General features: G+C 38.6%; 5 protein-coding genes across 7 annotated transcripts; 3 read left to right on the top strand and 2 right to left on the bottom strand.

Annotated features, from left to right (window-relative positions):
* The first annotated feature begins 15,995 nt into the window (after positions 1 to 15,995).
* LOC116261522 (cytokinin dehydrogenase 3-like) lies at positions 15,996 to 21,366 on the top strand. Its single transcript, XM_031640318.2, has 5 exons — positions 15,996 to 17,343; positions 17,447 to 17,574; positions 17,666 to 17,926; positions 18,942 to 19,210; positions 20,743 to 21,366. Exons 1-5 carry the CDS (start codon positions 16,767 to 16,769, stop codon positions 21,107 to 21,109), a joined length of 1,602 nt encoding a protein of 533 aa, XP_031496178.1. The 5' UTR covers positions 15,996 to 16,766; the 3' UTR covers positions 21,110 to 21,366.
* A 3,046-nt stretch (positions 21,367 to 24,412) lies between these two features.
* LOC116260108 (pentatricopeptide repeat-containing protein At5g66520-like) lies at positions 24,413 to 27,764 on the bottom strand. The gene has a single exon (XM_031638200.2). It carries the CDS (start codon positions 26,148 to 26,150, stop codon positions 24,516 to 24,518), a length of 1,635 nt encoding a protein of 544 aa, XP_031494060.1. The 5' UTR covers positions 26,151 to 27,764; the 3' UTR covers positions 24,413 to 24,515.
* Positions 27,765 to 28,003: 239 nt separating this feature from the next.
* Positions 28,004 to 39,761, bottom strand: LOC116260918 (THO complex subunit 1). Its single transcript, XM_031639454.2, has 21 exons — positions 39,499 to 39,761; positions 37,854 to 37,937; positions 37,404 to 37,478; positions 37,204 to 37,297; positions 36,954 to 37,099; positions 36,776 to 36,847; positions 35,723 to 35,795; positions 35,568 to 35,633; positions 35,430 to 35,476; positions 34,775 to 34,846; positions 34,462 to 34,590; positions 34,296 to 34,361; positions 33,914 to 33,955; positions 33,559 to 33,675; positions 33,362 to 33,444; positions 32,099 to 32,165; positions 30,714 to 30,785; positions 30,490 to 30,540; positions 29,828 to 29,887; positions 29,592 to 29,744; positions 28,004 to 28,587 (listed from the first exon to the last, which is right to left on the bottom strand). Exons 1-21 carry the CDS (start codon positions 39,604 to 39,606, stop codon positions 28,306 to 28,308), a joined length of 1,959 nt encoding a protein of 652 aa, XP_031495314.1. The 5' UTR covers positions 39,607 to 39,761; the 3' UTR covers positions 28,004 to 28,305.
* Positions 39,762 to 41,673: 1,912 nt separating this feature from the next.
* Positions 41,674 to 46,958, top strand: LOC116261256 (photosynthetic NDH subunit of lumenal location 3, chloroplastic-like). Of its 2 annotated transcripts, none has more exons than XM_031639934.2 (3): positions 41,674 to 41,836; positions 44,649 to 44,918; positions 46,497 to 46,958. In XM_031639934.2, the coding sequence occupies exons 2-3, from the start codon at positions 44,679 to 44,681 to the stop codon at positions 46,596 to 46,598; spliced, it is 342 nt and encodes a 113-aa protein (XP_031495794.1). In that variant the 5' UTR covers positions 41,674 to 41,836; positions 44,649 to 44,678; the 3' UTR covers positions 46,599 to 46,958. The 2 variants fall into 2 exon arrangements, with proteins under 2 accessions (XP_031495794.1, XP_031495793.1); XM_031639933.2 differs by having other exon boundaries at positions 41,680 to 41,836; positions 44,638 to 44,918; positions 46,497 to 46,955.
* Positions 46,959 to 59,741: 12,783 nt separating this feature from the next.
* On the top strand, positions 59,742 to 68,367 carry LOC116261139 (uncharacterized). 2 transcript variants are annotated; one of them, XM_031639768.2, is made up of 8 exons: positions 59,742 to 60,623; positions 61,335 to 61,434; positions 62,801 to 62,869; positions 65,703 to 65,820; positions 66,273 to 66,412; positions 66,699 to 66,760; positions 66,863 to 66,959; positions 67,554 to 68,367. In XM_031639768.2, exons 1-8 carry the CDS (start codon positions 60,382 to 60,384, stop codon positions 67,605 to 67,607), a joined length of 882 nt encoding a protein of 293 aa, XP_031495628.1. In that variant the 5' UTR covers positions 59,742 to 60,381; the 3' UTR covers positions 67,608 to 68,367. The 2 variants fall into 2 exon arrangements, with proteins under 2 accessions (XP_031495628.1, XP_031495629.1); XM_031639769.2 differs by having other exon boundaries at positions 66,318 to 66,412.
* Positions 68,368 to 71,028: the final 2,661 nt, after the last annotated feature.

Raw genomic sequence — 71,028 nt, forward strand, 5'->3', positions numbered from 1 at the left:
TAAAAAAAATAAATATTGGTCCGATTTGAAGTACAGGAGGCTTAGTCTGTCCATTCATATCAAGTTCAAAATCCCTTCTTACGTGCTCATACAAGCCATACTAACACCGAAACATCTATTACTGCATGCGTATACTCGATCAAGAGTAGCATTTTCTCATCTACCATGGAATGATACTGTCTTTCGCATTCTTAAAATCTTCAACTCCAAATTGGTGCAGGTGCATCATCTGAAGAGCCAGATGCGAAACTTTTCTCCTCTGTGCATTCAAGTGGGTAATGTAAAGCTCTTCCTTGCTGATGCGGCGGTACACTGAAGTATATCAATTTTTTGCTGTTGATCGTCTCAAATGTGTTGAAAAGAACTTTAGCTATCTCATAAATTCTTCAATTGTTTTTTGCACAATTGGTAAGGTATTAATTATTCACCAAGCTGGTGGATCGGACTCAGACCAAAAATTGGAGCAAAATTTTAGGTGTTCCTTTAATTCTTGCATGGCCTTACTCGTATAAGCTCAGCAAGTGTTTGATGATGTGATATTTGGATTTTAATGGTAAATACATGAACGACATGATGAACAACCTGCAGGAAAATAGAAACAACGCATTCAAACAAAAAAGAAAAGAAGTCTCGAAGTAAATATTGCGGAGAGTTATTCTGTTTCCAAAGTGAAAGTTCTCCTAGAGAAAAAGGTGCATTCGTAAGCCATAAATCGCCAATTTATTCGACTCTTTGAATGTTTCAATCGGCAGAAGTAGTGCCATTGTCATTGTTATTCAACGAATGAATATGATTGTAAAAAACAGGTCACCATACATAATATATTTGAAGTGTTAACTATGATTTAAATTTAACCTTGTAAAACAATTGTGGAGCCGATGGTTATTATACCAGAAACGACCAGAATAGAACGTACACAATGTGTGAAGCTTCACAGTCTGCAAAATTCATCCAAAAACTTCGGTCGTTTCCTTCTGCATTAAGATAAGAAATTAAGTTACTGATTGAGTTCATTTTCTTCTTCTTTTCTATAAAAGTACCGCCTTAAGATAACAAGCAATTTCATTAATTGGGTACATTTAAAATTTCACGAAATTTATCACTGATCCAAGAGTATAAGATGCCTGACTATGTTGGGAGCTCAAACAAGATGTGTTAAGTCATAATCAAGAGCTCTCCTAGTTGGATGTGTATGTCCTTAAATTTGTCTTTTAAGACTGATGAGCTAACTGTCATGTTACTGAATGAAATGATTCTCAACTATATCTTGAGGCGAAACTAAGAGATCTGAGACCAGAACTGAGGCAATCAAAGGCCCCCTCTGCCTTCATTTTGAATTCAGCTATGAGATTTGGATAATTCCTTTTGCTTTGTTGCAGCACTTAACAAGAACTGATTTTCTTCTCTGACATGCGTGGTAGATGGAATCAAACAGATTTACCAAGAAATGGCTGTTCAATCAATCTAGGTGCCGTGGTAGTGAGATTCTGGATCCCAGGACAACTGCTTTAATGCTTATTATGATCTGGCCCTACTTGGGAATGAATGCAATGTCCTGCATCTCAACCTCCCTTCATGTACCCAATCATCAACATAATTTCACCAATTCTTGCTTTTACTTTGGTTGGTTAAAATCTATCAACTTCCGGTATTAGGTTTTGATGTCACCAAGGGTGTTCTCTTTCGCCCGCCTTTCAGTTAATTTAAGGCCATGCTCAATCATGTGAGCACTAATGCGCTGGATCTCATAAGCATGGCCAAAGCCCAAAACTTTGGTTTCCTTTGTCTAGAAATGTAAATATTTAAAGAGCTCATAGCTATTGAACAACCATGTTTGCTATTAAACAATATAGAACAAACCAACATTTTGTTATGAATTTGTTTTTTGAAGAAAAGGAAGATCATTATATGCTGATGCTGTACCCAGTAGCACGAAAGGCGTACGCTCACAATCCTCTCACAAGATCACAAGACCATGAAACCCAGCTTGCAAATCATTAAAAAATAAAAGGATGACTCACCCAAAACCTGAAAAGAATCTTTTCTTTCTTAGTTTACACCATACAAAATTTACTTCTCTAGGAAGGGGCATGAGGATGATCATCCCTAAGAAGCTTTTCTTTCTAGGTTTAGGTCATGCAGAGGCGGTCCTCTTACAAGGGTATAGTACCAAAATATCATAAGATATTAGACCATCAAACCATAACAAATCTTTTCTTTCATGATATAAGACATACAATGTTGGCCCTCTTGTAGGGCACAGGATCTTCAAGATCTAAAGCCAATGTCGGTCACGTTTAGGTGCTTGTTCTTTTCTTGCAAGGAACCAACAACCGCAATCTCCTTCTTTAGATATTTCAAGTAATTGATCATCCTTTTCACCCTTCCTCCTCCTCCTCCCCTTGTTCCCTTTCGTGTGCTTGACTAGTAGCTAGACCAGAAAAGCAACTCTCACTGGGGCTGTCCATCGGGAATCCCCACCCAACTGGGGTCCCATACATAAATGTGTAATCTTAACTAGATTGTGCCCAAACCAACCAGCTTTTTCTTATATAGATACATTGAAATATTGAAAGTCTTCTGTCGTCAAGGTTAAACTCGAACAATCGGTTCTCCCACCTCGAGAAACGACTTCTCATGTTGATAAGGAAAAGGATAAAGAAAAGAAAATCACATCTTTCCTTATATCTATATGTAAGTCCAAAGGAGCTGTGGTTTGAGAAGGAATTCATACATACCAAAACCAACCATACAAAATGATGTCTTTCTACTATTGTGGGAGGAACAAAGGATCAAAATGTTTTCTGGGAGTTTCCTGGAAATGCTGACAGGAAGCCTACAATGTTTGCCCTACTTGATTGTGCTAAACCCTTGGATTCTTTTTGTATAATTTGATACACAGTAGGTATATATTGGCTGCCATTCATATTTGGATTCAATTTTTTGCAACCCTAGTTAAAGCATGTTGATATATCTGGCTGGCTTTGATCTTAACCGGATCCAACTCAGTGACAGCTTTAGTAAAGAATGATTCTCAAAATTTGGATGCCCATATTATGAAGAAAAGAAAAATGTCTAGCCAGAAACTGTGAGAGTACTGAAGTTTTAATGCGATGGCAGCAGTCTGCTGGAGTCTCTCTCTCTCTATCTCTCTCTCTCTCTCTCTCTCCTTTCTAGCACTTTTGGGATCATCGTCAATTTCATTTGGTCAGGTGCCATTAATGAAGAGAGGGGACCAATTCCTTGGTATCAGCTTAAACTCCTCAGCAGGCCAAACTCGCAGCCTCTTAGCTGCTTATATTTGTCTGCCATTTAATCGTCAGATCTGGTTAGGTCACATCACCAAGAGATCCAGCAGAAAGCAAAAAATCTTCGTCTTCATTGCTCAGCAACGTTAATTAATGAGCTTGCACAGTCATGACTTTAGAGATTAAATTATATATGCATATATATATATATATATGAGTATATTTTCACAAACTAACTGTATGGATGTGATCTCCTTATACTCAGGATCAACATGAACGAAGAAGGATATTAAAAGAGAAGCTTCTTTCAATTTCACCTGTGAGTTGTGCGGTTCTGGACCATGTTCATGTGGTGAATATAATTCCTAAGAATTGCATTTTGCAAAGAACCCAGACTTGTATCGTAACCTCTTCATTAGATTATTTGGGTAGTAACGAACGGAGGATGAATATGCTCAAATATATATTGAAAAAAGAAAACGAACTTATTATAAAGTTTGAAAAGGACTCATTTACTGCAGAAGACGAACACATCAATAGCAACTAGACAGATGAACTTATCGATTGCTCGACTCATGAATTCGATCAAATGTAATTCACAAACCAAAGAAAACAATAATCTCTCTCTCTCTCTCTCTCTCTCTCTCACACACACACACACATACACTCCATCTACCCCAACCCCCTCCAACAAAAACACATTGATTATCAAATAGAAGCTAGAACTGACTAAAGCTGGATTCTGTAAAGTTGTCTCTGGAACTCTGAAAATTTGCACATCCAATGCATCAAACATGGAAGATATCAAAGATATATATGTATATATATATATAGCCGCCCCTTTTCCTGTGCCTTGATATTAGATTAGCTTTGATGCGTCCTACAAGACATGCAACAACTAGTTGCACATATCATAAAAGCTGTTTGAGTGCCCACTTGTACAAGTTGGCAAGGATTGGCTTCTAGCTAGTGATGGTAGCAAGTATTGAGCGAACAACGGTTCTCTCTCATTGCTTAATTAAGCTGGTTGGTGGCGTTCAAAACCTTGCAAATGTTTTTCTCATAAAGGTGTGTGCGTGCCCGGTTGTCACCACCAATTCATGTCACTCACCCTTTCCCTTTTGTTCTCTAGCTCAGACAGAAAAACAAACATCTAGAGAGAGAAAGGATGCTGGATATATATATATATATATATGTATATACACACACACACTCTCTCTCTTTAGGATGTATAGGTAGCCTAAGGCAGTGGACATGATATAGATGTGCATTGGGGGAAAGAGCAGGGGATCGAGGCAGTGGATTCTTGGGAGATGGTAGCTGGTGAGAGGATTGAGCTGCCCTAATAATGTTGAGGAGCACCCATTGTGTCCCCTACGTACTCGAACAAATCTACAGCCTCAGATTGTGTTCCAGCAAGTCCAAAATTAAAGTAATGGCCAATTGCCATGCATCATAGAATTTGATTTGCTAGCTTGTCTCCAAAATGCTACCATTTTTTTTTACTTGCGTGCTTTCCAGTTGCTAGCTAGCCTGTCTTGGGGAGACAGACACAGGCACGCCCAATGGCAGAAAAGACAAGAGAGAGAGATGCATGATACACTGCAAATCGATGTTGAATATAAAGATGACGACGATAATAATGCACAAACTTCAATTCTCTGAGGATATATAGTTGGATAATTTCTTAAGCCTGACGTGACAAAGCTTTCAATTATTGAATTAAATACAAGTCTATCTGCTTGCCTGCCAACTAATATGTAATTGTCCCTTCGAGTTTATGAGCTCTTAGATTATGACTTAAACTTCCTTCCCTCTTCTTTTTGTGTGTGTGTGTGTCTCTCTCTCTCTAAAATTACCAAGTGATGGGTATCACAACCGATTGTATTGTCTATCTTAGAAGAGAAGTGCCATTATAGAGACTAAGTAAACCAGTTCGTCCCTCGCTCTTCTCCCTTTCCTCTCTCTCTCTCTCTAAAATTATCCTCCAATCCTTCACATGATGCTGAGAAACTTTTGGTGTTTAATTTAAACAAATGGTCGAGCTTTGGCAAAAGGAAAAGAAAAAAAATCTTATGTCGCCATTAAGAGTTAAATAATATTAAGCCTTTAAACGGAAGCATTAGAAGGTAATCCTAGTTTATTGGAGCTAATACCAACAATCATGTCGATGGCTGAACCTGGTCCATTTCCAAAGGCCAGTATTATTGTCATTGGAGAGTCATTTAGCCGTTGTCATTATTCTCTTAGTGCAAATCTTTTTTCTGATTTTATAAGTCGATCGATAATATCACTAAAGTTTGAGTGACGAGATCGGGTGTTGGCTTAAAGCAAGTGCTTGGAGTTGCTAATAACAGCTGTCTGGTCCCCATAAATAATTGGGGCCTATGCTTAAATGCGTATAATGACATGAAAACAACCTCATTATTCATCTGATACAGCGGGTTAACCAACATCCTTTTTCTTTCTTTTTTTTTTTTTTTTTTTTTTTGACATGCATCTTCACTTGTACTGGACCCCCCAACCAACCAACCCAGATTTGTTAGATCCACCGATAAATATTACTTATAAGGATGGTAATGTGTATATCTATAAAAGGATTCAAATCTATTTATTACCTGATGTTGTCGGATAATTAAAAATGAAAAAAAAAATCTGTCACTAAAAGTACTATAAATCATTCTTAAAACTGTTGTTAAACAATGCTCGTGAAGTGATTGTCTTTTAGCAGCATACTTTTAATTTCCAGTCATCTGGAAATTCCGCACATATGAATATATATATATATATATATATGTGTGTGTGTGTATTACAAGAATTCTGTTGAACCCCCACAGTGGAGAAGTATATCCCCTTATCTCCATCCCCATAACCCTATATTGGGCATCTATGCATCTTAAACTTCAACAGTCAGACTGCTTCAACTTATAGAAAATGGTGTTAAAAATTTTACTAAAATAAAAGAAATCTAGGGGAAAGATGTTATTCAGATTCATAGATCAGCTGATCATCGATTATAGGGATGAAATGAGGGTATCCTTCACTGAGATAGCTGCAAGTCACATTTGAGAACGAACAATATCCCAAAAGCAACCATGTTATAAAACTTGAAAGAAGCATGGCATCAGGCTTATTAGCTAGCTCACTCAAATATTTCACTTTAAGAGTAAATCTGGACCTTTCAAGGGGTCGCTACATGGTCTTTGCCAGCTCGTGGATGGTGATATCGTTCCCTATCACAAATGAGTTGGAAACTGCGAAACTAGCAAGTTATTATTCAAGTGTGAGGAAAAAGAGAGAGAGGGGGGGAGAGAGCCCCTCAAGGGCCATAGTTATATAAATGGTCGTTTCTACACTGTACATCAGTTTGATTCTCATGGACATTATTTCTTCATGCTTTAGTAAAACGTGACATCGGAATGAAGGTGCACTGTCCTTGCACCAAGACTCTAATGCATTTCTGAAACTCCTCATATATATATATATATATATATATATATTAGTTCATTTCATATTTTTTTCATTTATTTAACAAACAAACTTTGAGTATTTGTTACCGCATCCACAATTGATTTTAGCTGAATGATCAATGAATCATAATTGTTAACTGTAGCGTGACATGACTTTACACCAAACATCGACGCAATCCTACGAAACCATGAAAACAAGAACATTGGTGAAAACACAGTTATGCAAGGAGCCCCCATTAATAATTTACTGTATTGTTATTAAAGAGGAAAATGCTGCCGTACCAGACAATAATCTGTACAGCCAACCTCTAGATAATTATGGGCTCTATATGAATAGCAAAAAGTTTTGATCGGACCAAAAAGATACCTGAATATGGCCACGAAGCAAAAAAAGGAAGCGGCAGAGGCAGAGACAGCCAGCAGAACAATTGGCTTTTAGAGAAAAAACCAATTGCGGCACTGGCACTGGCAGCCATGTAATCTCCTTTCTCTGTCATGAAATAACTGTGAAAAGCAAATTCTGATACAAACAATCCTAATAACAGTAAGTATCAGCAATTTACAAAATTAATTAATAAAAAACACTGTAGCTCCCACATTGTTCCAGCTTCCCTAGACAAGGAAGCTGTTTGATTCATGTGCCGTTGTCATGTCCATTGTGAGGTTTAAGAAGTTGAAGGAAATTTTTTATTAAGAAAAAATGCAACTGGGTCTGACCTTTGACGCAGCTGATGGGGCCAACATGGGACTCACGAGAGTTTAGTTTCCCCGCACCAGATGCCTTCATCGATGTACCGATTTGAAGAGAAACGAGCGTAATTGGGCACACAAGTAGACTAAAAAATTGTGGAAGAGACACCGACATCAATTAAAAATTGGCATTTAATTCTTTAATGTATACATATGTTTGAGATCTACAACTGTATATGTACACTGTTGAAGAAAATGATGATGCCGGAATAATATGCAGCAGGAATCTACCAAAGTGATGAAAGCAACTATATATATATATATATATATAGTGGTATTTTCACTTGCAGGCACGTTTTTAATGGTATAATCTCGAGAAAGGTATATATGTGATGACATTCTCAATCAAACAAGGGGTTAAATGTTTTTGCTTGTAAAAAATTATATCTGGACTTCATTATGGCCCAATTCAGCAGGTGGGTCCTACCAATACTCAGTGGAGCCCTGCTGGCATCTATGACCACTGCTTTTAATTAGAGGGAAGATCATACGCGAAAGTAAACTTGTCCTTGAAATGTGGACAAGTTATCCACGACAAACTTTTCTAATCAAACACACCTGCATTTCAATTTTAAAACGGAAAGTACGTATCCTTTTCAATTTTAAAATCCAGAAGGTATTTAACTTCACGTTTTCCAACGCGATAAATTTGGTATGAGGTTTTCATGTCAGCAAAGGTGAGGCCTGATCAAGAAAGCGGTTTCATTCTTGAGAGTAAATGACTGGCTCTTGATGAAATTAAGCTTTAGTTCTTGTTCTTAAAATACTAGGCTACCTAACTCCCCAATGCCGTTTCAATTGTTTTTAAGTGAAACTTCTTGGAGTTGATGCTCTTGCTTTCACAAGAACGGAGACATGATGAGCCCATTGAGCATGGTATAAAGCTTGGTCTACTTATAGGCCTAGGCTTGCATATCTCAGGGCCTATACTTACAAGTACTTTGTATTTATCAGCTACTTTTCAGAACAATGCTATACAATCAAGTCTCTCCATCTTGCATGTGCAACACAATTAGGCAATACGTTACCTTTTTTGACATTAACGTTCCTATGTACTACTGCTAATTGTACATCAACTAAGTGAAGTACAATCTTAATGGTACTACATGTTCATCTGGGTCTCTTATCCATGGCTTGATATATATATATATATAATTCTTTTCAACTCGGTCTGATTAAGAGTGCAAATCGATGGCATCCTTGAATAGAAGCAAACAAAGCTCGTTTATCATAGCACTGTTACTGTATGGGCATCTCTATGTTGATAAGATACCAGCTGATCGATCCGTGCCAGCATGCAAACGAAGAACCAAGTTTTTTGTGGGGCACCATGTTTACATAGTGTCTCCATTTCTTAATATAAGAGAGAGCGCAGTCTTATCTTCTACTTCTCATGCATTTTAAACCGCTTTACCTAATTGGCCAAGTACCACAGTGATTTTCTTTCTTTTTTTTCAAGAATTTCCAGCTCTTGGCAAATGGGATTAATTAAGACAAAGCATGGCATGTGGGCAGCCTACTTTTGCAGATTTTCTCTCTGTTTCTCTCTCTAAAAAAACAAGAACAAATACCCCTAGTGAGTTGTCACTAGATCTTCTGCCTTTAATTAAAGACAAGAGTTGAAGACGAGACCGAGAGACGTAGGCCCCTCCCCACCTTCTGCCTGTTTTCCCATTTTCTCTCAGGCACATCTGTTTATAAATTTATTCATATTTTGACTAGTTTTATTTATTTTAAAACGAATTTAAATGGCAGAGAAAGCCCATTAACCTTTTGTCATCTACATAAGGTACCGCAATCGCTAACTAAGAATATTCGAGTTCATGACACAAATTGGTATCACATTTTCGTTGAAATTACTACTAAAGGACAATGTTAATCAATAAACCTGCAACTTTAAGTAAACGAAAACTAATACCAAAAATGATCAATGCAAAGATGGATCGTAGATGGGATCCAAAACAATAAAATGTAATCAAACTCAAAATCCAAATGAATGAATGTTCTTATAATATGAGTTGGTATGCATCGTATCAGTCCGACAGAAGCACTTATAGAAAAAAAAATTTAAAAAAAATTATTATATATTTTCCACATTTCCAATAAAAATAAAAATTAAATAAGCCTCATCGTGGAATGCACCACATAAGTAACCAAACCGATGCAGCACCTATACCGATATTGTCAACACATGCTATTAAAATTTATTATTTTCATATCAAGGCACCTTTGATTTGGTGAAACATATCCAAAACGATCATCTTTTACGAAGTTTCACTATCAAACATGCTTTTCTGCTCTATTTACGTGGAGTTTTTTGTCACCATATACCGCAACTTTTAACTCTTTATTTTCATCATTCGACCTTGTTTGGCCTATTCCTGCTCCTCAAGAATGCACGCTTTTAAAAAGACAACTACGAGGAAATGCGTCCAGATAAAGTTCTCTCTGACATCTTAACTCTTTGGTAGTTGTCTACATTGGCGCCTTCTGGGTAGTCAAGCTTAGTCAAGGGACAGAAGAAAAAGCTGTGTATGGTGAAAAGTCATGTCCCCTTCTCGGTTTCCATGGCGCTATGTCTTATAACATTAGAACAGGGAGGGTTTTGGCCCTTGATATGGACTTGGCTCTATTTAGGGAACATTCATTCATGTGTCGGTGGCGTAAATGAGCAAGCTTGTAAACGACAAAAAGGAAAAAGTTTTTTTTTTTTTTCTTTTGGTTTAGTTGGAGCTAGGTAAAATCCTAATCGATTGTGGGGGGAAGATCTGTATCTTGGGCTATCCAAATAGTAAAATATTTCTCCTTCAACTTGAGAGTTTCAAATCTGTTTTTTTTTTTGTCAATCTAATTAATGATTTTTAGGATGTGTTTGAGAGTTCCAAAAATGTACTTAGTTCGCCTTGTGGAGCCTATTTCAAATATGTACTGAGAATCCTGAGATGCCCAGCCTCGTTTCTCTCAAAACAAACTAAAATTGGTGCCGCCCCGGAGAGTGGGACAGGAGAGAGGTCTCCGAGGCACCACATCTATATGCCATGACATGTGTAAGATAATTTGTCTCATCACTCTTCCTTGTGAAAATTTGCTGTGAGGGGCCATAATCTGGCAATATGAATGAATCACTTGTTCTTGTTGTATAAATTTGCCGGTGATTCTAGTGTGATTCTAGTGTTTTATGAATCTTTTTCGATTTTTAATAAGATTACTGAAACACTCACAAGGTGTCCTTACAACAACAAAAAAGGAATTATAGTCTCATTTTGAACAAGCGAGACCATAACTTCTCTTCTTTTTTTAGTCTGTATCCTTGTTAGGTGGGGGATGGGAAGTTTTACTTTCAGACGTAAATTTTTTATTTACAAGCTTAAGAATATAGAGGTGTTTAGTTTAGTATCATAAATGTTGAAACTTGGGTAACTTGAGCAAAATCATGATACATATCACCTTCTCAATTAATGTCCGAAGCCATCTTAAAGGATATCAAATCTTAACTCGGACCAGCTGCCATTTATGGGGTTGCACATGAATTGAAGTTTGAACACAACTCAACCTCATATTCACATGTGGAAATGTCAAACAAATTCTCCTTTCATTTTGTGTTTACAAGGTTCTTCATTGTTCCATACATGGGCATTGTTGACATTTCATGTTCCAAACATATACTGTCATAAATTTAATGCAATAAGAGAGAGAGAGAGAGGGAGGGAGCAGTTGCTCATTCTCATCTTTATGTGAGGGAGAGAAGTATTAATGGGTAAGTAAATTAAGTGGGTGATGTTACAGTTAAGGGAGAGCGCTTTTTTTAAGATTTGAACGATTAATTAAGGGTGGGCAATGGGCCGGATGATGAACAGATGCTCATCCTCATCTCTCACTCTCAACTCGTTTTCACTCAATCTACTACGTCCTCAGCCGAATCTCCGTCCCTTGATTGCCTCCCCAGTCTGAACTCAAGTCCCCTCATCCACTAACTTAACCCACCAACTTGCACGTGCTCTCTTATCTGCTTCCTCTTTCGCTTCACACACAAAGAAGGCGACAGCACGCACGCCCACACACACCTTCTCTTTCCAAAGAACTCGAGCCGCCATTGCCAAAGACAAGAAAAGGTAGAAAAATTACCAGAATCGAATAGAAAAACATAAAAAACCATGAGAAAGAAAAATGTCAAACAGACGTTCGGGATCAGAAATGGAAAAGCATTGAGAAATAGAGAGAAGAGTGATTACCATGCACCACCCCAATGTAAACATTTTATGGTGGAATTCAAGATCGATATAACTTGAAAGTTTAGATATACACGCTTACTCTCTAGAATAGTTAGCGTCTTTCAATTCGAAAGTCTCTCCCTGCCAATTGCAGTGTTGCGATAAGGCATGTACAAGGGCTTCTGATTGTCTGCGTAACATCGCCGGCGGGCGATTGTCCAGACCTAGCAGTAAATATTAAACTCCACTCACAAGTTCCAGTCCTGTCAATTATTTTTCTCTTGCATTAAAAACCTACTAACAGAGAAATCCCGGCAGAATTTTCCAACTGCTATGATATCTAAGGCATCATGTGCTCATTGAGATGCCAACGTGATAATTAGAAGATGGTCTTATTTGATACTGCAATAACATCAAGACTTTTAAATTAATTAAGCAAATGGTGACGCTCTCAATAGTTTCATGGGAAGATCTAGGATTTCATTCATTTAATTATTTGCTCTTACACGAGCCCATGCATGAACCTATCAATGTCTAGGGCCACGGTCACTAAGGCATTAGGCATACGGTTAAATTGTTTATATATACATATATATATATATATAGCTACTAGATTCTTCTGTATGAAACTTTGATGGGGATCATTAGACCAACTACTCTAAAGAGATCAGATACTGAAGATTAATAAAGAGACAGAAGATTTTATTTAAGAAAATTCATTTCTCTCTCTCTCTCTCCCCCCTCTATAATATATATATATATGACACATAACGCGAGAATATATATTCAAACTCTTGACTTCATCCAACTTGAAGAAGGTCTTAAAAATTTCAGGTGGAAGAAGGAGGCTCAAGTGGGATAGGGTTGGTACCGATCAGTCAGATCGACGATGATTTTGTTCGTGTATGTAAATGCATGTGGAAGGGTTGCTCGGAGATGCCCGGCTCAAGTGGAAGATCAAGTTGAGGCAAAGGTTGTAGCAGGAATGACGCCAACAACGATGCACCATGGAAGATGATGGAGCGATCTCACTCCATTGGACCACAAATAATGGAGTAATCAACAGACCCACAAAAGGTGTTAGATTTTGTGCTATTATTTTATCGCCATTTGGGCCTCCTAATTTATTGTTCGGCTCCTCGCTAAGTTAAATGGTCCAGGCCTTTGCCACCCTATAACACACAATGGCCCTTGTTTTCCGTGTTTTTGCAAATGGATTCATATCTTTTACGTTATCCGCCTGTGCACCGCTCTTGTTGAATTAACTGCGGTTTACTGCCTTTGTGAGTGGCCGAGAATAAGGAAAAAAAGGTTATTGTAGTTTATTTAGTGATGAAAATTATTTCTATCATACATATCTATCGATCATGATGGATTGGATGACTCTCATGAGTAAGTTATATGACTCTGAATAGTTAAAGTCACCATTCAATTTTTTTATATATACACATGTCTATGTCTTTGCTACTCGAAGTGCAAATCTTACATACACTCTTAGACATTATAAAGTTACTTCATACACTCTTAGACATTATAAAGTTACTTTTCAGATCAGTATGATGTTAACAACCCACCATCCGAAGCCTCCCCTCTCCACCCCACCTCAAGTCCACCTATTTTTCAGGTTATATAAAGCAGAGTCTTCACGTTCTGCCTATGCATGGCATGTTTTGCAGAATAACATTCCTTAACAAGGAAAAAAAAGCCATATATATATATATATATATATATATATTCTTGCTGCATTTAGTTTAGTATGAAATTTATCAGAAGTGGTCTGAAAGATATATCCAGTGCATGAACAAATAAATACCTGAAACAAACAAGAAGTCTCAACCCTGCCATTTTCTGTTAGAACTCCAACTCAAATTAGTGTTCAAGTTTTCCATGGTAGAAGGAAGGGTAGGGGCTAGGAATTTTTTATCGCAAGGGCTGAACTATAATTTCAAAAGTTTAACATGCACTAAAATATAATTTAAATTTTTTTTTATAGGTCAAATTAAAGTTTTTAAAATTTATAAGTAAAAAATTAAACTTTTTAAGGCATACGACGTCGAATGCCATTGCATGCATGAAACATTTCTTTGTGATAAAGTGGAAGGAGAATATTATCCTATTTGTATAGAATAGGAATAAATGTACGTGAATCTATGACACATTTGAAAGAACTCAACGTACGCGAGAAGCGTTCCCAAGATTAATCTATCATTTAAGGCTCTGTAATTGGCGAGTCAGAACATGAGCTGCAATTATCATAGTGGGGATATGTTGAACAGTGAAATGCCAACGTTCCGCATTCTTACATCATATTTTTCATCGTAATAGATAGTTGAGAGAAAAATATGATGAGTATTTTCATCATCTACAATTAATTCACATATTTTTCTCAACTGTCAATCACAATAAATCAACTAGCTATTATGAGTGAGTTGGTGACTCTGGGTAGCAAAGGTCACAATTCTCTCTCTCTCTCTCTCTCTCTCTCTCTCTATATATATATATATATATATATATATATATATATATATATATAGCACACACCTATGCATTTTTAAGTCCTTCCACTTGTAGCATCATTTAAGTATTGACGGGTTAGTAGTTGAATATGATGATCATAGTCTTGTAATTAATTGCTTTCAGGAAAATGCACTTCTAAATGTGAGTTTAAAGTCATTGACATCATAAAATACAAAATATAATTACCAACCATATTTGGTTAATGGCTCAAGTTCAGCCAACTTAACTAATACAAATCAACAATTGAACTCTACCTTTGAGAATATAATATGGCTACAATCTTTTGTTTATCCTAAAGCAATTTGCAATTAATTAAATTAGCATCTATCGGCGATCCCGTTTTTGTGCTGTTTAAAATGAAGAAGACTAGGGAAAGATAGGGAAACTCCCCTCGCCCTCGCTTGGACAGAACCAAATCGAACATTTTTCTTTTTCGTTCTATTCACCAAATTAAATCTTTCTTATGCTTTATGCCTTTTCTTTTTAAGCGATCAATGCGAAAGGGAAAACCCCCGGAATCCATCTTAGCATCAATAACATCAATAAAACTCTCAAGTATGAGTATCCTTTTCAAATTATGGGTTGTTAACATCCTGTTAACTGGAAATATTTTTTTTAATAAGACAAGTTTTTGCTAATTAATTACCCATCTTTCTTGAATGCAAATCACTAGTTAATGTTGTCAGAATCAATTCCAGTCAACCCAAAATTAAGGTTGTGTTTGTTTCACTGCAGATCTAGATCTGTAGTGATTGAGATCTCATGCTCTTAGGTTCATAGACTAAGGTCAGACCTCTCCCTCATCCGACCTTAAATCTATGATTTTTCACATCTAGCATGGATTAAAAAAAAAACCATGCTGCATTGCATTTAAACTGAGGATCTCCCAAAATCTATGCTACTTTATAAACTGAGGATCTCCCAAATATACCGTTTTATGCAGACTCATATCTAAAATCCAAAACTATCAATGAAAACCGAATTCATTCGTGCTCAGATTTGTGAGGGTTTAAAATTGGTTGGTTTTCAGTAGTTTTGGCCGACCAAAGTTGATTTTTTTTCTCATTTTTCGAACGCCAACCTGCTTGGGATGATTGCGCCCAAAGAATTTATTCACAGAAATCGTACCATACAAAAAGAGAATAGCCAAAGGCGCCACAGACAAAGATCGAAACAATCCGCATGGACGGAACTCTCAAGGAGACATGGTCCCGTGGAAGAACAGAGATTATCAAAGCACCACCCTCTTAACCTTTTCTTCAGTCCATCTTCACGCCAATTACTTTTCAAGTTTCGAAAAGTTCATTTCTTAATGGATTCCCAGCCACCATCGATCGACTTTGTTCAATCCCCATTTCTGAATCCAACGAATTGTGATCAGAAACCGATTCTAGCAGCACTGATTCTCAAATCTCAACACAATCTTGTGCTCGAAAACAGATGCTCTCTGTGACCACTAAAGATCATTACAGCACAGAAGAAGGTCATGAAGAAAATGCAGACAGGTCCTCGATTCAAATACCAAGTTAGCAAGAATGGCCTCATATGTTGCAGGAAATGATTTTTTTTCACAAAGAAGAAGTTATAATTGTTTACCATGAATGCCCTTACCGTGCAGTGGGCCGTACCGGGTGAAAACCTGGTGAGGAAAGGGCAAGTGGTCAAAACTGTAAAAAAATCCATGCATGATCTTCTTGTCGGTATGTTTGCTGTTAGGCGAACCCACCACTGTGTTTTTTGATAACATCAGTCCTGTCCTCTATAAATAAGACCCAGTTGGACTTCCCATCGGCTTTTCCTTGTCTCTGTACAAATTCCGTCTCCTCCTCTCTCTCTCTCTCTCTTTCAATTTCTCCCATCTTGAGATCTCTCTTTCTCGGCCTTCCACCTTCGCTTTACCCTGCCTCTCCTCTTCTTATTGTGGCCCCTCCCCTTTATGTCTTCTCTCCCTTGCTCTCTCCAAGCAATCGGGTTCTCTTATTTGCTTCTTCTGTGAGCCTGAACGATGTCAAGAGAACAATTAGCGTAGACTGAAGAGAGATTGGAGGAGCAAAGGATCGTGTGTTGTGTTTTATTCCTTTTTGTATTTCTTAACCAAAAATTTGAAAAGAAAGAAATGGAAGTTTATTTAGAGTCTATATTTCTTTTGGTGATCTACTGAAACGCTCTTTTTCCCATTAGTATATACGGAGAGCGGTCTGTCTGGTGGCGTTTCCTTTAGCGGTTTCACTGTTATAATTACTACTTTGTTATTTTGTACTCTTTCTGAGAAAGTAGACTCGATCTCCTTTGTGTTATTGTAGTTTTTTTGCTGTGAAACCTTTCTTCTCCTATATTTTCTGAAACACGAGCTTGGTTCTGCAATCTGAAGCCTCCATCTAAGGAAAATATTTGGTACCTTGTATAACTCATTGGAAAATTGGTTGTTTTCCTTGTTCCTGTTTCGACCATTTCTTCTTGTTGAAACTCACTGCTGCTCGTATGGGCCTCTTTGTTCCTGAGGTTTCTTTTTCATAAGAAGAAAAAGGTCGCATTAGCCTCTGCAATTCGAGCTCTTTTAGTGGGTAGCCATGGAGCTCGCTTTCCTTTTTAACCATATAAATTTTCTGCTGCTCCTTGCTGTACTCTGTGCTCCATGTAAGTTCATTCAGGGGCCCATGGATTTTGGCTCCTCAAGTTTGCAGCAGGCCACCCCAACTTCCTCTCTTGATTATGGAAGGATCTACTTCAACTCCCCTGCTGCAGTCCTGCGACCAAAATCACCCGAAGCGATCTCCACGCTATTGAAGTTCTTGTATGGATCCTCCTTCAACGACGTGGCTGTGGCTGCTAGAGGGGCAGGCCACTCCATTCATGGTCAGGCTCAAGCCCTCAACGGCATTGTGATTGAGATGGACTCTCTGCCCAGCTCCATTGAGATACGCAGAAGCAATGGAGACGACGGAATCTCCTATGCAGATGTTAGTGGGGGCACCTTATGGATTGATCTCTTGAAGGAGTGCCTCAAGGTGGATCTGGCGCCAAAATCCTGGACTGATTATCTCTACCTCACCATTGGTGGTACCTTGTCAAATGGTGGCATTAGTGGCCAGACCTTCAAAAATGGGCCTCAAGTCATGAATGTTCTTGAGTTGGATGTGGTCACAGGTAAACCATTGATTAGAAGCCAAAGGAAAAGAAACAGAAAAACTATGTCTTCCTTTTACAAAATGGACGGAAGTTTATATATAGTTCCTTTTTCTTTGAACAGGCAAAGGAGAACTCTTAACCTGCTCTACCAGCCAAAACTCAGATCTCTTCTTTTCTGTTTTGGGTGGTCTGGGCCAGTTTGGTATCATCACAAGAGCTAGAATAATGCTGGAAGAGGCTCCTCATAAGGTAAGATGCTCTCTCTCTCTCTCTCTCTCTCTCATGGATGCTTTCTTCTGTTTAGAATGGCGTCGGCAATGGAATTTTTTTGGTGTTTTAGGTGAAATGGGTGAGGGTATTTTATGATGATTTTGAGAAGTTTACTAGAGATCAGGAGCTGTTGGTGACTTCAATGGAAGCTATGGTGGATTACGTAGAAGGCTTCATTGTGTTGAATGATCACTCTCTGTTGAGCTCCTTCGTTTCTTTCCCATCCAATTTGGATTTGCTTCCACACTTCCACGAGGGCAGCTCGGATATCCATTACTGCATTGAGTTTGCTGTTTATTGCCACCAGACGACGGCATCCAATGCTGAGAAGGTACGTCCATCATTCATTTCAAGGTTGTATAAAAATGTCAATGATAAAAGCGAAGGGAGACAGAAACCATTGTATTTTGCAGGACGAACTTTGCTGTCAACAACCTCCTTTTACATCCCTTTGAGAAGTTCTTCTATGGGGTTCGTTGTGTCATTTCGTGAGACCATGTAGAAAGGCTCTGTGGGTCCTCTGCTTATGAAATCCCTTCCCCAACCACAACGTGGAAGAGAAATTAATGAAAGATAATAATTTAAGATGATCACTGTTTTTTTCACCACTTTCATTAGCACAAATACCGAAGACCCTTTGGTGCTCTCTCTCTCTCTCTCTCTCTCTCCAAACAGTTTTTTTTTTTGGCAAGATTGGATTTTTATATTATTGAGATGCAAAATAAGGAAACAGAAACACTGCAGAAAGCTATGGCTGATTGCTTCCCCGAGAGGCCAATGAACAACTGCCATCCGTTCATATGCATAAAATCGATACCATAATGGTCACCCAAGTGAAATTGAAAGATGGTGGTTTTCCTCAGCATGAAGTTGCCTTTCGCCGGGAAAGAGAAATGGCTGCCGGGTTGAGGGAAAGACGACAACCTTCAGACACTTTCTGACATTAAAGACAAAGTTGAACAGACGGCCTGTGGGCCTTTTCCCTTCCTGCCCATGTATCCTGGGGAGCTCTCTTTCATTTTCATCCTTTATTGCCAATTGGGAATTAGCTTACAAACATGGTCAATTGCTTTGCTAACGCTCCTGATAATTCGGTACTACTCACTCGAGCATCTGTCACTAAATGGAGAATCTCAAAGAGGACGCCTTGTTGGTTTTCTTTGGTAGCTAATATCTGTTTTTAGTTTTATTCTCGTTGGTTTTATTCGTAAGAGAGGAGATCTGAAGTAATGAACAACCTCGAAAAGTGGACAATAATAAAGAACCAAAACACCACTTTCATGTTCTTCTCCTCCCGGCCAATCTTTCTTTCTTTATTCTTAGCTATCTCTGTGCGGCTTCTGCAGGCAATAGAAGTAGAAGAAATACTAAGGCGCTTGAGCCACATCCCGTCGCTTGTATACAGTGTGGTGGTCTCCTATTTCGATTTCTTGAACCGTGTGAGGATGGAGGAGGAGAATCTGAGGGGCAGAGGGCTGTGGGACGTCCCACACCCATGGCTCAATATGTTTGTGCCCCCTTCCTCGATCACCCGCTTCAAGGACCTTCTGCTGCAGAGCATTTCTCCCGAGTCGTTTGAAGGTCCTGTGCTCATCTACCCACTCAGGATTGACAAGTAAGAACAGATTCTCCCCTTCTTACTCGGGTATTCTTATCCGCTTCTGCTTATAGTACTTGGTTCCTTTGTAACGGAGAAATTTTTTGGCTTCGTTTGAGGGGAATTTTTGTTTGGCACTCACCGTACTTTAGCCATATCCAGAGAAATGCTCCAAATCTCTGAGTTTTTGACGTGAGCCTTAGATTTACTGACAACTGCTAAATCTTTGTCCCAAAATGAAATCATGTCACGTTTGAGCAGGTAAAAGTTCATGGCTTTCAACATCTTTTTTTAGTTGAAAGTTATTTTTTGTTTCTACTTAAAAGAAAAAAAAACATTATTCTTCTTCCGTTCAACTTGACATTTGTTCTAACTAAAGTTTTATGAGCAGTAGTAAAAGTACGTTTCAAATTTTAACCTCGGGCTTTGAGTATATATTTCCCTTTTTCTTGTAATGCGATCACAAAAGGTGACAGAAAAAAGAGGCTAGGTATGAAAGTTTTCTGCTTCAGCGAAGTGGGTATTACGTTGCCCATTTTTCTTTCCCTTTCGTTTTGAAATTTCAATTGTTTTTACTTTGTCCAACTTTTTTTGCTCCTAGTCGGTGAAACTGCAAATAGATTTCTTTTCTTTAGTGAGGGAATGCCAGAAGTTTTGGTGGGTGGCATGCCTCCAACTGATCCGAATAGTGACACAATCTTTGTTGAACATCAGGCCCCTCGTGGTACCGTGGTCCACTGTTCGGTCCTTTTCAGAATACGCAGCAACTATTTGGACCACACTCTGTTTCTCTCTCTCTCTCTCTTTTATGATCGACCAGAATTTCAGAAGAAAAAAGAAAAAGATGCGGTTGGACCGTAGGTTAGCATTTGAAGTGGATTTTTAAAAGAAAAAGGGGCTGAATTAATTGCTACTAATATATCTCACGTACCCATATGAAACCCAAAATGTTGCATCGCCATTTTTTGTTAGGATAAAAGAAAACAACCCTGCCGGAGGCACAAATCTGCTTCTGTACAAAAACCAATTACCTCAGTAAAAAATGGCAGGAAAAAGAAAAAGAAAACAACCACTTTTTAACCTTTTGGTGTTGATGCTGGAAGCGATGCCATTTCCCAAGCAGAGAGTTACAGGCTCTTAACCTCTGGTCTTCTTAGTATCTTCAACCTCTTTATGAAGATCTGTATTATTTTTTCCACCTGCAAAAGGTGCAGGCGCCTTTGAAAGATCTGAGATTTTCGCCATTCCCTAAATGGATGTCTGTAGCTAACGTTTCAAAGCAATGGTACCATTGCAAAGCTGTCATGAAATCTTTGAACTTCCATCATTGTTTTCGTGAAGAGGAAAGATTTTGGAAAATCTACTGTAAAGTGTCGGAGCTGTACCCTGTACTGTCATAGGGGCACGCAACAAAATCGCTAGAAAATTGTCATCCAATCTTTTTTTTTTCGTTTGTGTATGTGTGTGTTTTCACTTTTGGTAGAAAGGAAAAACAATTAAGGACTAGCATAAAAGTGAAATGCATTTGCTGAGAAGGAGGGACACTGCAGGTGGAATGGAAACATGTCGGTTGTTGTTCCAGAAACGGACAGGAGTGACAACTTGGTGTACATCGTGGGGGTCCTGCGCTCTGCGGCGGCAGATTGTGTCACAGGAACGCCGTGCCTGGGCGGGATAGTGCAGCAGAACCAGAGGGTGGTGGAGGCCGCCACGGCAGAACTCTCAGCCAAGCAGTACCTGCCTTCCTTCTCCAGCGATCGGCAGTGGAGGAACCATTTCGGGGAGGGACGGTGGCAGAGGTTCGCGGCAATGAAGGCCCGCTTCGATCCCCTGCACATGCTGGCCCCTGGCCAGAGGATCTTCGACCGGATACAACAGCCATCGTCGGCTTCTGCTGGAGCCTGTGATGGTAAATGATGACAGCTGCATAGATCAGACTGAAAAGAATATGATGGTGGTGGTAAACACATCTGGGGAGGAGATTTGAGAGGAAATTAGGTAGGGAAGAGGAGAGCTGGGAAATCCTCGTACTTGTTCTTGGAATTTTTTGAGGGGTTTTGGGGCGTCATCTTTTTTTATCTTTATTTTTGTTTATTTTTTTCATTTCTTTTCCTTGTATCGATTGTTGGGTCCAAGGGATCCTGCAGAGAAGCTGTCTTCTTTCCTTTTTTCCCCCTCTTTTTTGCATTTATCCCGAACAGTAACAGCAGAGGGAGAGGACATTTTTGGGCACTATCGTGGTTGTGTGTAGGGTTGTTGGTTGGTCCAGAGCCAGAGGGAGAGCGGTGGAGAAGAGGTGAAGAAATTAATTGTTTCTTCTCTCTCTCTTCTCCCCTTTCTTTGTGTGTCGCTCTTCCTTGTTCTCTAATGGCTTGTGGCTTTTCATCTGAGCGTCATACGGAAGGCCCGTGAGAGATTTTTCATATTTGATTGTGTACAGAAAGTGCGAAATTCGAATCTACCTCTCTCGTGGCTTTGATTAGAAGAAGATTTTATTCTTTTGCTTTTTCTTCCTTTTTTTTCTTTCTTGTAGCCTTCATGACCCCCTCCTTCTCTCTCACTCACATGCACACATTTTGGAGTATTCTTTTTCTCGTCTTCTTCTTTTTTATCTTTTTCTCATCTTGGTCGATGCATTCTCTGCGTTCCCGACGTTGGCTGCCCTTACATGCTTTTGATGGAAAACGACCTCCCCCTAAAGATATGCTGTTGCTTTTCTGCTTTTGTTTCTACTGGTTGAGGAGGCTCAGTGTTTCTTACTGGGGAGATGTCCTCTGCCTGTTGCACGGTCCTTTTTGTGTTTCGGGTCTGGTCTGGCCTTTCTGATTGGACCCTTTTTGCTCCCACAGCTGTTGGTCTTGATGCAGCAGTATTGTGACTTGGAAGTTTTTGAATTCCCGTCACTCTTTCTTCCTTTTCTCACTGATCCAATACTTTTGTATTTCTTCACGGCCTTTGTAAAGAAATAAGCTGGTAAACATCAGTATGCATGTTGCTAGACACTCTTGGCTTGGAGCTTCCATGGGCTAGGTTATCCAGGAGATTCAAGTTTCAGTTTGGACCATGGTTGGCTGACTGCCACCAAGTGAAGTCAAGTAACTTGGTCTACATTGAGAAGGCCAACTGCACTGTTGCACAGGAAAAGCGCCATTTCATTGTTTTACTGAAGATGCAGTTATGGAGTTCAGGTCTGGCCTATTGCCCACACAGTCCAATAAAACATCCATTGTTAAGCTACATATTAGTTTGCCTATTTATACATAAAATGCTCATCAAATATATGGTAAATGGCCCCCAGCCAAATATGTCTGGTTCCGCCACTGAGGGTGGCTAATACAGGCCTATTTGTATAAAGTCGTGTCGTCCTCTGCTTGGTCCTGTCAAAAAATAACGCCGGTTCAGGAAGCAGTTTCTAACTCTGCTTAGCCCTGTTTCCTTTGGCTACTCAACTGAGTTGTAATATAAGGTGGCGGGATATTACTTCTATTTCTTAACCGAAGGATTAATATGGATCTTTGACAGAAATTGGTTTGTGTTCCCTGTTATGGTTGAACATACGAGACTACCCTTCAACGGATTTCCTTGTGCACCTTTAAAAAGTGGTTTGCAATTCTGAAATGACAGCAAGGAATGAAAGCTCTGGTAACTTTGTCATCGTAAATTGACAAGCTCGGATCCAAAAAGTACTCTTATCTGATGCTGAAGGTTGTAGACTTGAGTTAAACACCATACAAAGAACACGCATAGCCTCCCAAAATAACAGAGGATGACAATCTCCATGAATCTCATATTACAGCCGAGCAAGAGAGGGAGATGAACGTGGGGAGAAGGGAAAACTATTGCAGTTCATGGAGAGGACAATCAATTAATTGTCCATCTGATGCACTCTGGCCCCAGTCTATGCTCTTTAATTTAGCAGATGCAGTAGCTGAGATATGTGTAGGCTGGTCTGGGCCACTGGCCCACTGACCACACCATCCCGTGAACTTTTAGTGTGACAAAGCTGAACCTGGTCCAGCCACATGCGGTGCCCACACTATACCTGGGTCAGTGTCCTGCAGGCACCCAACCCACTAAGCCCAGACACAGGGGTCAGTTCTCCTCACCTCAAACTTTCTGGCTCTGCCATTAAACAGACGCTGAAAAATGACATTTTCTGCAGCGACTTTGTGGAGAAGTTTTACCTGTTAGTGTCATCGTTGAGAGTAGTGCGTGTGCAGCAGCCAAGTTACTTCTGTTGAGGAAGAGAAATATGCTTTGCTGAGGGCCAGCACCATAAGGATGAAGCTTGCTTTGATGTGATGAGGTGGAACTTTGCAATTTTTTCAGGAAATCTGAGTGCATGTTAAGGTGAGGAAATCTGAAAGCGCGTAGCGGTGAGAATACTATTGGAGTGTGGAGCCAAATCCGTTGTATGTGTTACATTTTTGTGAATTCAAGTGAAAGGGTTAGTAATATAAAACCTTTGGAAAGGATCTGTAAGGTCCTCTCTGACTGGAAGTCCGTGAGGGACATGCGCAAGTATGTAGTACGAAAGCACTTGTTGAATGGAGTGAAGCAAAAGCAGAACACTACAGTCATGTTCAAGAGTTGGGGTCTTGATTTTTATTTTGTCCAAGATAATGTGGCAGAAAATCATTGTTCATGATGTGCCGGAAAGATTCTTCCAAGTTCTATACTTTTCCTGATGATCAGATTGAAGACCCTTTTCCTTTCGACGGATATCAGATTGAAGACCTTATAAGTCTTCGTCGTCTGTTAGATTTGAGGGACTAAGAGACAAGCCCATTTACCCGCTACTCAGGCCATTGAGCTTGGGATGTACAATCAAGGGATATGAAAAAAGTCATCATACCCAAGTTCAAAAGGAGATGACGATGATAGTCCATGTGCATCCAAGTAAGAATAAAACCAAATGTAAGTTGGTATACAATATATAAGGATATAACTGAAGATTACTCCAAGGTCGGATCTACCAGGATCGTCATCACTCTAATGAAGAATTATCTCCTAGTCATAAGGAAAGAGAACAGCAGCTGTGTATCTGAATCATTAATGGGACACCTTTGAAGTGCTTAATAGCATAAGGGAGTAAAAAGAATTACATTGAGAGCTGTGGACGTAGACTTCACCTCCTGCGAAACCACAGCAGGTACGTTGTACATCGGTACAGATTCAATTTTCTGTAAAAAGATTAAAGGAGGTGAAAAAGGCAACCGGTACAAATGAAACTTGTGAGTTGTGAAATCACAAATTACTAATGAGCACAATGTACACATTTTAAATTAACTATTACAAAATTTTCTCATCTTTATGTCCACGTTTAGTATGTGAAATCCACATCAAGAATAAACTGGCTCTTGTCGACAACATATCCTAGGGACTTCAACTGCTTGTCCATTCCATACAACAGCAATTCTACCTCCTTCATGAACGCGTGGGACTTGTCTCCTGCGACAAACTCAATAACTTCACCATCCACTTCAATTAAACTACATCCTGGAGTCTTTTTTACCTTCTTTTGTTCCATTCCCTTCCTTACTCTAGCCACATCCTCCCATCTTTGGGCAGCAGCATACATGTTAGAAAGAAGGACGTGAACACCACCATGATCGATCCCCAACTCGCCGAGCTTCCTGGCCATCTGTTCTGCTAGCTCAACATCACCATGCATCTTAGCAGCACCAAGCAGTGCTCCCAGCACATAAGCGTCGGGCTTTACTGGCATGGTCTGGACGAGCGCCCTTGCATCTTCTAGCATCCCTGCCCGGCCGTAGAGATTGACCATACATCCATAATGCTCAATTCCAGGAGTAATGTTGAAAACACGAGTCATGTTCTCAAAGCATCGTCTACCATATTCCACCAAACCAACCTGCCCACATGCACTTAAGACACCTATAAAGCTCACCTCGTTTGGTCTCACTCCATTTCTCTGCATCTCAAAAAACAGTTGAATTGCACGCTCGCCATGCCCATGCATTGCACAACCAGAAATCATCGACGTCCATGCACACACATCTTTCTCAGGCATCTGAACAAAGACTTGATGGGCGATGTCTATATATCCACATTTGGCATAAACGTCAATCAAGGCCGTACCAACTGCGCAATCTAACTCCATTCCCTGCCTACCCACGTAACAATGGATCCATTTCCCTTGTTCCAGCGCCCCCACTTGTGCGCAAGCACACAATACACTCAGAATTGCCGCATAGTTCGGCCTCAGCCCAGCGAGCTGCATCTCGCGGAACATCTCTAGTGCTTCGTTTGCTAAACCAAGTTGCGTATAACTAGCGATCATGGCGCTCCATGAAACAGCATTCTTCTCTGGCATTTCATCAAACAAGACTCGCGCGGTTTCAATTCGTCCAGCTTTCGCGTAGCCATTAACAACAGCAGTCCAAGAAACAACATCTTTCTCGGGACTTTCATCAAACACTTGCCTCGCATCGTCCACAAGTCCAAGAACCACGTACGCGTGAATCAAGCCGTTCCGCACGAAATCATAAGATGCCCACCCGAGCTTAACAATCTGACCATGGACGCACCTCCCTTCAACCAAACCGCGAATGCCTCCAACCGATCTAAGGAGGAAAGAGAAAGTGTAGTTGTTGGGGCGATCACCGCCGTCCACCATCTGCTTGTATAGAGACAGCCCCAAGACGGGTCGATCTTTCTCCACGCAGCCTCGCATCATGGTGTTCCACATGAAGATGTTCGGATGATGGATCAGACGGAAGAGGGACAGGGCGTAGGCGAGGTCGCCGTTGGGGGAGATGGCAGAGAAGGCAATGAGCTTGCTGAGAGAAAACTTGTCGGAGGAGCGCCCGCTTGTAATGATGTGGGCATGGATCTGATACACATGGCGCATGGAGAGGAGGCATTCTTCAAGGAGGGAGAGCGTCTTCTTGCTGGCCTTGAGTCTCAGTCTTCCGTTCAGAGCATTGAGGAGCATAGAAGTGTGACGTCCCTCCGAATCGACGGCGCGGACACTCCGCGATTACAAGCCACCAAAACAGTTCGGTCATGGCGGGAGCCATTGCGGATTCAAATCCAAAACAACTTAAATTTACGAAAAACGTAAATTGTGAAACGCGTTCAAGATTTTACCTATATATAAGAAACAATGGTCAGACCATGTCAAACTATCAATTATGAGTTCACTTACGTGAACATCTTGAGAGGCTGTATTCATAAGAAGAACCAATTTACATGATAAAATTTTGATCTGGGATTAAGTCCAGTTTATATATCTAACTAAAACCAAACAAAAAGCATTCACTTTTACCAACTACGTGTTCAATTTTTACCTAAAATGTACCTTAATTATACCTAAAATTAAAAATATATAAAAACATCTTACGTTTTAAAATAAGTCAGAAAACAAGTAAAAGTCCGCAGAGGGCGTTAGATGGGGCTAAGATGGAAAGCAAGGTGGAAGAAAGTTTGGAGAAGCCTATTGTTTCTGTTTCCCTCTTCCCAGAGACCCCTACTATGACCCTGAAAGGGATGACCTAACAAAGGAAGGCGCAGTGGGTGCTGACCACTGAGGGTCGAAGAGGAGGCGATGCTTGAAGGTGTTGGAGGCATGATCAGTGGAAGAGATCGATGGCCAGGCGAGGGCCAGAAGACGCTACGTGAAGTCGAGGTGAAGGAAGAGATGGTGGGTATTGTCCACGCCCGATCAATGGTAAGCAAATCACTGGAAGGTGGTCTCTTAATCTTTGAAGCTGCAAGATGGCATTAAGGCGGGAATGGAGGAGCAACCATTGAAAAGCTGAGCCACAAAGTCGAAGCCCAAGAAGGCGTGCATTGCACTCCTTAATAGGAGAAGCATAATGATGTGGTGGAAGGCCGCGGAAACTGAAATGCCCTTCCAGGTGTGCTCCATGGAGGAGCAAGGGGCATCAGGCGACCGGGATGAAAGCGCGGTCCTCAATGCAATACTTGTGGTGCACGAACGGGAGCATTCTGGGCAGCCTCCGCCACCATTTGAGAAGTGCGGCTCTGATAGAGATGGAGAGGAACAGCAAACAAGTCCGGTAGAGGTTTGGAATGCACAACAACGCCCCATCTAGCAAGAGCTCAAGAAGACTGACAGCAGTCCAAAGGGTTTGACGAAGCATGACAATTTGTATAGCATCTTCTCCGGAACGAGAAATATGGCGAGGCGGTGGGTGGTGATGGACTTGTGGGCAGCAGCGTCAAATGTGAACAATTCGACCAGCGAGCCTAGGAGAAAACCGTGCCATGAAAGCATTGTAGACATGAGGCGATCGACGATGGCAGACCAGAAAGCCGGAGTGGGTTTTGAAGGAGAGAGGACGCACCCAAATCATTAAGGGGGGTGAAGTGACAGAAGAAGAGCATCTCAGCAAGGGCGATGGAGTCTGGCACAACGATGGAGTCATATGCAGGCTTCGAAGACGCGAAGGAACAAAAATCCTAAATATTTGATGGGTGGAAGCAACGCCGAAGGTAAGGAAATAGTCGGCAACATGGATGGTGCGGAAGAAGGGGAGGGATGAGAGCCTAACGTCCTGGCGGAAACCTGACAGTGTAGCAGTTCTCAAAAAGGTGGCAAAGGCTTCAGCTGCAATATTGAAGAGAGGAATGAGAGTCCCTCACAGATCCCCTCTTAAAGAAGGACCAGCGACACTAGCTATGGTTTTAGAAACTTGATGCCAAAAGCGGAGAAAGAGAGGGAACATGGAGAGACTCTGCGCGGTCGCAAATTGCAGTAGAAACAAAGAGAAAGCGCACGCCAGAACTCCAAACCGTCGTGGCTCCCCTTCAGAGGAACTATCAGAACAAAACACAAACAGATGTCAATGGTTTGACAGTTCACCTCTTGCTTGCACTACAATTTTCATGCATAGCCATGTACATCCTTGCTTGTCTACACTGCCGACCAGGACATCTATGCCTATAAAGACACCGCTTTAACCTAGTTTCTAGCTCCCGGATAAAATTAATTGAAAAAAATTGCTGGCCAGGAAACACTTTTGCTTTGGAAACAGGAAAACCTTAACTAGAACAGAGAGGTCATTTATCAATACATGCACGTTTCTTCAAGGTTCTTCTGTGGGATCGCCATTGCTTTCTTTACACTAGGCAGAGATGGTAGTGGCGCCCTGTGGACTCTCATCTGACCCGCCTTGGGCATCAGTATTAGTGAGTTCTGGGGAAGCCTCAACTTCAGCGTCTTCCCCACCTTCAGCCTCTGCCTCCTGAGCCACTTCCAAGTCAGAGCCTTGCCTCTGACTGTCATCAGGTGTTGGGGCCCCACTTGGTGTTGCGGCAGTGGCAGCATCAGCATCCATGGCCGCTGCAGGGTCTTCAAGCTCCGCGCCACTTCCACCACCATCAAGTTCGGCAGTAGTGTTGGCATTCTGCTTTCGTCAAAATGTAATTAGTCAGCAGTTCACTATGCCAGGTTGGTTCTCGAACCATTGAAAGACAAAAGGTAGAACCTAGTTATCAGGCACAAAGAATGACTAGAAAGTGAAGGGGTCAGAAAACTTTGTACAGCAGCTGAAGCTTTTCCCATTCTTCCCCTTTAGGGTTAAAGAAAACCTGTACAGAAGTTGGATCCTTCTTTGCTTTCCCCCATCAGGGGTACCAACAATCTTTTTTATACAGCTGAATCTTTGGACTTCACTTTTGTTCGGCAAGCTCCTGGGTTTCTCCAAAAAATCCAACTACCCCGGTATATGCCCATTGTCACATAAAAAGAAAAACGCCAGAAAATAAAAAACTTATTATACGTGATTTTTTGTATTTTGTATTTATTTTTATTTTTTGTAATTTTTTGGATTTATTAAATGTTTTAAATTTTTAAAAAAATTATCAAGATTTTCCCAAAATATTCTCAATATATACAACTTTGCAGCATTATACATAAAAAATTCCTCACCGTATAATACGCTTAATGGTAATGCAAATTAAAAATCCAACTACCCCGGTATGCCCCCAGTAGGTGAACCCTTCAAATTTTTTCATCATCCACATTTTAGCATGATTGCTATTATCTATAAAGATTCACATATATTTGGATACCTGAATTTTGCAGCAACTAATTATCATTTTTTGAATTCGTTGTGCCATAAAACCAGATCTCTGACCCTAAAAAGACATAAAAGTGTTACTAAGATGAGTTTTCTTTTCCTTTTAAATCTGGTCGGAAAGGATCCTGGCTCTTCAGGAAAAGAATACATTCTACATACTTAAAGTAGAGTCTTTGTAGTATTCTCACAAAAAATTACTGGGAGTGGTGATTATACCGTCCAAGCATATGACTGTAATTACTTCAATATATAATTAACAAATAAGGTGTTCTCAAAATTTGTAGCAAAATTTTGGAAATCCAATGGTATCATGTTAGGAAAAGGCTCACCTGGTTGTCTTCAGCATGATTCGTAGTACCTTTTGCTTCCTCCTCTCTTTTGGCTCGTTTAGACCTCTCACCAGACTTGGTATGAAATTTGGAACGCATCTCGGGAGGCAGCAATTCTGGTGGAACTACACCCTCGATGCCATGATCTGTGAACTGCAATAGCCCTGAGTTTATTTTTCTGCATAAAGGGAAGTAATAGCACATAGCACTTGTCTTCCATCGGGAAGAAAGTATACCCTCGAAAATCCTTCTAGATCTTGACGTGCAGAAAACCTGAGACCTTTCCAGCAGTAGACCTGAAAAAAGCATAAAATGTAAATTTTAAGGCAGAAATTCTGAAAATGATGTTAACCAAAAGGATCTACAAATGTTGTGCAGAACCATTGTTATAAGCATGAGACTAGGAGGCTGAACAAGGAGGGACAATTTAGTTCAGCTTCTTTCTATATTCTCAGGTTTAGGAATAGAGATCAAGTAAAAGATAAAGCAATCATCAGTTGAAATGTCAATGCGTAAATGCAAGTTCTGATGTAGTAATAGTAAACCAATGTTATCTCAAGTTAAAACCACCTTCTACTTTCCTCAATGTTTCTTGTGGATCATCTTTTGCACTAAATCAAACTCAAGACTTTCCGTGTTCTGTTACTTCTGTATCATTCTGGTACTCTGAGATTTACAAACTAGGTGTGATTTTCAGAAGTTTGAATCTTCAGAATAAGTGAAAGTTATTTTTTTATGATTGCGGCTGTTGAAATGGTTGCAAACTTGCACGAATAGTCCTTCCCAAGGTGCACCTTAAGCATAAGCATACATGCAAATCTTAACTAAAAAATGACAGGTCAACCATAAGTACTAATAAGTCTGCTATGATGAGCATGCTAATGCAGCTTTTACTCACCCGATTGTTCTTATGGTGATATTCAGCTTCTATTCCAGCAGAAACGTCCATCTGCAATTTACCATGCACATCTAATAAAAAACACACACGAGTATCCATGAAATAAAGCAATTAATTTTACAAAATAGGAAAAAGTGATCCAGTAAAAGGTGAGAATTTGAAAAGTATCGTGGTGATAGGTCATAAATTTCAAAGTTGTGAAAAGAGTTGAAACATCTCCCTACATCTTCGGCCAGGGGTTTCCAGTACTCTGTCACAGAGGGCATCTGAACACGCTGAGCATCAGTTAAAACATTCTGCAGTTTCATAAAACAACCAGGAAAAATGTTTATTGCAAGCACCAAATGCAAAAGTAAATATAAGAAACAAGAATAACTAGTATAAAACATTCAGTAAAGATCAATATGATAACATCCTTGGCATTTTTTTTGCATTATATTTTGCTAGTTTTTTTTTTATCAGAAGGATCAGAACTTTATGATTGAAAAAGAAAATTAGTCTGATCAAACATATAAAAAACTTCCATTGAAAAAGACAACTAGCACGTGGATTCATAAAACATTCAAAGTTAGAAAGCAAGTTATCTTGTTCATGACAATTTCTTTAATGGGCTTATTTTTAAGGTTAAGAAGCTTATGCAGTTCATGCCTGATGGCTTTGCTTGACAGATGCTTTAGTCTTATTGGAAAGTAAAGATACTTAATTCTCTCACTTTGACAGGATAATGCATCAATATGAAGAGTTCTTTCACCTGCCTGGGGGTCAGAATTAAGAGTATATGTTGAAGGTTAAGAAGTTAATACTCATTGTCAATCTGCCATAATGTGGTAGATTCTGCCTAAACCAAGTATGCAAATCGTAATGGCTTGAGCCGCCACTGAAGTGTAAACCTCTTTATAATGACCTGATTTTTTTTTTTAAAAAAAAAGCAAGCTTTTTTCAGAAAGGCTGTACCAATAATGTTATTATCAGGCTGTTTTCGACCTTGAAAACGAATTCCTCAAGTCCTTTAAAAGATAAAGGTACATTCTTGTAGAAGCAAGCCCAATAACGTTAAGGTAATTTTATAACTTAAACATTAAAAATAGATTAAATTTTAGAGCAGATGACTTTGTAAGCACTAATAACATTATCTTGTAAGAAAGTCATAACAACAGTTGACCTCATTGGGAAGAATGAAAAGAAATAGAAAAACTCCCAATAATAATAAATGCAATATTAAATGCAGAACCAGGTTTCTGAACTTCAATCAAGCACTTGACCACCAGCCCCAAAAAGGTAAAGCAGGTGGTCTTATGACGAGGGAGCCAGTTCTAGAAACTGCAGCAAATGAAGCCTGTTATTTTAATGAAAAATGTGGGACTAGGAGGACATGGACTAATTCTTTTCACAATAAACCATGTACAGTACACCAGGTTGTTGGTGGTGGTATACACATGCAAACACCCGATTTCAAGCAAAATATTACAGTTAATGAGGTCAGATTAACAAGTCCTAACACCTCTAACAAGGATGGTTTGGAAAGTTCAATTTAAGTGAATAAATAATATGGTTTATTTAAGAAAACAAAAACTCAAAAGCATGTGAACTGGATAATGACGAAATTTACAGGGTTCTGATCTGCCCATTTCCACAACTGGGAAAGCTCCTTGTTTCCAAGTCTCCATCGGGGTTTACTGCAAAACAACATTGACATTGTGCATCAGAAGCAACATCTGAATGCACAACTTGTGCAATGTTTGCAAGATCAATTCATACACTTACCAAAGTTCGCACAAGGTGGACAATCATGAATTGCATATACAGTTCCTTACAATCAAGATCACTTTTCATTACAGACGAATATATGAAGACTATGGTTCCCTTTCCAAAATACTTTTACTCACAAAAACAAATGCTCAGGTTAATCAAAATATTGAAAATAAAAACTTAAGAATAAGAACAGTTTGGTACTTTTGTTTATATGTTGTATACTCTTCTCTATCTAGTTCGGATTATGTCATACTTTGGTTTCAATGGTCCATTTCCTTTCTTATGGTTAGGTCAAACAGATGACCTGACAAAGCAAGATTAGTTGTTTATTTACCTATAGTAATGAGACTTTGGTAAAATCGTCATCTTCAAATTATTTTCACTCTTTCATTTTGTAGCACCACCCACAGAACCTACTTCAGCTACATAGTTGTACTAACTACTTTAGAGGCACATGTGGACGAGTAGAGAGTTGAAGATTTTAAAACCAAAAGGTGTTCGTAGGACCCTTTACTTTTTTGTAAAGGGCACCTTCTTCAATAAAATTTTGAAAGAGATCAGCTCATTGTGCACCATTGCACTTGTGAAAAATGCATCAAGTGGTTGCTGAGGACAAGTAAGGTATACGTAGCACTAAGAATCTATCAACATCTCTCATTCTGAAAGCTCAATCAAGAACTAATATTTCCAAAGTGACCTAGAACTGTGAGAATGCTTTCAAGTCCTCTCATAGCAGGATTTGATGAAGATGACCCAAAACAAATGCACAATTGCAATTGCATGAAGTGTGGAAACTGGAAAGCCTGTTGCGTTTCCTGTCTTACAATAGCACTATCACAATGAAAAGTGCAGCGAGGTAAAGAATACCAGATCCTTCCTGCCTGTCCTTGATTTCCTTAGTGTAACTTAGTGTGTCCAAAAATGAGAATAGGCATCCTCCGAGTCCTAGGTTTCTTACATATGCAACTTGGAATTAGGCAAATAAGCAGACAATGGAAACAGAGATGCAGCCTGGGTGATATGGAACTCTGAACTTGCTTCAACATAAAGGTCTGAGTTCAATCCGCAGATAGGTAGACAGAGCATCATCCATTTAAGCACAAAAGAAAAGAGCACCCACCGCTTTTTTGTTGCCTCATGGCCTGTAGTTCTCTCTGCAGCTTGCCTCTCATATGGTGGGCACCCATCACGCTTCCACCAAACCTTGAAAAGTTTTGTGACCACATGAATCCAGAAACCAAAGAATAACAAACGAAACAAACATGTGCTTTAATCCGGAGCCAAGAAGGAAACAACTGAAAAAAGACCAGAACTAACCCAGTTTTTTTCTCGCTCAAGTATATGTTCAATGCTATGCAGGAACTCATTCCCTTTTGGTGGGGTTTTTTCCAAAAGCTTCTTTACACGTTCTTCATATGATATGATCTCCTCCTTCTGAAAAATATATGCATGTAAAATTAAATGGCGATGATAAATCAAAACTCGAATGCAGAATGTTGACATTGTCCATAATCTGACACTCGTAAGGTAGCACATGCATAAACATTTTCATGATCATATCAATAACTCAAGGAAATAAGTCACAAGGTCTAAGGCACTTAAAATCAGAAAAGAACTTCAATACTATGCAAAAACGAGCCGCATATGTTGTCACTTCAAATAATGAACTAACCATGTTTTCTGATGGCCCTTCTTTCTCACTTTTCCCAGGTGCCTAGAAATCACAAAACAACAGATTTACATGATGCTGCATTATGAAGATAAAATTAAGTAACAGGTGGAACAGAATACAAAAGGTAAATAAAGCCAAGTAAGATTATCTTGACATGGAACCCCTTTAAATTTTAAAACAGCTACCAAGTGCAGAAAGGCTAAGCAAGATATTCAATGACCTGCTTTTTAAATTTAAGTCCAGAATTGATAATTTTCCTCCTAAATTTAAGTTTTCACATTACTCTTTTCTGTATGAAATTTCTGAAAAACAACAGTCACCACCAGGTATGAAGGTAAACAATAGCTGAAAGGTGCCTTAATTAATTGGAATACAACCATACCTTAAAGTAATCAAACAAAATAAGACACTGAACAAGGACATGACGGCGAAAACTTGGATCTTTCAACTGTAAAAAAAATGGAAAGAAACAAAACATATGATGTGAAGACAATATCCAAAAGATTTGTTGCCATTAAAGCACATATCAATAAATATAAGTGAGCTACCTCCAATCCCATTAATTTGCTGCTGGTCAGATATTTTATGCTTAAAGATACTGCCTCTTCTTCATCAAGATTGTTTGCATTTCCTTCATCCTCATTTAATGGTTGAGCATCAAATGTATCCAAGACTACCTGAAGCATCAGAAAATGTGAATACAAAAAAGAAAAGAAAAACAACCATTGCTTGTATAAGATGAGACAGACGACATGGACATAAAGAAAACACAAATAGAACAAGGAACGCAGAACAGATAAAAAGGAATGAGGCCATCAACCAACAAAAATTTGTCATAACATCAGACAGTAAGAGATATACCCCTAAGCTTGACGCAAAGCTCTGCCACTTGGAAGGGGCTAGAGTGGAGGAAGCACGGCTATAGAAATGCTCCTGAAAATCCACCAAAATAGAGAAGAATGATTCAACATATCATTCTCGAAAGATGCCACCTTAATAGCAATTAGCAACAGCTATCAGGATATGGAGATTGACTGGAACGATGAATATTAATGTCATGGAAGTACCAAGAAGTTGAGAACCTACATCTAACAGTAGAAAAATTAACTACTCAACTTGATCCATTAGCAACCCATTTGTACATTGCTTAGTCAATGCAAGTGGCATGAATGGGTAAATATGTAAACTTACATGATGGCTCATGGTTTCCATTAATTCCTGTGAACTAGGCATTTTTGACGTGAACTTCCTAAAGTTATTGGCTACATGGCAGGCATGATTTTAACATATAACAAAGATGGGCATGTCCTTGTAATTGGTTAATACATTTTATTTTTACTAATTGTTAAAGGGATAAAACATTCTGCCAAACATTTGATAATTAAGAATACAGATCTTCAGCTGATCGACACATATTTTTAAGTGAAATAGCAAATGATGATCTGGAAATCAGCAGCCAGAGAAGGTCTAAAATGTTTCATCTAATCTTTACAAGAAACAACATATTCTCCCAAACCTGTAGACTCCAAAAGGTTTTGTAAAAGTTGAAGTCAACTTGTACACCTGAGAAACAAAAAAAGAAAAGGATGTAAATCCTTGAAACAGTTAGAACCTGAACGCAGCACAACATTAGCAATAGTGAAATGGCAAATACCAGCTGGAGGATCTTTTTCATACTTTGTTTCATTTGACGTATTGAAGACTCCCTTTATGTTAACAGCTGAATGTACAAAAAGCAAAGAAAGAAATAAGCAAGCAAATCATCTTTCACTAGTGCAAGAAATTAGGGAAATTGGATGCAGAATTTACCTGAGCGCTCTGATAAAGGGAAAAAATGAGCCAGAAACATGAGGATGCGACCACAAAAAACGACATCATTTGCCTGAATGTGCACTACAGGAAGTAAGTATGCAGATCAATATGGTAAAAAAGGTGACTGGAAGGACTTAATTTCAGGCCTGCCTTAGAGACATTAAGGCATAACATTCTTAAATGAACGAGACTAAGACTACCACATTGCTCATCTCCAGATCATTAAGTTTGACTAGTCACTGGTGGACCACAAAACTATTGAAAACATGTTAAGTTTTTATTATGGGTAGAAAATCACAAATGGTCCCCATCAAAGATGAAGACAAAGTTTGATTTTAGAAGAAGATAAGTTCATTAAGCTAGGAAGGAGTTGGTTATATGATCTATACAAAGCATGCTTCCTGCAGCAACATATTGCGGAGGAACTCACCATGCTAAATAGGTGCATGTGTGAATGCAAGTCCATGTATGACACCATAATTTGAAATACATGGGCACAGGTGAAGGAGAAAGGGTATACACATGTGCATGTATAGGCGTATGTAGTGTCTGCTTGTACCAGTATACAAATCAGTTAGAAATTAAAATTTACGGAGCACACTTGTTATATAAACTATAAAGACATTCATATACTAATATATTGCATACATATATATATCTTTTCATGTGAAGAAACCAGCATGCCCTAGACAGATCCAGAGACCTTTTATATGATGTTCCCTGCTTCTTTACTAAATCTAGCCTCATAGATATGATCCTAGAACATAATAACACATTTAAATTGATAGCTTTCATATACTATACAGTTTTTAAGTATCAAACAAATCAACAGCTCATATAGCACCAAAAAGTTGACAATAAGCCTAAAAGACACTTGAGATCTTTCTCCAAACCAAAGATTTTCTACATAATAGACTCCAACAACTTGCGAATTCTCAAAAATGGACCAGTAGTTCCCAATGAGATCAGTACACACACACTACTGATAAACACTAAAACAAACAAAATCTGAACATATAACCTGAAAATTACATAAAGATGATTTCGCACCTTTGAAAGTCGACGAAGAAGTTGATTGCATGTCCTCAACATCACAAGCTTCCCCCGACCAAAAAGTTCTTGCTGCATGTTGAAAAGAACCGTTTTGAAGCAAACATACAAGTAATTGGAAAATTATGTCTAATGAGGGCTGTGACCTATCCAGTCCAAACAATATTCTCTTAGGTACCTTCCCAAGAACATCTTGCTTTCTTTCAATGTAACCAAAAATTTCCTTGCAATCCCTCATGGTAGACATCTCAGTCAGATCCTCCAAAAGCTGGAATATCATACCACCCTCTACATGACCCTTTTCACAAAGATGTAACACAATATCTGCAGAATCCAAGAAGACAGATGTATACTACTTTCTTTTGTATTCAAATATCTGGTGAATTAAGTGAAGAGCAGTGAGCTACAATGGAGAAAAGATGACAAACCAAGAAGTCTTGGTACTAGACCAGGGATGCTTTCTCCATCATCAATGGACTGCCCATGAAGCATAACCCTTTCTCCTGCTTCAACTGCAGACAACTACATGTGCATTCACAGAGAAATTATTTAATGAAAAGTTATAAGGCAAACAAAGAGATGCCAGAAATGTTTTAGATAATTAAGAAACTAAATGATTGCAACTTACAACGAGGTCTTGAAGCAATATTCGCAGAGCATTTTCCAACAATTGATTTTCTTCTTGGATCAAAATTGTTTGTCTCTGACAAAGCAATATGTCTATGAGCATAAATATTTACATTTTACAGTAAAAGCAAGTATTGAAAAATGCAGCACACACATAAATTTGAATCACATCTACAAGTTTGACAACAGCTATAATTAGCATGCCATGGTTAACTATTAGAAGCAATTTATTTTAAAAGAAATCAAAAGAATGCATAGTGCAGGACAGTCATGCTAAATAGCAAGAAAAATGAAGGTATCCTAGTAAAAATGTAACATTTCAAAGCAAAAAAAACTTGCACCACCAATTTTGGTAACCACACCATTTTGATAAGGAGACCTGCTATCGACATATGAAACAAACAAAATCGCACTCCTGCTGTGGAACCAGAATATGGAACTAAGTTACGACCTGAGGCTTTATGGCTTCTTGTACCGTCTGAAGAGCAAAACTTTCTGGTGAGCCTTCATGCAATATAGCACTTTTAAATACTTCCTGCAAATAATAAAACAAGCACCCCAGCATTAGAAAGATATCGTACTAAGCAATAATTCTAAGGGCCCGTTTGATGCACAGGAAAAATCCTGTGCATCGGGTGAAAACGTTACGGGTGGGTGAAGTTTAACGCGGTGAGTCTAACATGCATCAAACGTCAAAAAAATTAACGCGACAAAACAGTACGAGCGGGTGAAGTGTAACGCGCAAAAAAGTTCGACCTGTGCAGGTCGGATTTTTTCACGCGGATTTTTTTGAGAGCCGTTAGGGCTCTCTTCTTTCTTCGTCGCCACTCACGCTGCCATGCTCGTCTCTCGACTCTATCGCCACTCTTGCTGCTCGTCGCTCGCCACCCTCGCTGCTCGTCTCTCGTCTCTCTTCTGAAGTTCGCCACTCTCGTTGCTCGTCTCTCGTCTCTCTTTCTCGCTTTTTGAGAGCCCCTTCATCTCTGCGAAGCCCTTTCTTTCCCTCAATCTTCCTCTTCCTCCTCGGCGCCGCGTAAGGTGACCTTCCTTCTCCCCCCTCTCTCTCTGTTTCTGCTTTATTACAGTGCCCTAATCCCTTTCTCTTCTCTCTCTCTCTGCAGGGTTGGCTGAAAGAAGCTGCATTTGCAGTTGCCGGTAGGTTGAGCCACCAAAATCATATCCATCTCTCTAGGTGAGTCCCCGTTAATTAGCACATACTCCTTGAATTTACAAGATAAATCCAAATATTCATATGGTAAAATGCTTTATGGATCACATTTAGCTGTTACTTTTGCAATTATGTTTGGTTTGGTACTTTGGTTAATGTGCAAAAAACTACCTTGTGCATCAAACAGGGTTAATTTTGCAGGGTTAATTTTGCCACGTTAAATTATACCCTGTCATCAAACAGGGCCTCAAATTGGAAGAGAGAAATTTCATCCTGTAAATTTTTCCAGGAAAATTTACCATGGTAACTTTACCACGTCAAATTCTTCCATGTCATCAAACGGGCCCTAAATGATGAAAGCTTTAGGAAAAATGCAATTGCTACGGCAAGTTCATGTGGTAAGACATTTAGATACAGATCATGTCGATTAATCCAAAATCCAAATCAGAACAAGAAAAGAAAGAGATAACATTTCCTCTGATGGTATATGACAGCAGCTTGAGAAACAGAAGAAAAATGAAAAGAATTTGTGCGTTTCTAACACATCTTTAGGGTTCTAGACCGTAATCAAACTTCAGAATGGATAGCCCGTTTTGAGCTGCACAGACACACACACACACAGAGAGAGAGAGAGTTTCTTCCGCCGTTCAGAACTTTCATCCAAATCACGCAGTAAAAAAACTCGACGATGATTCTAGCAGGAAAACCAAAATGAATACACTGCAGAAGCATGAGCCTCGGGAACTTAGGCAAAAATCCACTACCATCCACAGCTAGGGCTTAAAGCAGTAGCAAGAAAGCCCAAACAGCCACCACCAACAAAATAGACCAAGCTCCTGTGAAGTGCAATCACGGAGAAGCAAGCGGATACCCAATGATGTGCTGTGATAACGGAACGAGAAAGAGAGAGAGAGAGAGAGAGACGCACCAGGACCCTGTCTCGGTCCGCGTGGCTCGATACGAGAACAGGGGCTCGCTCCTTCGGCGGCTGATTCAGAAGGATGCGGAGCTGCGGCACCGGAGAACCCTCCGCCATAGATGACGACGATGACGAGTTAGCGCAGCAGAGCAGCCCAGTCGCCCGCTACCTCGAGAAGTCGGTCAGAGGAGGAGCGCGTCAGGCGAGTGCCGCCACCGGCATCAGAGAATGAGAGTCGACCAACAGCAGCATATAAGTCTAACCAACCCACGCCCCTTCTTTCAAATATTTCATTCCCACACTCTTTTTGTTGCTTCTATTAGTTACCTTTCCCCTTACCATCTAGATTTTATTGTCTGTAATATAATCACTGTTTACTCTTCATTAATCACATTTCTCCTCGCAGTTGTTGTTGCATTCATAGAAGAGTTTGATACAATATTTTTGAATAATGTGAGAGGGGAGGTAGGTGTACGTGGAATGATTCAAATCCATCGAATGCCTGATGTACCAAAAATTAGAACTGCATTCTTAAAAATTAAAAGCACTATAAAACTTGTTAATGCATACATTAACACATAAACAATGAATAATTGTTTCAAGCTCATTATATGGATTAACAATGCTTGCCAATCAAATGTCTAACTTACCAATCAAGCGTGCGCTTCAGGTTTCCTTAAAATTTGGTTTCCTTGAAATTTACTTATGATAAGTTAACCCCTTTTGAGGTTTTCAAATAAATTATTTATCTAAAAGCCTGGTTTTTTAATTAGTTTTTCGAAAAAGTTCAAAACCATGTTAGATGCCAATTGAATACTTAGCTTGACCATGAAGTCGTGATTTTTCTTCGAATGATAGTCAATTAGTTGTTAAAATAGGTTTGAAGCAGCTTATTCAAATGGTAGACTTAATAAAATCAAGAGCCTTGGAATGGTGAGTCCTAATCCTCGAATGATAGATTTAAGAATATCAGTTATATTAGTTTTTAATTACTAACATACTTATTATTTTAATACTTGATTTTAATCTTAAGTCTTTTTTTTTTATGGGTACTACATATTTCATGACTTTGCTTTTGATTCTTACGCTTTGCTTTGCTTGGCTTCAAATGGCTCGGTCTTGTTTTTACATATTTAATTATTTGTTTTGCCTCATCCCATTTAACAATATTGTTGTGGCCCGCCCACTAGTCCGGCTAATTACACTATGCCCCTTAGAACAAGAAAGCGAATCAACAACAACATAAAGATTCACACAAGGATCATTGGCGGAGCCAAGGTGGTCAGCCCCCTAGTTTTTGAAAAATTAATTTCTCTGATACAAATTTTATAAAAAATTTACTTTCGCCCTTGTAATGATTTTGAAAACTATATATTGGTCCCCATAAAAACTTGATGGCTCCTGTCACAAACATTATAACTACCATCATTGGTACCAACACAGTTGAAGATCTTAAAATCCGGGAAAATGATGAACCTTCCGGTCTTATTCTAGAATTTTAAACGGCAAGGTTTTTATTGGGAATAATAGGATGAGCTTGAAAAAAAAATTAATTTTGTTAAAAATTAAAAGCAGTTGAAAAATAAAATAAGTAAAAAAATAGTCATAAATAGATTTACAATAAATAGAAAATAGAAAATGAAAAAAAAACTATTTGTCATTAAAAAGCTGAAAAAAGTGAAAAAGCAAAAAAAAAGTTTAAAACGCATCCTTTTCCTTTTAACGTTTTTTCAAAAAAACATGTTTTTTTTTTAATTTTAAACGGCTATTTAATTTATCGTGTTTTTTTTAATATTTTATTAAAAAACGCATTTTCTGTGGCAGAACTGAAACCTTTCACTCATTGTGAACGGTATGGATGAAACTCTCCCTCCCCAAAGATATGAAAAGATTATTTTTTTTATTTACATATTTTCATTAACTAAGTGCCAAATTTGGACCCCTTTTTTTCAATAAAAATCAAACGGATATCTGATTTCGGTGAACATCCAAATCGAGAAATTCGGATCTGTGTGAGTAATATCGGAAGAAATGCATCTCTTTTCGAATCCGAGCAAGCAAGATCCAAATACTTGCATCTGCTCGAGTTCGGGGTGGTGGTGGTGGTGGTTACGAGGAGTCGGCCCAAACTGTACGGACGCGCCACGGGTGGAGCGGAATCCGAAATTGGCGCGAACCCGCTGAGTGGATTCCTCATTTCCTCTCTTCATCTTTATCTAGAAAACCGCCTGATTCCGCAGTCTCCCTCGCCCAAGTGAAAGGAAAGCCAAAATGAGAACGCAGAGAGAAGAGGCGTGATTAATTCTGGCTGTGGTCATCGGAGGAGGGGATTCTTCCACTTTTTGAGGTAATAACCCCTTCCTAATTATTCGATGGTCTTTTATCTCTTCTCATATTCTGAATGGGGATTTATGGTTTCTTCTTGTCCTTCTTATTACTCTTCTCTTTCTTGAGAAGATATTCGTCCTTGTATTATTCCTCGTCCTGGTGTTTTGATTTCTTTGGCGACAATGGACGGACCCTCTCTGCTCTTCTTATTCTTGATTTCTTGATTCTCTACAAGAAAAGACGGCACTTAGTTTCGTTTTATATTTTAATCAGGGAGTGGCATATTAGTTTTGTATTTTAAGTCTCTTTCCATGTTGGCTGCTTATGCTTCGGCAAAGCTGATTCTCCACGAAATCTTCCCCAACTTATCCCACTGCTCTTGAAAACACGGTCGCTTCCAATTCAATTGCAGGGAGGTTCTTCTTCTGTCCACAGACAAGAAGCGGACATCTATGATCCCGCAAGCTTCTTGGACAGAGAAGAACACGTGGTTCTTCCATTATATATGTTGCATGAATTGTGTTATCCAACTTTATGATCATGCCCTGGTTTTCAGTCGGCCGGTTTGGCTGTATCCTGCCGTTCTTTCTGAAAATTAATGGTACATACAGATTCAAAATGTCCAAACATACATGGATAAAAACAAATGCTTGAAACGAATGTCTTGATCAGACTTTATTAAGAGATCAAATCAATAGTTCATAATCTTCAAAAATTAAAAGAAATACATAAATCGATCCCTTTTTTTAAAAAATACAAGGGGTGCGGACGGGGGATGCCCGGCGGCTCCTCGACGGCGTCCATATTGGACGGCAATTTGTATATGCATTCTACTTAAACCGCCATGAAGGGCAATGTTGGAAAAACGTTCCCTCCATCATTTTCTTTTCTTTTGAATGACTTGCTCTTTTTTGAGTTAAAGTGGCATTTCTTAAATTATTAGGGCTCTTCAAGTCACCAACATGAAAAGTGCAAATACAAAACACACACGTATACATACATATAGAAATTGGTATGTTCCTTTACTTAACTTGTGAAAAAACCATTTTCAGTCTTATTGACGGTTAATGGAAACAAAAGGGGAAAAAGACTTGAAGTAATAATAAATAATGGAAATGGTCCATCTCCTTTTTTTGAAGCACAATTGGTATGTGCCAACCTTTTACTTTTTTTTAAATTGAGGGTTAGTGGAAACAAAGGACAAAATTGCTCTATTTCTTTTCTTTTTTCTAAGTGCGAACGTAAAATACATACACATTACATAGATATAGAAATTGGTACGAGCCTTTAGGTGCTAAATTTATAAGAAACCACTTCAGCATGCTATTTTTTTAAAATTGGCGGTGAATAGAAACACACAAAAAAAGGTCAGTGAATTAATAGTGGTAAAAAAAAATGCTCCATGTCCTTTTTTCCCATTTTCTCTCTCCAGTCGGAATGAAAAAATCAAAGGTATTACGAGTTTAAGGACCTAAGAGTTTGACACCAACCAATGCTGTCGTGGTCAACCATTAGAGCAATCTCCCCACTTTTGAGAAGTTACAAATAGGGAAACTGAATAGTAAAAGTTGACACAGCTTGGAAATTGATGTCTGTTCACGTTAAAGGTAGTCATGACAATAAGGCTGTGCATCGGGGATACCTGGCCCGATCGGGCCGGGGTTCGAGCTCGAAAAAGCGTATTGCTTGCTCGGGTTGATTCGATGGGGCCTGATTTGGTTTGATATGCATTTTAATGTTATTTTTATTTTTATGATAATATATATTTTATTACAATTAATTATATTTATGTATTATTTTATATTTAAAAATATATTTTTGTATTTTAATAGGGCTGGGCCACGCCGGATTCTAGCTTTGGGTTTTGGGTATGGGGTTGAGCTTGGGCTGCAGAGTCTTTATGCCGGCACGATGACAAGATGAAATGAAATAATTGAAAGGATGTTGGGGTTGGACAATGAGTGCGCTTCTTTGTCCAAGTTACTTGTAAAGTGCTTAGGTTCGTCTAGGCGCGCCCCCTATGCTGGATGTTTAAGTTTGTAAATTAATACTGTTAACATTTTTGAGAAAAATATTAATGGTAGTACAACTCGATATAGTTTGATGTATTCAGTAGCGAAAGGTTTTCAGCTTCCCTTTGTTTTTTCTTTAAACAAAAAGGAATTCTTTCAAGGATCCTCTTGCGGATCCAAGTTTTTGATAGATTGGGATTCGCCGAAGTCCCTGAGGTGCTATGCTTTTTCACCTGTTTTGCTTCTTTCAAGGAAAAACATCATAAAAGGTTCCATTTTTAGACCGCATTTTATGAAGTTAGAAATCAAATTGACGCCCACCTATAAGTTCTTACCGTTCTTTTTTATGCCATTTCAACGGAAAAAAAAAAAAAAGCGATGCGAGCTTGTACTTTTTTCATTATTTGCTTGTCCAGATGTGCGTTGTTAGAAAACGTTATAAACTTCCATCTGAATCTCGTAAACCCATGCATCTTATTTTCAAGAAAAAAGATTAATAAGGGCTCAAAGTATAGCACGATCATTTTCACAACGGTCCCAGCAATCTCAGGTTTGGCGCCCGATCTTCACAACCTTCAGGGTGGAAGGAGGTCTTAGCTTCAAAACCTGGATCTTGGACTTTAATCTCAAGGCAAAAAACAGTTCCGAGATTTATTTGGAGAACTGAAAGATTAAGATTTTTTAGTGACTTTCTTTTTATGTTGACTAGAAAAAACTAGAATACATGCGAAAATGTTTACTGGTTTCTCTTGTCATTTTAAAAGGAAATGAACAGGGGGAACATTTGCGAATTAAAATGTGTGGGTAGGGCTTCTGCAGGTCTGCGAATTTGTGAACTCACGATTGAGGATGGGCGTGTCAAGCATGGAGGCCAAGGGGAGCATTTCAAGGATAAGGAAATGCATCCGCCATCTTCTTACGTTTGGCGATCAGATTGATGGGGAGTCGTGGGAATTCGTTGCTGAAGATCTCCGCTTGAGGTCAACATTCTTGTTCTGCGACTTCAATCGCTTCATCGCTGCGTCTCCAGAGGATCAGAAGCAGCCGCTGACGGAACTGGCAAACAAGTTGTTCCATTGCATGGAGGAGGTATGGCTTTGGCTTAGTCCACTTCATTAACAAGGGCTTCCTTCATCATCCCTTTGCCATTAGGAGTTTCTTCGTTTCAGTGATATTGGACAATGGGTTGGACTGGACAACCCATGGTAGCTCAAAACTATGCCTAGGTGGGCAACGTAATTTGGCTCAACAATATAGACCTCTTGCACGACCCACCCCCAATTCCTTGGCTACGCGTGCTTACGGTGTGTGTGTCCATATATATCTACCATCAATCCTAGTGTAACACTTCTCACATAACATTTGAAAGTAACACACTGGCCATCCACCAATGTGAGTGCAACAATGGCCTTAGTCAAAGCATTAACAAAGCTTCACATTAGAGCTTTACTCTTTAGGGGCAGAGGCTAAGCACACTGAAGCTTGGGTCACAGAAGCTCGTCTTAAACAGTTGGTCTGTTTGCAAGAGACTTCCATGTAAAGGTTTGGAGTCGAGAGGTGGAGATAGCTGCCACAATCTCCTCCTGAAGTAAGATGAGGGGGGTCCAGTTTATCTCTCTCACCTCCTCCTTCATTAAATGTGATTAAGAGATACAACATATGACTACCTTTAAAGGACCAGCATAGATACGCAACTTCGCATGCCAATAATTTTACTGTAGGTGGCCAGTCAAACGGGTGGGAACGCAGGAGCCAAATGATGGCAACTCGTATTTATCTCTCATCATTAAGGCCCGTTCCGAACTGGAGTTAAAAATAGAGTGCCACCATTTTACAGGTTAGTTTATCATTTTTTCATGTGAACTGAGGTGATTCCTAGCCCGCCATGTAGCCAAATGGTACTTGTGATGTTCCTTCTGCCAAGCCATAAAAATCTTTTCATTATTGACTCGGTTCGCTTGACAATGGGCTCGAGTATATTGACAATCGGCTGGGTCGTGAAAATTGGTTGGTATTAAAATTTAATTTCCCAATATGCATGTGGTTGACTTCACTCACTTTGGGTTCGTGGGTAAGTTGACGAGCTATGGGCCGAGTATTGAAAAAGTGCCTGCTAGCTAGGCCCAAAGCCAGCCTGCCTAGTTAATTGGCTTCGAATGGCCAATTCGACGCCGTCACTGGCTAAAATTCAGGTAGGTTAGCTTCTTCTTTCCTCGGTAAGCCGAAGGACGTCCTTCTCAATGACTTTCACTTAAGAAGCGGCGCTTTGCGATCTTGTGAGCGACGAGAACCGACTGAATAAGAAGGTTGACAACCATCTATCCAATCGACAAGACAACGCTCCTCTCCTTTACCCACTGTGCCTGTCAGGTCAGGCCAATCTCACAAAACCAACAAAACTGACGGAGAACCGCCTTGCTTTTTATATGTATGTCTTATTAGGTGCCAGTTATATCAAAGCATCCCCTTTTTTGTGTTATACCACGGTGCAATGTTTTGGCACTTTAGATTTTAGAACTGTCTAGCTAAAATTAAGTAAAAACTGTTCTTGATTGGCATGTCCTGCCTTTAGACCTGACAATTCTTCCACTTTATCTGCTTTCCATGTGTTCATCTGTGCATTGCCAATTTTTCATAAGCATGGTTTTGGTCGATGATCTGTTGCAGATGGACGAAGCGGTCAAGTGCAGGAGTGTGGAGCTGGCTAGAGCCTGCTACAACGATGCGACTAGTGTGTTGCAAGACATCTTGATATCTCTTATAAGCTAGAGAGAGAGAGCGAGTGTAAACACCAGGTGTGGAAGTCTTGCTACTGTAAATATCTCTAGGTATTCTTAGTTGCCCCTTCTACAGACGTTGGGGGATTACAAAAGGAAAAGTCATTTCCAAAGTGGAGAGAAGCTATAGACATCAAGCAGCTGATCTCTCTTCTCTATCAATGCATTACCTGTGTGAGAGAAGATTTTTGTCTTATTTTAAGCATTAATGCGACGTTTCATTCTGGGAAATGTCTACGTCAATTGTTTTCATTGAAATCTGTCCAGATGGTCTCTTTAGATTTGTACATATCTGTTCTCTCGGTTAGGGAAAGCAAAATATGTGTGTGCTATCTTGATCACCTTGTCATCTGTACCTTCTGGAGAATCGTTGAACTTCGGTTCTTGACCTATACTTGTCAAACTTAGCTCTTTGTAGCAAAGGTCGTGTTTGCTACTAATTAGACATTCAAAACCTTTTGAGCCATCTGCCATTCGGAGGAATATGTGCCACATAATTTTTCAGTCTCTTATCTGATAAGATGAATGTATCACTATCGACATGCAAGTAGCTTATTCACGTCCACTCTAGGACGGCATCTCGTGATCTCCCTTATGCTCAGTTAATGTTTGACCAAGCTACTATGACTTGTTTCATTGCAGACCCATGAAACTAAACTTCCTCTGAAATATAACCATGACTATCTTGGCTCCTTCCATCAGGCAATCCTGGTAAGCATGATATTTGTCCGCATGTACCAAGTCAAGTATATGTCATAGAATTTTTGGTTTTTCAAATGAATAATAAATTATGCACTTGTATCACGTGAATATGAAGTTGTCCTTAATTCCTACTGCTAGCAACACGACCTTCCATATTGAACAGTTCATTCCAATGCTCTGTTGAAATGATGAAGTCTCAAACAGAACTTGCAACAATTTGAATGGCTAAGAGGGCCTCATATATGTATGATGCATGAGAACCATTAATAGGAAGACATCAAATTTGATCATTGCTTTTAAGGAGAGACAAGGTTTTGTTTTTTATCACTGAGTGATCCAACCAATAAACAGTGATGGCTCTATGTGTAGTTTAAAGCTTATGGGTATGACTCTACTGGACAAATTTATAATATTATTTAAGAATAAAGAATCACATCATCACTTACCAGAAATAGATTGTAGTCAATACTTGGAGAAAAGCGACGCTGCTGTGGGATGTTGACACAGCAGACGAGGTCCATGAATGAAAGTGGCGGTGGAATAATAGAGACAAGTTGGCGCAAAAAGTTCAAAAATGCTTGGTTAATAATTCTTCAAGTGGTTATTAATTGCAAGCTATAGATATAGCCATGTAGGAACAACAGGACCCTTGAGGATGCTATGTTGATGAAGACAGATATTTCAGAGTCCATACAACATATATCCTAAACAGAAGAAGATAAACGAAGATTAATCTAACACAGTATGCATAATGGGGATATGACTACTGGATGCCCGCACCACGTGAAAAGGAAAAGACACGAATCGATACGGGGGATGATCTATGAGGATAAAGAAACAGAAACATCAGGCGGCAGGACATCTTATAAGGTCATGCATATATGAATAGTAACCATTGTAACTAAGGTAATTTTAAGACGCCATCGAGCAGCAACGATGAAAAACTTACAGAAATTTAAGAAGAGAGCGGATGTGTTGTGATGAGCATTTTACCAAGGAGTAATTTAGGCAGTAGATGAGTTATAGTTGCTAGTTGGCTGTGTCATTAAACGATGAATCAAGCAGCAATGTGAACAATAAGCAACGGGACCATAAATTCTCTATTTAGCATATTAACTTGACGTTGGCAACTGACAGAATAATTGGGGTTAATTTGTAAAATTAATTAAAAAGTAGAGGCTGCCGAATCCTTCTTGGTGTAACAGATTTCACTTTGGTCGGTACTTTGCCAAATACATAAAACTCCGGTCCAACTTAACCATCTTAAGATGGATATGAATCGGTTTGATGAGAAAATATGTCCTATAAATAATACAACTTTGATTGCTGATAAGATCCGACCTTACTACTGAACCTGGCCATCTACATTTTGTAAGCTCAAGATCACAGGAAGCGAATGCATGATATCCTAGCTAATTGTCGAGACTGAGGCATCTTGTATTATTGCAAACATGCAATGTAAAGAAGCACATACATGGAAATTCCAGACCAAAACTCTGTACAGCCATGCAAATGCACATGACGGCATCTAGCATATTGTGCAGTCATGTCCACAACGATTTCCATTAGCTAAAAAGTAAAAAAATTCAGAATATGTAGAATATTAAGAAGGGAACTCCATTTGAAATCCTCAAAAGACGCAAAGATTAATAGTTTCTAAAAGCATTTTGCAGAACAAGAAACAGGGCTGCCAATTATGCGAAACGCCCAAAATGAAACTTATCAAACACACTTGACCCCTTTTTATTGGTTTATTTGGGGGCCACCCTCGGGAAATGGCGATTCTAGTTTGTGCCAGTGCAAAGAGGAACATATTGCGTTTGGCTTGACTAGGACATCTTTGTTTCATTCTCATATGACACTTTGAAATTTATATATTGTATACATATATATACACTCTCTTTAAGATATTATCACCATTTTTATTCTTATTTAGTACTTGACCTTTGCACAGCTAAGAAAATCTCTGGAAACAAACATTTAGATTCTGAACCATATACACAGATCATCTGTATGGCTATATGACAGGTTCTCATGATCTTCTTTTGTTCATTATTAGGTGCTTCGTCATTAGATTATCATATATACAGGCTTAGCACGTACATGTCATGAAATTGATGTGAATTCATTTCTTCACCTCCATGAATACGAAAAAAAAAAACCCTGTCAGTCAAAGCATCCCTACAAGCATAATTTGATGAACATGAAACATCGTGATCAAATCGATTAAATTTCGAGAGTTGGTGCATTGGGGATAGCACCAATTAGATATCAATGGCCGGTCTGTGCTTTCTGCAGGCAAGAAGTTCACTGCTTTCATCATAATGCTTCAAAGCCCCAGACCTCAACGTGCCGTTGCTTTAAATACAATGGAGAAGCCAAGACATATTTTAAGACCAATCAAAGCAAATGTGGATGTGGTCACCAACATTGTTGCCTTCAGTTTCTTGGGTACCCCATGTGCATCTTCTTACTATCTTATCTACTTTTCCACTTTATCATGGTAAAGCTCTCTCTCTACCCCCATGCGTATATAAGCATGTTCATATATAAACTTTTTTCATGATAAGTGCAAAGGCAGTCTTCATTCTCCCAGCAAAGAAATGGTGGCGGTTGATCGTGAATGTCATTAATAAGAAGATGAAGGAAAAGCTGGATAGCTATGAATCCAACATCTTCAATACAGGAATTTTGCATTTGAAGAATATCCTATTCCTCTAGTATCTCTCCTCCCTTCCATTAACAGTGAAAGATTCTGCCGCGGATTCTCCTACAGGCACTTTTGGCCGATTGCAAGCCTAGCTGGCCTCCACAAACCCAGCCCATCCCCCTCCTTCCACGATATTATTTTTCTATATCTTTCACTTATATATATATATATATATATATATATATATATATATGTCAAGAGAGTAAGTGTGGGTGTGTGTGAATATCAAATTAGCTAGAATCACAAAGCTTATTCATGAGTCATTTAATTCATCGTGACAGATATTCATGAGAGCCATCTAATTCATAGTGATCTAATTCATCATGACAAATGGTTGAAAAAAAAAAAAATTAAAAAAGTGTGATATAATACTAAATGATAAAAATGCTTATTGCATTTTTCTTATTAATTTACTTTCAATTGTTCATGACCATGGATCAAACAACCAGCCTTCTAATTAAACCGTGTGACTTTACATATCTAAACTTATGATTTAATTTTCTTTTATATATATTATATATAATGTTGCAATCTTAGCTGACAATCACATGGGGGAATTTGGTAAGCAGGAATTAAAATTTGAATCGGCTGGTGGGGGCACGATCGTTGTGGTCCTAATACCTTCATGCACGATGTGATGAACATGATGGTGGACTCTGAAAGCCTAGAGCCTAAGCCTACTCTATAAAGACAGAGCCGTATATAGAGGGTGATGTGCCTGTCTTTCTTGGCATCCAAAAAAAATCTTGGAATCTTTATCTCATGCTTTGCATATACCAAAGCCAAAGATTCTTGGTCACACCTTCGAAGAGTCGGAAATTTGAAGCCCCTCCTTCTCTCCCTCTCTCTTCCGAGTTCATACACACATATGTAGAAGTAGAAGTAGAACTGTTAACAGTAGTTCTGCTAGCTGAAGATTTTGTTGACTGGTAAGAGAGCAGAAGCAAGGGTAGCGACTGCCGTGGGGTCATCTAGTGGGCTTGATGATTTGATGAGTATGTGATCAGGTTTGAACTGTATAGTGGGGGCACAGCAGATCTTGCATGTCTTAAAATGCGTATCCTCATAATTTCGTTTGATTTGAAAAGAAAAGGATCATGAGAAAGGCAGGGAAGTAGCAGCTAAGATTCAAGACACTCGGAAGTGGGAAAAAGTGGACTGTCATCTTCATCCAAAGCTCACCACACATAATGGGTCTGCCCATTCTCCATCAAAATAAAGCAAAAGATTCTACCAACAGTACCTTCGTGGGACGGCTTGGTACTCGACCTGTGCATGGCCGATCTCTCTCCCTAGATCTCAGCTGTTCAATGGTAGCGAGCATGGAGATTACGGGCATGAAGTCATGAACTCATGCATGTGTGGCTTTGATGTGTATCAATCACATTTCTAAGAAAAGCCAAGCAAAAGAAAAGTTTGGACAGTACACATAAAAGAATTGGAGTCAGTAAGAAAGCACAATAAAGCTTTTAACAGGACGTATATACCTAACTTTTATATATATTTTTTTCGAAGTTAATTAGAAAAAAAAAATACTGAATGGCCGTCATCTGTCGATCAATATTTAACAAATGAATGCCTAACTTTTGAAAGTTTACATCTCGCAACAAAGGATAATATGAAACTAAAAACATAAAAGATTACTTTCAATAATCATTTGAGTCATTTACCTGCGTTACATTAGATGGCATAAGCAGCTATGTATGTTTGCAGAAAGAACCGTATACTGCACGTCCCAAGCTTTGGAGTTTGGACAGGGCCGACGCCAAATGTCAAAAAAGAAGGCATGCATACGTCAAAAGTCATTCCGGAATCAACCGCAAAGAAACAAGATGGGTACCTTTCTTCACTACCAAATATACCTTTGGGATCGTTGATAGCTTTCATCTGTTCAAAGCAAAGGGTTCTTCTGCCCCAAGAATTCGTTTCTGAATGAATAGTCAAGAACCCTCTCTTGTCTCTGGATCTACAGTGGTGCTTTAAAGTAGGAATATTGCTGATGAAGTCATGAATTTGGTCGAGATTCTCTTGAAAACCAAACATGGACTAAATTCAAGAGCCATGGCTTCACCTTGCATCATCAACCAAAATATTATACACGTAGTTAGTCTCTTTAAGGATGCAAATATACATTCCTGTTAGTATCTACCCATCAATACATAAATTAATGAGCAAGCCAGCAGACATCATTCTGTGGGTGCCAACCACAAGAGAGCACTAGGTTCCCGGGAAAGAAATCGAAGGAGAATAACACTAGCTAGAAAGCGACCTGGTTTTTTTTTTTTTAGAAGTTTTCACAGTCAAATCATTGAAGGAGGAAACCAGAAGGGTTGGCAACCTACAGCCACCCTATCGTTTTCAATCTACTCGGCTTTTAAAAGGGGAATAATTCACGAGTAAAGGTACAATGGAGCTCCACTTTTGAGAGACTGCAGGTGCCTTCGTGAGCTCCATCACTTGGTGGAAAGGATGGTAACCCTCTAAAGACAAGTTTAGCCACCCCAATTTGCTGATGTGATAAGTTGTGCTCTCGTCCGCCATTGAAGAGCCAGATGTGTGGCCTGTGGAGCCGACCGCCTGCTCCTTTCCATTTAATTTCTTTTTTTTTTTCTTCATTGATTTTTTATTTATTTATTTTTTCCAAGATAACACTTCTTAATTGGTTGCTCTGAATTTATGGTGTTGGTCATATTCCCTTTGCAGGCAAAAATTAAGAATTACCTTAATCTGTTGCAGCAAATCAAAGGCTTTTTTAGAAAAAATTCTGTGGTTGGAATTTTTTGATTCGGCAAAAGATGGCTTTACTTCCACTAGCTTTCGTTATAAGTACTTTGCCATGCATAAACACAAAAAAACACATATTATTAAAAAAAAATGTGTTTAAACAAAATGGTCAGCTGAGTAAACACGAAAAAACGTGTTTTTTAGAAAAAAAACATTAACAACAAAAAACACATTTTTTCGCATGCATTTCCCCCTTTTTTTGTCATTTTATTACAGTTTTTAGTTACTAGATTTTTATTTTTACATATTTTGCATTTTATCTTTAAGAATTTGACCACTTTTTTTTTTCTCGCTGAAAGAATAATTGTTTTAAAATTTGCCAAAAAATTTTCTATAAAAACCAACTATATAAAACCTCCTCGTTTCAAACCTGAAAACAATATTTGTGACTATGCTTGGACTAAAATTCATTTGTGCTAATAAAGTCAGGACTCCTCTTTTGTGAAGCTATTGATCAGCTTTTGCAGTCAAGAGACTCTTGTACAATAGTTCTCATTGTTAACTCGTTAATGGTCAATAATGAGCACCATTTTAAAAGGATAAGAGAAATTAAGAGAGAGATAGAAGAACATTTTATTTCATCTTCTTTCTCCCTTAAACGGATGTCTCAGTAGTGAGGAAAACACATGAAACTGACATTTTTTACCACGCCCTTAAGAAAGTCTCGATGCATATATAAGAGCAGATCCAGTTGCGTAAAGGGGGTGAATGGCAGTTTTGATTTTTTTTTTTCTTTTAAATCTTTTTTTGTTATTTTAATTAAGATATCTTGGTCATTGCACACTCTATGCACAATTTTGTCGCATAGAAGTGTGTACATAACCTGCTTCCATATAATGCACGTCTTAATTTGTATCCGCACTTTGCCTTTATACCGCACTAACGCCAAAGGAAAGGATGACACTGAACAAAGAAAGCGTTAAATGGTATGTAGAGCTTCATACATATATATATATATATATATAAACTGTGAAGTTATTCATAACCTGTGAAACGTAAAGGAAGATGTAACCGGTCCTTACTGTGCTTCTTCAGTGAAGCTGCTTTTTGTAACTGGGTGGTTTCTTATCAGCACTCGATGCCATTAATTATCAAATCCCATGTAAATTATGTCCACAAAACCCATGAAGGAGCGAACCTTTTAGGCCTTTGAACTATAGAGATAGATACGTGTGGCCCTACTTTTCCCATAAGACATAAAAGTTTGATCCGTAAAGCTAGGTAATTAGCCCTCTTGGGGCTGTTGAGGCTGTTTAAGAGTTCGAAACTGGTTATTTGCACAGGCTTGTACACTTCCGTATTGTACACACATGATACGTACCCTTAAGAGTAGTTAGGGACCTAATGAAAGTGGGTCAGGAGAACAGATGTCGTACACTAAAACAATACACACTAAAACAATACACGCTGCATGCCCATGCATGTAACCATATCTCTCTAAAAGTTGGAGACAAAACTCATTCATGAATGAATTCTTCCCTACAACTTCATGGGTTTTAAATGAAATCTTCTCGTAAACCACATGCCCACATGTTGGTTTGTGCAGGCAATTGCCCACACAATTCTACTTAAATATGTTAGTATCTCATGGACGTTTAGGTATTTACATATTGCTTACCCAGCCCCTTTAAAAAAAAAGTATTTAAAATATTAGTGCACGTCAATCAGAAATTTTTGGCTCCGCCACTACATGACATCTTATTAAATTAAATCTGTCTTAATTGAAATTTGGTATCAAAGAAAATAGTTGTGATAGTGGCAGTTCAAGTGGAATGAGGAGAGGACGGGTGTCAACGGTGACGATGATGCTCATGCTGGCCATGATGGTGTGGGAGGAACTAGAGAATTGAAAATTGGGTAGGTCGATCCATGTTGTTGGTGAATAGCAAAGGGACGAGTTATGATGGTGTTGGGAACAATAGTGAAACGATTAAACTGTCATCAGGGATAGTTGTTTCCACACATTTTTTTTCCTTTTAATGTTTCCTAAACCATTTTAAGTGTAAAACCCCTAAAGTTATGTACATTTATATTTCAGACTTATGGTACACCTTTCAACTAAAGTGTCATGTGTTGCTGTTTGCGGTTTAAAAGAGTAACATGCTAAACCCCTTGAAGCTAATTCCTATTACATAGATTTTTGCTCCTAATTTTCAAGCAAAGCACGTTATGTTAGAGCTGCAAATATGGCAGAAGTGTTTGGGTGCCTGAAATAACTAAAATACCTCAAACAAAAGAAAAGAAGAGGGTGAAAGACCTACTTTATAAGGATAAAAAATAGAAAGGTGAAAAAGATTACTTTTTAAAAAAGACTAAAATGTGAACCGGGAACATCCACCCCCTACTATACTTGTTTATCCACACTTGTTTAGACTATGCAGTCCTAATTTGTTTAGCTGGGGACTTGTGTACTCTTGAGGATGGGACAAAGTGTTCAAGCAAGTAAGTGTTGCTTTCTTCTTTATGGTTGGTCATTTAGGAGCATCACTTGGTTGTTTCTATTACTGATCATTGGTTACATGCGAGAGGCGAAACATTCCTCCTATTTTCACCCTCAGGATTCAGGAATGCTTTTTGACTTAGGTGGTCTTAAGGTATACCTTTCAACTTGCATTGCATGTGTCATTTTTTGCAATTCAAAAAAGTGGCGCCACTGAGAGGACGCATCATCTGCATGCCCCTCATCCAACCAACTATATTACGCTCCTCAAGGCACTATTAGTGATCATTGACTAATTGGTTTGGTATATATAGACCTTGGGTTGCTAGCAGTAGCGGAGCTACGTGTGGGAGCCCAATAAAGCTCTATTTGAAAAGGAGCTTCACATCCGGAGCTTCAAGGCATGTTTTGGCAGTTGCCCATGCCAGAATTGGTTTGCGCCCCACCGTTTTCCTCTGCCTCCAGCCCGCTTTCTGTTATGCTCCAGCCTCCAGGCGAGGTTACTGCAAGCATCTCGTTCAGGGATTTTCGAGAATTCTAAGACAACACCGAAATCGCTGGCGGCAGGCTGCAGGGTAAATGTCCGAAAGTCTGGCATTTAATCGCTTCCGTCTCCTTCGCCTCTGCTGCTCCTGACTCCTGCTTTTTTGTTTCTTTTCTTAACTATTAGTGGAAAATTAAGAAGAAGCGGTGAATCTGATAGCAGTAGCACTTAACGTATAGGATTTTCCTGTAATGAATTTCAGTTTTCAAATTTGTCTAATTTATGAAGGATTTTTGTTTGGCGATCTAATCGCACTTGAGGAATGGGGAGATCAAAGCTTCACCAAACATCCCTCAATGTTTGTTTATTTTTACATTAATATCTTTAAATATTTGCTTTGTTCTATATGTGAGTGCCCCTTCGTATGTGAAATCTATGAATGGGTGCCCCCTCCAGAAAAATTGTCTGGCTCCGCCACTGGTTGCTAGGGGACACTTTTGAGTATATGCTCATTTGATAATTAAATTTCTACACTGTTTTAGCAAAGTACATGGGAATTTGTTCTCTTGAAAGTCGTTACTACCAAAAATAAGTTAGGTGGTGTGTGGAGCTATTATTAAAAGTTTCTTGCTGAACGAATATTGTTGCTTCATATTTCATGAATAGCTCAGAGGATGCAGCTTTTAAGTGAGTTTACTTTTCAGGACAAAATTTTTCAAAAGGCTACTTGTAAAGAAAGTTAATATGTATTGAATTTACAAAAATCTCTGAACTTCAGTTCAGAATTCAATCCTCAAAAGCTATGCTTTATTTCTATGAAAACTGAAGTACTCATAGAGAATGACCGCCGAGACACTTTGAACCGATTCAATAATTATATTTTGATTTCATCTACTGCTAGAGGAAATTAACCTATCTAAGAAGAGCTAATGGCTTCGATAATATGCAGTTCATGTGACATATTGTTTCATCAAGCTATTTCTTAAAGGTACAAAGAAAGTTCTGCTGATTTGAAAAAGAAAATTTATTAGCTAAGGCAATAAAAACTGTAATTTCGTGATGGAGGTAACGATGGAAAAGAATCGCAGCTATCATGCATTCACCTCAAACGTTTATTTGAAGTTATCAAATTGAAAGGGCCACAATTATTAAAACATTAAAAAAATCTTTTTTAATTATAAGGAAGGTCAGCCCAAAAGCAAAAGTTACCTTTCTGTTTACCTTTTAAAGAAAGGTCATCAAAGTTTATCTTCAACTGATAGTTGCCAGTAAAAGTAAAAAAAGCAGCATTGGATGGCACTCTCAAAAAAGCTTTTATCGTAAATATCAGGTTTTGTTATAACCTTTGTATTTCAATCATTTTTTAAACATAGTTTATATGTTTTCATGACAACTTAAAACAACATTTTTTGTGAAAATTTTGAGGGAAATTAGGGTATTCACTGGCTTTTGACAACCATTTTATCAAAATTAAATTTTTCACAAACTTAGTTTTGACCTCAGACAAGGTTTGAGAGGCAAGTGGATGTTTTTGCCTCCACAATGCCATTTAAAGGTGCCATCTAACACAACGAAAACCTTTATCAAGAAAAACAGAAATATGAGGCCCATATATGAAACACTTTGGCCACAATTAAATTAGTCTACAAAAAAAAAATTTCTTTTTAATTCATTTACAAGTGATTTCTGGTGAACAGAAGGGAATCCCTCTGCCCACCCAAGAGATAGTTCGAAGCCCCTCCAACCCTTCTTCCTCCTCCTGTCATCTCTGGTTACAGAGCTGCGTTGATGAAACATGGTAAATTGTGGTCACTTTCTTCAACTCGAGAATAATGCTTACCACCCTTTACGATTGAAATGAATAATACCCATCAAAATCTAATTGATGGTCGAGCTCTTACCACCTCGATAATTCAACCAACTACACTGTGACTTGAGTTGAATGAGCCATTAATTCATGTTCAGCAGCTTAGTTCACAAACAACTTGTAGACCTGCGTGTGCGAAGGTATCCTTGAGAGGAAGAGACTAGGGGAGGGAGGCCAAGGGTGGGCATGTCTTCCTAGCTGTGGGGGCAGGGGCAGAGAAGACAGAACCATCGGTTCAAGAAAGCCCTCGCATTAAACAAATGCAACTTAAGAAAAAACAAAAAAACAAAAACAAACTGCTTTGCCTTGAAAGGAGCCAGCCTTCTAATCACCTCCAATTAAAAATTTAAAGAATTGGTAACCAAATGCTGTTGCACATTCGCAAATACATAAAAAAAAACAGAAAACTGCCAAAAAAAAAATTTCCCGGACATCGGAATCCTGCCATTAGAGTGAGCCCACAAGGCAACAAATAAAGCTCCAACTCCAACTACAAGTTCAGGTGTTGATGAGACGCGAATCACAAGAAGCAGCCATCTCAAGAAGGGTCAATGCATTAATTGGCAGCATAAAGCGACAGTTTAAAAAACAATAGGCCATATATATACGTATATATTATATAAACCTTTAGTTAATATGATTAGCTTGTCATTATTGTTGTAAACAGCACATGCAAGGGAGGTGGGATTTTTCGATGCATCGGTCCAACCTCCCACATGGTCGGCAATTCTCGTTTAAAATATTTATATATAAAAAAGAGGAAAGGGTCCACATGTTCTTAAGCATGTTCTTATCCCAATAATTAACATCGTTAATCGTCTTGGTCCTATATGAAAACTAATTGTTCATAATCAACGCTTCTGATCGCCTTTTGTGGTGCTGTATTAAATTAATCGTTTGGAAGGTTACTGTTTGTTTTTTTACGTGCATTAGATCCTCCCCCCGGTCAATGTTTGTTTTTCTTCTGATATGTATTGGCGCATTTATGTATGTATATATTTCTTCAACATTAAATTTGTCTTTCTCTTTCTTATTTTTATTTTTAATGTGGACAAACCACACCCACATCGAGAAACTTTGTTTGCTTGCATGGGGAGTGATGTTCATGCCACTCGAACCAATAACTAGCTGACTAGTGGTCACTTGCTAAGATCATGAGAGATCTTGGTACATTTTTTTTTTCTTTTTTGGGGAGAGCCTAAACGCATATGAACTAATAGCTCATGGGGAGAATTTATAAGTAAATCTACGCAAACATATGTACCATATCTATGAGATTTTGATAAGTAACAGTTGCCCCTACTTACATTATATTCCGGCAATCACATGAATGTAGTCTATATAACTAATTTATATTAATCATATATATATATATATATATATATAAGGATTATATGCATACATAATAACGTGAGAGAGATGGGAAGGGAGGCAGGGCCAGGGGAGTGACTTGGAACCGCATTCGACAATGATGTCTGCCTTCTTACAGGTTAGCATCTGCCATCTGCCTTTTTGTTAAACTTCAAAAGAGGCCGTAAAGATTGGCTCGTGCCCATTTATTGCTTTCTTAGTTGTTAAGAGGAAGGAGAAGGATGGTATTCTATTTACAAGAAGACAACTGGTTTTATTAATTAAAGAAGTGGTCGGGCGTTTATGGATAGGGGCTGACAAAGCTCGTCGGTCAGCGCATCCCATCTTCTTCTTTAGCTCCTTCGATTTGCTTGTGTTGGGAGCGTCAAATCCAAGCTCACTTCACTTCTGAGGACTCACCACATGAGAGGAGTTAACTGAAATTACTGGGATCGAGCAGATGATTGCGGATTTCCTCTTCATCTCATGCTGAAGCCGAGAGCTTTAGAAATTCTCATCTTCCCCGTCTCTATCTCTCTCAAACTTCCAATCTCTGTCTCGTGTCATGTGCGTAATTGGGAGTTGGCTAAACCAAGGCAGCAATATCTAATTCTGCTGTTCTTTTATCATATTTTAATCAGTCTTTCTTTCCCTCTCCCGAACTGACCAAGTTTCTGTAGAGAGAGAGAGAGAAGGAGAGAGATGGTCCCTGGGCACGCCAGCCTCTTCTTTTAGCTTTATGGGGGGCAGAGGAGTGGTGGGCTGCGTCTTGGGGTGGGGGAGGGGTGGTGGGTGGTGGGGTTTTCCACAATTATTGGCATCAATGCTCTCTTTCTCTCTCTTGGGATTTGCACTGTTGCTGAATTCCAAGATGTGCTAGACTCCTTTGTTCCTTTCTTTTTCGTCAGCTTTTCTCTCTCTCTCTCTCCCCAACAAATCAACCGTTCCTTTTCTCTCTCTACGATACGAGAGGGGTAGCCCAAGCGTATACGGGTTTCTCCCGCTAAACACTTGGCAATCACTCCCTCTCAAACTGTCGACAGTGTTCTGCGCACTAAGAATTTGCGCTCCCTTGCTAATACGCTTGTCACTCTTTTTTTGTCTCCCCCTCTAGGGCCTGGGGGTTAGATACTTAGTGAAGTAGGAAGATCTATTGAATTCCTCGGCTGGATGGTGAACATGTGTATCCCTGTTGCTTGTGCTCTTCTCTGCATTTACCGTTAGCAGCCTCCTGTCTCTCTCTCGTTGGCGGTTTTTCATGTAGGGAAAGATGCCAAGAGCGTGAATCCGCTGTCCCCAACTTCCCTCTGCTGGTTGTTTTTTCCAGATCAAAGTACCGAATTTCTTTTTTCCTCTTTGTTTTCTCAATTTTGGTGGGAAAAGCACGGGCGTGAACATGGGGAAGTAAGGAGAAAGGTGGAGTGGTTTGTGGAGGGAAATGGCGACGAATTCTAACATGGGGTTTCACCAGCAGGGGACGCTGGTGCCGGCCCCCGCGGCTTTCAATAGCCACGCCATCTCCTTCCACTCCGGAGCTACCAGTAGTTCTGCCGCCGGCATCCTTTCTCCCGACTCCTCCGGAGGCTTCGGTGACGTTTTCTGCACGCTCAGGCGCGAACCCTCTTTGGCCATGGAGTGGTCCCCTGAAGAACAAGTCGTCCTGGAAGAAGGCCTAATCAAGTTCTCTCTCTCTCTCTCTCTCTCTCTCTCTCTCTCTCTCTCTCTCTCTCTCTCTCTCTCTCTCTCTCTCTCTCCACCCCCACCCCCTCTCTCATTCTACCCGCTTCATCATGGTGGTGTTCTATTTCTCTCTCGCTCAACTTCTTTCCCCGTTTCTTTCCGCTTCATTATGGTGATGTTCTATTTCTTTTGTCGTATCTACGAAACCTTGTCTTTTCTTTTTCTAATTCTTATGATGATTCAATCTTTGCCATTGTGGTTCTTCTGGCGTTCGGTTTTTCCTTTTACTTTAGGAAGTTCACATCATGCTCAAGTGAATTCTGACATATCTTTTGGTGTTCGCCATCTTTTAGTGAACATGTTTAACAGATCTATTGCTTGAATTGCAATACTATGTGTTAAGTCATGGTTCCTGCCGTATTCTTTACTGTTAGTCTTTCTACAACACAATTCAACTATTAGAATCTGCTCTCTGTCGACACTTCCGGCATGCAAGTCAGCCATGTTTCTTGAATCGGATACCATTTTAGCATCTGTTTCAGCCTTTCGTTACTCCGTACGACGTCTGTTGCTTCCAAATTTATGTCCACATGCATACAAGTTCTTCGACTTCATTTCATGAGCTCGATCATGTTCTCTTTTGTTATTCTGCCTTTTTTATTTTGTTTTTTGTAGATATGTTCACTGTGTATTCTTTTTTTCTCTTCGCAGGTATGCAGATGAAACGAATATTATGAAGTACATTAAGATTGCTGCTGACTTACGAGATAAGACTGTCCGGGATGTTGCTTTTAGGTGTCATTGGATGACAGTAAGTCCTCTTTCTGTTTTTCTTTTGTGTGTGTGTCTGTTTTCCTTTATGCATAGCAAAATCTTGGTAGTTCTTACCATATTTCAGTCGATTGCCTGTAAGTCATCAGCATTTGGAGGTGCAATGAGCTCATAATTCTAAAGTTCTCATTTTGGCTATATTTTCAAAAAGATTTTTGCATTGTACTTAGCTTCTTAGGCACCCCTTCTGACGCCTTCCTCTATTTTCCCTTTTGACTTTCTTTAAATTTCTGATCCATCTAATGGCTGGTCAGTAACTCTTTCTAGGGTTGCAGTTTTGAAACTTCCGCTTATCTTAGGAGCATGTGAAATAGAAAGTCTGAAGAAAAAAATATCTATCTGAGAATTTATGAGTTGTACTTTTCAGAAACAAATGTAAGACATGTCAAATGAGAAACTCTAGCAAGTGGAGCATGGGACTTCTTCTGTATGTTGGCCAGAAACAGATAATGTCATGTAAGGGAATTATCATGACATGTCTTCGTGGATCCCACAAATTTCTCGTCATTATAGCACCATAATTATGTCTAATGGGGAAGCTGATGAACTCACAGAGAGACACTGTAAATAGTGGGATGATACATGGTGTGCGTTTCTTGTGTTTGGACAAAACTATGACTCATGGTGCGCCTTGCACACTGTGCTGCATTGATCACAATCAAGCAAGGCATTTTATCGGATTGATGCATGAAACGGACAACATAAGTAGTTCTTTGACACTAGCCTTCAAATTTTTGTACTTGTATAAGTTTTGTTCCTACCAGTCTGGCATTCCATTTATAGTTTTACCCAAGTTGTGACAGGATCACAACAATTAAGTACCATGAACTGCAGTATCCTGATGGAGGACAATATGTCAAGGCATATCATATTGGACCACAGTGAGCTACACACTTATTGGGTTATAACTCTGTTCCTAGAATGTTAACATCCAGCAGCATATGGATCTGATTGTTGTCATTTTTCTGTTGTTGTTCTTTTACTCCTTGGTCCACATGGATGTCTCCTTACAAATCAGCCATCAGAGATGTTTTATCATCACGTGGTATAGATCTAAAGATGTATGTTTTAAATTTTTAAGAGACTGCAGTTTGACCATTGTGGATTCTGTTGCCAGACTGATTATCTTGCATCTTGTTTATGGCTTTATGCCTGGTTTGAAATTTTGATTACCTAAAAGTCAAATGTTGGACGATATTGTTAATTGTAAATGTGTGTCATTCCAACTTTGCATGACAATGCTTTTCTTTCTTTTTCCAAATAAATAGCTAGAAAATTTTAGGGAATCACCTTTTTTTATGTTACACTCTTATGATTGACATGTTATAAAATTTGATTTTTTGCAGAGGAAGGAAAGTGGAAAGCGGAGGAAACCAGAAGACCCTTATGCTGGAAAGAAGTTAAAAGATAGAAAGGTAGACGACTAGCTTTTCTTCTATTGCTATTCGTTTTATTTTTGTCGGTACTGTTTGGAAATTTTTCCAAGTTGCTTTGGATGGCCCAACTGTTTTCATGTCCTCCTACTGGAATCCTGGATATGTTTTCATCCTATTCCAAGTTAAATAGAGCATGGCTTGATTGTGTAAATTGTTCAAAGCTACCAAGACGAAAGTCAATGGGATTATCTGAGTAAAACTAGAAATTGTGTTGTTAGAAGTATGAAAGGTGGAGCATCTGGAGCTACCCCTGGCAAGGTATTATTGTATACATTGTTAAGGGGGGTTATTCAACATCCTGAATTTTTGTGTAAAATTTACGTAAATGTGACATTGACATAGTTGAACTTGAGACCACTTGTCATAAACAGTTTCCCTTTATTTCAACAATATAATATATTCAGTACCTCACTGTTGAAGCTGTGAATGCGGAAGTGCTTGGGTGGTGGGACCTGAACCCTCATCCTACTTTAGAAGGCTAGGGTTTGTCTGACATGGTTCGTCTTTGTTGGAAATATAGGCTGTTCATTCTTTTATTAATTTAAAAAGTTATCTTTCCTTCAAAAATTTTTAGTCTGGAAATTTTGATGTGCTTTCAGACATTTATTTTCGGATCACCAGATAATCCTTGGTAGATATCAATTCTGATGATCTAAGAAACTAATCTCTGTTTGACCAGCCATATAGTGTTGGATTTGAAAAAAAAAAATTGAAATTTTGAATAAACTGAGAAAATACAACTAGGTATATCATCGATGTCCTTTCACTTCTTTGTGCAAGAAAGGGGACACCCTTTGTGTTGATTGTATGTGCATGAGATTGGAGAGAGATTTCAGAGGAAGGGAAGGAGTTTTCTTCCCAATGCGGATGGTGCTCACACACTTTTAAATTGAACGGTTTTAACTATTCTTAACAAGGTGCATTACATGAAATCTTTTTGAAGTTCACTTCAAGAAAGGTAACATTAAAGATTTATTTGATACGTTGCCAGGCTGACAGCTAGACTTCTGAAATGGATTAAATTGTTTATGCTAGGGTTAATAAGAAAGAAATTTCTAATGTAAATTGTCAAGTACTTGAGTAGGCAATTGTTGATTTCTTGTGAGTTACTTTTTTCCATGGACAATTGATAAGGAAGAATATTGTACTTAGAGATTTAAGGATTAGTATGTCTAAATGGATAATAATTAAGATGTATAGCTACAATTTCCTTTGTGGTTTCTCAATTTGTCTAGGGAAAAGGAAAAAGAGACCATTATAAAGATTTGTTTTATTAGCTCGGACAACAATCAGACCTTCTAAAAGGGATTAAATTACTCTGTGAATTAGAGAAACAATGGTCTATTTTCAGTTTCTTCGATGAACCATTAGCAATTTACAGTTTCTTACTTTGTTCAGAGAGTAGAGAAGGAAAGTTATTGTGTTCAAATTTTCAATTGGAGGCATACATATACATACATACATACATACATTATAATAATTTATATATATATATATATATATATATCTTTTTTCTTTATTTTGTGATGTGAAAAGGAGAAAATTAGACTTTGTAAGTGTTGACCTATATTAATTCTGTAATCATGACCGATATAGCCTGTGTGTACCTAAGTAGTTTTGATGGCCTTTCAGATTTAACTTTGACATGCACCCAACTATGGACAAGAATACTCAAGCACACCATGAACATGCTCGAGCATTTATTTCTATTTTGGTGCATCAGCCTGCATCCTACTTGCATTTTACTTTGTTGCAGCTACCCTTTTGACAAGATCAGCTGACATTATCATCTATCGCTCCTCCGTTCATGAATCAAGCATGTTGAAATAGATTCACTGAGAAGAAATAGTTTTTAAAGAGGAAACATAGACTTGCCTCTTGTTCTGAATTTCACTTGTCAAAGTTCACCAAACCTCTTTCATCTCCAAGATCTCAATTTCCTATTTTTTGGCACCATAATTTTTAGGAAGGAGGGAGGGTTGGGCTCAACCAGCCTTTTTTCTCTCTCTCTTTCACCTACTTTTTCTCTCTCCCTCCCTTATTTTACCTCTCTACACAGCTACTATCCTCCAGACCTTAGGATTCGTGGATCCTAGGGAGCGTGAAGACAAAAAAAAAGTCCCAAAATGGGGCTGGTTTTACTCATTTGCCACTTATATATACACAAGGCACACGTTGTGTGCATCATTTCAGATATGTTATTTTTTCTTTTCTTTGTATTTTTAGTTTTCTTAGTCAATCCCCCTTTTTGAGGTGTATATGACGGGTTTGTTGTCCAATTCATGCATGCTTATTAATGGGAGTCTTTATTGTTTATAGTTTATACCATTTGTGCTCTTGTGTGTCCTTTAATTGCACTTATTTTTGTTGTTTATCATATGAACTTTGTATTCCTACTATCTATATCTCTTATCTGCTTTGTGTGATTACATCACTGCAGTTAGGCTTTTGTAAAGAGCTTAAACTTTAACCTATTGCTATCTCTAAAATCACTGTTCTATTAAATACTGTCCAAGCTGGCACGTACCACTGTGACATAGGGCAGGATGGTACTTATATTTCATAGTCACAGCAAAATTTGCTTTGACTATCATATAGGAAATAGTCTATTGGCTACGTAAAGCATATATTTTTTGTCCCTTTTAGCATGTGCCAAATCTAGATTGAATTTGCACAAATCAAGTCAAGCATAAGTGTAATTCATGCAGATTAGAATAAATGAATCCATAAAGATGTTCCTTTTGTATTACTTATACAGAAGGTGAACAACTTATGGAGTTTCCAAATATCTGACCAAGCTGTAATTATTCAGGAAAAGGTGGTGGATTCTTCTACTAGGACAAACATATGTCCTCTTCCAAATTCAAACTTGGCTACATATCCCTTTCCAGTGTATCAGATGGACAATAATAATGCTTTATCGTGTCAAGGTAAGTCATGTTCCCTGACCTGTTTCCAAGCATACTTTTCAATGTCTATTATCTTGATGCATATGAGAAGAGATTAGTGATTTACTTTTTCTGAAAAGTTGGTTCTCAAACATGAAAGTTGCAAGTTTATGTTAAATCAAACATCCCTCTATTTGTGCCGTTAGATACTCTCTCTCTCTTTCTCTCATACACACACACAAACACACTGAGTTTTGTGCTGGAGTCGTTTTTATGAAACCTCTTTTTATTTGTATCTTGGCTTATCTTTAACATCTCTTCATGTGGATTCAAGCTGCTGCCCCTTTCAACTTTTCCCTGTATTATGTCAATTCCCTTTACAAAAGCTAACATTTCTGTGACTATAGCAATATGATTACCCTTCTTGATTTGATAACATCAAAATGCTGTCCAGGATATTATGATTCTTTATTTCTTTTTATTTTATCATTCAGTGCCAACAGTTTCATTGCATTTATGGAGCAATGCTCTTTCTGCAGCAACGACTTCAACAGTTACTAGCACAACAAGACATCTTTTGGACGAAAACGTCCAAGTGTTTAACCAAATTGCTGCCAATATGGAAGCTTACAAGGTACGTGATCTGGGTGTATCTGCTGCAGATATCAATCCATAATATTCCATTTTATTATGAACATTGATGCCTTAATGCATACCTAGTTTTTGGTGGTGCAAGTTTCATGAAATATTAATTGCATGTTCTTCGACTGAGCATCATAGAATTGGTTACTGTTCTGGCGATGGGAAGACCGTGTGAACATTTATTACTCCACTAAACTATTAAATTGTTCAAGTTATAATGCAGTCAACTCTCCATGGAAATGCATTGTATTTCATGAGTTTCCTTTAATTGTGCTCAGGTGCAGGATAATATTGATCTTTTCTGTCGTACCAGGAGCAATATTGCTGCCATCCTGGATGAGTATGTCCTAACTCCTAAGCATCAGTTTTTTGTTTACTGAATTCTGTTTTTATATGTTATCTCTGACTTTGACGTGGAATGGTCCTGTGTAAATGTGTGAAGCATGAGTGGGACACCAGGGATCATGAGTAGGATGCCCCCACTACAGGTCTCCATCGATGAAGAACTCGCAAGTACCATTCTCCCTAATACCACACAGGTGAATCTCTCTCTCTCTCTCTCTCTCTCTCTCTCTCTCTCTCTCTCTCTCTCTCTCTCTCTCCCACTCTATTTTCACTCTTTTGGTAAGCATGAATAGGGGATCATGCTGCTCTTGTACACAAATTTCATTTAAATATTTGTGATTACAGAGTATAGGTTATTTAAAAAGCCACATCACAAGTTGCATGAGCTCAATTTTGAAAGTTATACTGGACACATGAATTCAACTCTTGAAAGTCTTTTTATTGGGCCAATTGCGACTTTTCTGCACATGACATGAGCAAGATTTATGCACACTGCTTGCTTCCCCACAATTACCTTTAAGAAATTTGTCCTTTATTGCAAAATTATGAGATGAATCAACCCGAAACTAGTGGAGCCTTACATGGGCATCCCATCTACCAATTGATCTGAACTAGATCAGACCATGGTGTGTTCACTTGTTGCAAGTCACTGATTTTGCCAGGTTATTCAGGTAAGGTTCCCATGTGGTACTGATCAAATTCCTTATCTATTCCATGATATAAAACATTATTTCAGCATTGAGGTTTTTCTTTTTCCTTCTTAAGAGCCTCCTTATCCTGCGCTGCAGGAGTCCCTATATTGCAATCCTGCAATTCATATAAAGCAAGAGCTTATGAGGTGATGCGCTGAAAAGTAAACATGTTCAAACTGCCAGTCTAAAGGCCTCTTCGTGTAAAGTACCAGAGCTGGTTGAAGCTGCTTCAATCATTTGTAAAAGAATGTGCGACATGCGTTTTCTCGCACCTGCATAGCTCATGCACTTGTGTGCCTGTTTGCACTTCCAAGCCCTCATTTAGAGCACTGCAAATGTCAGATACTGCTTGAAGCTGCAGGAATAAAATATCTGTTTTGCTCTTTTCTCCTCTTGCTAAATTCTCAATAAAAGTCAGAGCTGGTGAAAAGGGGTTCCCCAGAAGTTCCTCCACAAGATGCCAGTTCTGCAGGGGACTCATTTACCACTAAACTGGCAGTATTAATGGAAGCACTTGGCAGCATTAAGACTGAGCCCAAACAAGGGCTTCCTCAGTGCACCAAAGTGGATCAGGTTTAGTGCATTCAAGCTGGACGTAGCGCATTCAACAATCGGGCCATGTGATAGGACCAAATTTTTCAGTGGCATGGAATATCATCAGGAGTTTAATATGTCAAGCACGAAAACAAGACCATGGTCATGATGGCCTATTTCAGCATGACTTTTAGTGTCCAAATCAGTGGTTTAGGAAAGGAGAACAAGGGACAAAAACATGATCTTCCATTACATTCTGTTCACTGGTTTTCAGGAACAGTATTTTATCTGATCTTAACCCTCAATATTCTAGAGAAGTGGATATGTTATCGTGGTTAACTTCAAAATTTTAAGTAGAAATTGAGGATTACAAACTTGAACATGTGTCTGTGGTGGAAATCGCATGAATATGGTTTGACATCAAAGGGGCCCTAATGGGGCAGCGGTAGTTTTGGTTGGTTGTTCCATGCCTTTAAGTCGTATTTGACGATCGACTGAGCTGATCTACAGATAACACATTTGCCACCCTACTGTATTTGCATCAACTTTTCGCAGGTTGCTCCATGCCTTTGTGTCGTATTTGACGATCGACTGAGCCATAACTTTCTAAAATGGCAACTGGTCTTCCGTAGCAAGGTTGTCTTTTTTCCATTACCATTGTTTTTTAAGGAAAAAATATCAGCATTATTAGTTTTTTATTTGTTATATCCCTTGCTGTCTTTATATTTTTTTTTTCGAGTGTTTTGTGGAAAATTCTATAACACCCTAATACTTGGCAATAATCAGTAACACAATTTAACACAATCGACCCAAGTTGGAACAATTAGATAAAGTCACCAAAATGCTTTATATAAACAAATTTTCATGTTACTAGTTTCTGTTACCCACGTCCGTTGTTTTTTTTTTTCTATTAATATCAAAATAAGCTGCGCATATATTAGAAAGACACACAACAAAAAAACTATATGGATTTGCAAAATTAAATACAGTCATATTTTATTTTAGTGAAATAGTACATTTTCATTAATGCTGACGTTGGCTAAACTGAAACAAAATTATGGATTTTTTTATATATGGATGTTTTTTCAATTATTGCCTAATCTTTTGGTGTATTTTTAAGTTGTCAGAACATTTAAGATTTTTACAGAAAAAAGTTAATATCGGGCACCATGAAGTTTCAGCATTTAGCAAAGACCAATTAATCAATAATCATTTGGAGAATCCCAATATTTGTTATTTATTACATGTTCGCCTTGTCGTCAACCTCTTCCATTCTGAAGTCATCGTTAATTAGTTTGGGTCTTCGTGGCCTATAAATGAAAATGAAAGCTTCGTCAAGAAGCCATAACTCACACTTTATTCATGACCATCCTTTCTCTTCCTCTTTTATATATATATATATATATATATATATATAAATGGACGCTGGTTATTTAAATTTACCCAACTATCTAATTAAGGCATTTCATATATATATATATATATGTGTGTGAACGCTGGTTATTTAAATTCACCCAGTTATCTAATTAAGGCCTTTCATTTAAATTAAGTGGATAGTTGAAAGAAAAAACAAGGAGAAAAAGATGCAAGTTAATATTAGATGATGAAAATGCCAACATTGCTGGATCGAATGGTGTAGATTAGATGGCTTGACGATTCTAAAAAACTAGATCACCATCCAATTTTCTTTATATATATATATATATATATATATAGTGATTAGCTTTTGAAACAATTAAAGTATCTTAAACTTCTAAAGCATGTCTGCCTTTATTATAGGGTTTACAATTACTAGAGGTTTTTGGTAAATATATAGACATTTGATATGCAATCTCATGAGAGGTTTCTATGTGTTCTTACTCATGCACTCGTGACTCTTCTGGGCATTGTAACTTTAATAAGACCAAAAGGGACTTCATTTTAAAATTGCTTTAAACCCAGTGAAAATAAATCTGAATTCTGGTTAATGACACTTGCAAAAATACTTTTTCTTGAGTGCAAGCCTATTTTTTATTTGTAAATATCAGGACATTTGTCAATCAGAAGGGCCAGGGAGAGGTGCATTTAATTGTACTTTTCTAAAAAATGCGACATATAATAAATTAGCCCGTCTAGTAAGCTTGCATTTCAGGAAGTCCACACATGATAAACTCCCCAAAAGCAATTAAAGTATACCAAGTCATAAACGAATTTACTCCTTGGAGATGTCCCAGATCTAAAGATCCCTCATGCTTCATATATAAATATGCACCTAGTGATTAAACTTTATGGGTTTATAAATGAAATAAAAAAAAAACTAATTAATGAGTTCCATCCATTTTGTTTGTCCGGCTACTTGTTGCCCATTATTGGTATTGCTTTATTAATTGAATAATTAGCGTCTCAAAACGTTCAGCACATATTTGTTAACTTTTGATCAGTGATGAATTGTTTTTTGTTTAAAAATTAGGTACATGTTGTAAAATAACAAATTTTGCTTCTCTAATAGATAAAACCAAGTTAATGTTTAAAAAAAAAAGCAAAAAACGCTAAAAACATTCAAGAGCTAAACTGCACCAAAAAGTATAGCTTAGCTGGTCGGTTGGGATTGCATTAAGCTGTGCGTACTTATCCATGAAATGCTTAAAATGGAACGAGAGTATTGTGCTAGCTGACATACATTGGCATTCAACTGGCACTAACACAACTCAGAACCCCAAAAGCGAAAAATTTTTCCGAGGCAAATCTTTGTGTTTATCCGCATAGCACATTGTAATCCTCTTGCTCCTTCAATTAACAAGTTAAAAGGGCTTAACCATTTATAATCATCTTCTAAATAACATTATTTATGAAAATCACTTCTTGTCTTTCAAACTTTTAGATTCAAGTCCTTATCTAACCTCTACCAACAAGAACAAAGACAAAGGATAGATTGGAATCCAATTCTAACCAAATGGATCTATATCCATGGAATGGAAGGAGTCCAAATTTTACTTGGAAATTGACAACGTAAATCGGCTCTGAATCTTCCATTCTTTATCATGTTTTTAAGTGCAAG

Source organism: Nymphaea colorata, chromosome 9, assembly GCF_008831285.2.
Source record: "Nymphaea colorata isolate Beijing-Zhang1983 chromosome 9, ASM883128v2, whole genome shotgun sequence".
In the NCBI taxonomy this organism is placed as follows: domain Eukaryota; kingdom Viridiplantae; phylum Streptophyta; class Magnoliopsida; order Nymphaeales; family Nymphaeaceae; genus Nymphaea; species Nymphaea colorata.

Excerpts from the sequence above, each read along its gene's own strand:
- LOC116261522 (XM_031640318.2), top strand. The coding sequence starts at position 16,767 with ATGGAGCTCGCTTTCCTTTTTAACCATATAAATTTTCTGCTGCTCCTT. Across the intron at positions 17,344-17,446 it reads TGAGTTGGATGTGGTCACAG|GCAAAGGAGAACTCTTAACC; the intron begins GTAAACCATTGA and ends TTCTTTGAACAG. Across the intron at positions 17,927-18,941 it reads CGGCATCCAATGCTGAGAAG|GCAATAGAAGTAGAAGAAAT; the intron begins GTACGTCCATCA and ends CGGCTTCTGCAG.
- LOC116260108 (XM_031638200.2), bottom strand. The coding sequence starts at position 26,150 with ATGCTCCTCAATGCTCTGAACGGAAGACTGAGACTCAAGGCCAGCAAG.
- LOC116260918 (XM_031639454.2), bottom strand. The coding sequence starts at position 39,606 with ATGGCGGAGGGTTCTCCGGTGCCGCAGCTCCGCATCCTTCTGAATCAG. Across the intron at positions 35,634-35,722 it reads CCCTTTATCAGAGCGCTCAG|CTGTTAACATAAAGGGAGTC; the intron begins GTAAATTCTGCA and ends TTGTACATTCAG. Across the intron at positions 33,956-34,295 it reads TTTTGTTTGATTACTTTAAG|GCACCTGGGAAAAGTGAGAA; the intron begins GTATGGTTGTAT and ends TGTGATTTCTAG.
- LOC116261256 (XM_031639934.2), top strand. The coding sequence starts at position 44,679 with ATGGGCGTGTCAAGCATGGAGGCCAAGGGGAGCATTTCAAGGATAAGG. Across the intron at positions 44,919-46,496 it reads TGTTCCATTGCATGGAGGAG|ATGGACGAAGCGGTCAAGTG; the intron begins GTATGGCTTTGG and ends GATCTGTTGCAG.
- LOC116261139 (XM_031639768.2), top strand. The coding sequence starts at position 60,382 with ATGGCGACGAATTCTAACATGGGGTTTCACCAGCAGGGGACGCTGGTG. Across the intron at positions 65,821-66,272 it reads TAATGCTTTATCGTGTCAAG|TGCCAACAGTTTCATTGCAT; the intron begins GTAAGTCATGTT and ends TTTATCATTCAG. Across the intron at positions 66,413-66,698 it reads CCAATATGGAAGCTTACAAG|GTGCAGGATAATATTGATCT; the intron begins GTACGTGATCTG and ends AATTGTGCTCAG.